This window comes from Ranitomeya imitator, chromosome 1, assembly GCF_032444005.1.
Source record: "Ranitomeya imitator isolate aRanImi1 chromosome 1, aRanImi1.pri, whole genome shotgun sequence".
NCBI classification, from domain to species: domain Eukaryota; kingdom Metazoa; phylum Chordata; class Amphibia; order Anura; family Dendrobatidae; genus Ranitomeya; species Ranitomeya imitator.
In genome coordinates, this window is record NC_091282.1 from 985,910,035 (window position 1) to 985,982,123 (window position 72,089).

At 44.0% G+C, this 72,089-nt stretch overlaps 1 pseudogene; it reads right to left on the reverse strand.

Annotated features, from left to right (window-relative positions):
* Nucleotides 1-17,942: 17,942 nt before the first annotated feature.
* On the reverse strand, nucleotides 17,943-22,407 carry LOC138653343 (dol-P-Man:Man(5)GlcNAc(2)-PP-Dol alpha-1,3-mannosyltransferase pseudogene; annotated as a pseudogene).
* Nucleotides 22,408-72,089: the final 49,682 nt, after the last annotated feature.

Consider the following 72,089-nt stretch of genomic DNA (forward strand, 5'->3'; position numbering starts at 1 on the left):
TATTATTATTGTAGTTATAATAATTTTACAATTTACAGTAAATTCATCTAATATCTTCATATCAGAATTATGGGCTATAAGACGTGTATCACTTTTAATCATAATAATTTTTACACTGTATCCATAAAAAAATATTGTCTGTCCTTGATTTTTTGATAAGTTGTCCAGAAAATATAAAAAGTCATGTTGACAACCCTGGCAATGATGGAAACTGATTTGGGAAAGTTGGATTCAAACAGTTTTACTGGAGTTACATTACTGTACCTATGGGGGTGTAAGATTCGTGGTTCCACAACAGCACTCTTTATCATTATATCTACTATATAATTGTCTAAGGGTCACTTCCGTCTTTCTGTCTGTCATTCTGTCATGGTTATTCATTCGCTGATTGGTCTCGCCAGCTGCCTGTCATGGCTGCCGCAACCAATCAGCGACGGGCACAGTCCGGAAGAAAATGGCCGCTCCTTACTCCCCGCAGTCAGTGCCTGTCGCCCGCATACTCCCCTCTGGTCACCGCTAACACAGGGTTAATGCCGGTGGTAACGGACTGCGTTATGCCGCAGGTAACGCACTCCGTTACCGCCGCTATTAACCCTGTGTGTCCCCAACCTTTTACTATGGATGCTGCCTATGCGGCATCAATAGTAAAAAAGTAATGTTAAAAATAATTTAAAAAAAACAAAAAACCTGCTATACTCACCCTCCGTTGTACGCTGAGCTGCTCCCGCCGGCCGCCATCTTCCACTGCAGTTTCCGGTGGCAAAGATGGTATGGCAGAAGGACCTGCCATGACGTCACAGTCATGTGACCGCAACATCATCACAGCCCTGCGCGCCTGCGCGACAAGGACCTGCCATGACGTCACAGTCATGTGACCGTGACGTCATCACAGGCCCTGCGCGCCTGCGCTAGAAAGACCTGCCATGACATCATGGTCATGTGAATGCGAAGTCATCACAGGTCCTGCGCTGTGATACCAACCCTGGGACCGCAAGCTGCCGTGGACTACAACGGACCATCGGAAAGGTGAGTATATGTTTATTTTTTATTTTTTCACCTGTGACAAACCTGGCTGGGCAATATACTACGTAGCTGGGCAATATACTACGTGACTGGCCAATATACTACGTGGCTCTGTGCTGTATACTACTTCGCTGTGCAATATACTACGTGGCTCTGTCTGTATACTACGTCACTGGGCAATATACTACGTAACTGGGCAATTGTTATGAAAGGCAATTCAGTACTACAATGGACAAAGCGGTCAGAGCACATACAGTGATCTGACAATAACCCAAAATCATAGAACGAGCTCTGAGACGTGGGAACTCTGCAGACCGCAATCCCTAATCCTCTCCAAACAACACTAGAGGCAGCCGTGGATTGCGCCTAACTCTGCCTATGCAACTCGGCACAGCCTGAGAAACTAACTAGCCTGAAGACAGAAAATAAGCCTACCTTGCCTCAGAGAAATACCCCAAAGGAAAAGGTAGCCCCCCACATATAATGACTGTGAGTTAAGATGAAAAGACAAACGTAGAGATGAAATAGATTCAGCAAAGTGAGGCCCGACTTTCTTAACAGATCGAGGATAGAAAAGGTAACTTTGCGGTCTACACAAAACCCTAAAGAAAACCACGCAAAGGGGGCAAAAAGACCCTCCGTACCGAACTAACGGCACGGAGGTACACCCTTTGCGTCCCAGAGCTTCCAGCAACAAATTAGACAAGCTGGACAGAAAAAATAGCAAACAAATAGCAAAGAAGAACTTAGCTATGCAGAGCAGCAGGCCACAGGAATGATCCAGGGAAAAGCAAGTCCAACACTGGAACATTGACAGGAAGCCAGGATCAAAGCATTAGGTGGAGTTAAGTAGAGAAGCACCTAACAACCTCACCAGATCACCTGAGGGAGGAAACTCAGAAGCCGCAGTACCACTTCCCTCCACCAACAGAAGCTCACAGAGAGAATCAGCCGAAGTACCACTTGTGACCACAGGAGGGAGCTCTGCCACAGAATTCACAACAGGCAATATACTACGTGACTGGGCAATATACTACGTGCCTGGGCAATATACTACGTGACTGGGCAATATACTACGTAACTGGCCAATATACTACGTGGCTGCGCAATATACTATGTCACTGGACAATATACTACATGGCTGGGCAATATACTATGTCACTGGGCAATATACTATGTGTCTGGGCAATATACTACATGGCTGGACAATATACTATGTGACTGGGCAATATACTACGTAACTGGGCAATATACTATGTGGCTGTGCAATATACTACGTGGCTGGGCAATATACTACGTGCCTGTGCAATATACTACATGGCTGGGCAATATACTATGTGGCTGTGCAATATACTACGTGGCTGGGCAATATACTACGTCACTGGGCAACATACTACGTGGCTGGGCAATATACTACGTGGCTGGGTAATATACTACGTCGCTGGCCAATATACTACGTCACTGGGCAATATACTACGTGGCTGTGCAATATACTACGTGGCTGGGCAATATACTACGTGGCTGGGCAATATACTACGTGGACATGCATATTCTAGAATACCCGATGCGTTAGAATCGGGCCACCATCTAGTATCATTATATTAAGGCACTGAGCTTGTCAGTTACAAAATAACTGCCAATACTGTAGCAATGAACTTGAGAAAGAGCTTATCAGATTCTTTGGTTTACATAACAGTCTGTATAAAGCAAACAGTAAGCGGTTTACCAAATTTAGGCCAGTTATCACACTAGTCAGTATGCAGTATTTGAAGCATGAAGCAGTCCACAGATGCTCTCTGTCATGATATGTACTTTTGCCCTGTCCTGTATTTGAATAATATGCCATTTGATGTATGTAGCTGTTCTCTGGTTTCTATTAGCTGTAATTAATGTATTTTCTTGTGCTGGGAGTTCACCTGTAACAATGTCTCCTTCCCCCAATACTTGCAGCCCTAAGCTCTAATGTAATTAAGCTTTGTCAACATCACTAGTGGAGGAATAGCCATTCTTCCTCACAGCAGGTGGCTAGTCAAATGTACATATTACATAGACTACGTGGAGCCCACCAGTCTAGAATCTTCTGGTGGACCCAACCATTGAATAGAAGGTGTAACCCCTACCCCTTCATGGGCGGATCCCAGGAGCGCAGACAATCCATTCTTATTTTGAGATCAGATGTGAGTTGATCTTTGAAGGAGAAGGAGTGGGGATTCTTAGCTGAGGCAAGACCCCACGTCCAGCTGTGACTGCGGAAGCGAACGGGGCGAGACTTGAGCTGAGGACATATCTCGTTGTTCGTGAGATTGTTTTGGGATCCCTTGGACTAATTGTGGACTATTGCTTTGTTACCTGGCACAAGGATTATCGGGAGGTGCCCCCGAACCTGTTCCGTTGGACTAATTGTGGACTCTGTAGATCTACCTGCATGTGTTGTTCCAGCGTTCTTGATAATAAATCTGTGGAATCATCCCTTGGCCTGTTGTCCCTTCTTGCTCTGCCGTACACCCCGTCACAAACTGGTGGCAAGCAGTGGGACCAGAGCAGAAGGAATGGAGGACAACGGCCCATCAACATCGGGAACCAGCACCGCAGAGTACAAGAACTGGACTTTGGGGAGCCTACAATCAAAGGCCCGTGAAGTAGGAGTCCGTTTTAAGGGACTCTCCAAGGAGCAGCTTATTGAGGCTTTGGAAGGAGTTCGCCTGCAAGATGACGCTGAGGAAGGATCCTCACAGCAAATGGAGGAAAGACTGCAGCCGGAGGTAAATACCCAAAAAAGTCAGTGGGTTGTGTGGTACGAGGAGGAGTTGGCATTGCTGGGAGAAGAGGCCACCATAGACTATAAGAAAGAGGCCATTCACCGAGCTCAGGAGAGGGAGGCCATTCACAGAGCCGAGCAGAGGGAGAGGGAGGCCATTCACAGAGCCGAGGACAGAGCTCAGGAGATGGCATTGCTGGAGAGGCAGATCACTTTGGAAGCAGCTAGAAGCTCCAGACAGACTCTAACCCCAGCACCCACCATGAGGGAACTCCCCAGAGTGTCCCGCAAAGACTTCAAGCCCATTAATGAGGCTGCAGGCGACATTGAGGGCTTCTTCCAGGACTTTGAGCATCAGTGTCGATTAATGGAAGTCCCGGAAAGGGACCGAGTCCGACATCTGGTGGGGCTCTTAGAGGGTGGAGCTGCCGCAGCCTATAGAGCTATGGACCCTCAGGGGAACTGTGAGTATGCGGAGATTAAACGGACTATTCTAGAACATTATGCTGCTACCCCAGACACTTACAGGACTCAGTTCCGTACTTTAGCCTGTGATGAGGAAGTGTCTTTCAAGATGTATGCCCACAGACTCAAACAGATATGTCATCGCTGGCTGGAGGCAGATGAGGCCTTAACCTGGGAGACCTTCCTCCAGGTTATCCTAAAAGAACAGTTTTACTTCAAGTGCCCTGCTGAGGTCCGGGAATGGGTGCGTGAAAGGAGACCAGCCACTGTGGAGGAAGCTGCAGCTCTAGCTGATGAGGTTCTCACCATCAAGCCTCAGTGGAGGATTCTGTTGGAGGATGGAGAGAGGCCTACCAGCTCCACAACACCGGTGGCCCCCTGTTCTTCTGTCCCCATTGTTCCCCGTTCCTGTAAGCCACCACCTCATGCTGATACCCGTGTAAATGTGCATCCAGTTGCTTCTACTGCGTTTTCTGGAATACGACGAGGAGAGGAAGTAGCAGAGCGCAGGTGTTATGGTTGTGGGAATCCGGGGCATCTGCAGGCCTCATGCCCAGCCAGCCCATGGAGGAGTCGCCCTCAAAACCCTACATCACCTTCAGGTGGGGGCCGGCCTCCAGGTTCCCTTACCCCTTGCCCAAGAGGACGCCTTGGATGGAGTGAGACCCAGCACAGATGCTATCGATGTGGACAGCCGGGGCATCTGCAAGCCTCCTGCCCAGCTGTTCAAATGAGGATTGATCCTGTACCCAGTCGTATTATTAATTATGTACAGCCAAGTGCCATGGAGGACAGCGTGTCACCACTACGTGAGGACTGGCCTTGTGCCTCACCCACCCATGTTGCACCACTAGGAGTTTATGGTGTGCGACCTGCAGCTATGACGACTTCTGCTCATCGAGGTAAGCACTTGCAGGAGGTCGTGCTGGATGGACAGAGACTTATTGGATTTTGTGACTCAGGGGCTTTCCTCACACTGGCTGATTCCCGAGTGGTTCGGCGTGAGACAATCCATCTAGGACCTGGGATTGTCATTGAACTGGCTGGTGGACAATGGAGGACTATTCCCACAGCCACTGTGGATCTGAACTTTGGTTTTGGGGTCAGGCGATGTGTGGTTGGGGTGATGGGTGGTCTGCCTGCAGATGTTCTCCTGGGCAATGATGTGGGAGAGCTACGATGCCAATTCGTGGCTGCATGAAGCCACATGTAAGTTACGTTCTGCCTGTGTGTACTTAACCAGCGACCTGTAGAGGTCACTGGTACGTACACAAATTGGGAGGGGAAGGGATTGTCATGATATGTACTTTTGCCCTGTCCTGTATTTGAATAATATGCCATTTGATGTATGTAACTGTTCTCTGGTTTCTATTAGCTGTAATTTATGTATTTTCTTGTGCTGGGAGTTCACCTGTAACAATGTCTCCTTCCCCCAATACTTGCAGCCCTAAGCTCTAATGTAATTAAGCTTTGTCAACATCACTAGTGGAGGAATAGCCATTCTTCCTCACAGCAGGTGGCTAGTCAAATGTACATATTACATAGACTACGTGGAGCCCACCAGTCTAGAATCTTCTGGTGGACCCAACCATTGAATAGAAGGTGTAACCCCTACCCCTTCATGGGCGGATCCCAGGAGCGCAGACAATCCATTCTTATTTTGAGATCAGATGTGAGTTGATCTTTGAAGGAGAAGGAGTGGGGATTCTTAGCTGAGGCAAGACCCCACGTCCAGCTGTGACTGTGGAAGCGAACGGGGCGAGACTTGAGCTGAGGACATATCTCGTTGTTCGTGAGATTGTTTTGGGATCCCTTGGACTAATTGTGGACTATTGCTTTGTTACCTGGCACAAGGATTATCGGGAGGTGCCCCCGAACCTGTTCCGTTGGACTAATTGTGGACTCTGTAGATCTACCTGCATGTGTTGTTCCAGCGTTCTTGATAATAAATCTGTGGAATCATCCCTTGGCCTGTTGTCCCTTCTTGCTCTGCCGTATACCCCGTCACACTCTCGTATTAGAACAGTCCACAATTCTTCATTACAATAAAAGGCACAACAGATCTTGGAGACAGTTACTATCTTCTTCGATGTCTCAGTCCACGGAAGGCTCACAGTGCAGACCTTAACCTCCTCACTGTCTCAGGCTATGGCAGAACTCATTGACATAAGCCACAGTCCTTTTCACTGTCTCATTCCACAGCATTATTCATCCTTACAGGACAGTGCTGCATTCACCGTTTCAGGTCATAGCACCATTTTGTGTTACAGGCCACAGTCCAGATTGCTCTTTCAGGCCATCTAATCAAAATCTATCTCAGGTCATTCAGCTTGGTGAGGTCAACGACTGCCGGTCAGTTTAGGGCATAACTCTTCTGTCAATCAGGGTCAACAAATATAGTCAGAATTAGAGATGAACTGATCTGACAAGATTCAAATGTGTCAAATTGTGCAATGTTTATTGGGAAATTTGATTCGTAGTGAAGTTATTCAAATTCACTGGTCCCTATTATAATTTAGGGTCTTTTGAGACCCCAGTACATAATAAGTGTGAGCTGTAAAAAGAAAAAAAAATCATACTCAACTCATCACTCACTTCGCCAGCCTCTCTCACTGCTCCCTGCTCCCAGTCTATGGTCCGGTCCTCCACACCTCCATTATGCTGTATCTTCTGCTCTGAGCTGGAGATCTGGTGTGACAGAGCCACAATGGACTGGATAGAAGACAGTATTGGTAAGCAAAAGGTTAAAAAGAAAGAAAAAACATACTAATCTCACTACTCATCTTTTCAGCCACCCTAATGCTCCCCACCCGCTATCCAGGCATCCGCGCCTCCTTTGCATTGCTTTTCCAGCAAAGTGTTCCCTCTGAGCCAGGTCCTAAAGCCGACCCCGGAATTCAATGCATTCGCCCACTCGCAGCTGGAAGCCCCAGCCTAGTGTGAAATCCAGGCCGGAGATGTTGTGCAACAGAGATGCGGAGGACCAGACAGCAGACAGGGATCAGTGAGGTGGCTGGTATGTTTTTTTTTTTTTTTTTTACTTTTTTCTGGCCTTCTTCTGTTCAGCAAGATGGTGGCTGCCACTGGCCGCCATTTCGCAAATTCACACAAAGAAAATTACAAAAAATCTGTATTTGCCAGAATGCAGATTTTTGTAAACTTTTACCATTTTTCAATTGCAATCAAATACATTCACCCATCTCTAGTCAAGATATACTTTAACTTCTTAAGTGCCAACAGTGAATTGTTAAGGGGTTATTTGTTACCACATGATGTATTCAAAGCTGCAGAATATGTTGGCGCTATAGAAATAAAATTATTATTATTATTATTATAAAGCCTCTTCATATTCTCTATTTTGTCTTCAAACTCTATATCTGCCACTGCAGGTCTCGGGCCTTAACTGCACTAACCTACTAAATGGTGCACCTTTTGTGGCACTGTCACCTTGCACCGAAAAATGTCCAAAAATTTTAGTGCTCGTTTTTGTTACCGAGTAAGCCAACCAATATACAGGTGCTTCTCACAAAGTTAGAATATCAACAAAAAGTTAATTTTTCAGTTCTTCAATACAAAAAGTGAAACTCATATATTATATAGAGTCATTACAAACAGAGTGATTTATTTCAAGTGTTTATTTCTGTTAATGTTGATGATTATGGCTTACAGCCAATGAAAGCCCAAAAGTCATTATCTCAGTATATTAGAATACTTTATAACACCAGCTTGAAAAATGATTTTAAAATCCAAAATGTTGGCCTCCTGAAGTGTATCCTCCATAAATGCACTCAATACATAGTCGGAGCTCCTTTTGCATCGATTACTGCATCAATGCGGAGTGGCATGGAGGCGATCAGCCTGTGGCACTACGGAGGTGTTATGGAAGCCCAGGTTGCTTTGACAGCAGCCTTCAGCTCATCTGCATTGTTGGGTCTGGTGTCTCTCATCTTCCTCTTGACAATACCCCATAGATTCTCTATGGAGTTAAGGTCAGGCGAGTTTGCTGGCCAATCAAGCACAGTGATACTGTTGTTTTTAAACCAGGTATTGGTACTTTTGGCAGTGTGGACAGGTTACAACTACTACAATAAATCATATAGCAACAAGTCAAATATCACCCATAGTAACTAATAATACCTCCTCACAAAAAGGGTGAAATAAATTAAATATCCAAAACCAATATGGTAAAAATATAAATTTTTATTAAATAATTATTAAAAGACATATTTAAAAAAGGGGAAACACGAAACATCAAGACAATACAGAAAAATCCCCATAGTGCAATTATTGGAGTGGGCTCAAGGACATAATAGTCTGCACATAAAAGGGTAGAAGAAGAAATAAATCCTCAAACAAGTAGCCTACATTTCCTTTGCAAACATGCATTCAAAAAAATAATAAAGTAGAGCAAAAGAAGAGGAGAAAAATAACATGAATACCCTAAAGCATTAATCTGTCCATACCCAATATGATCCTGCTAACTCCAACGCACGTTTCGCCTGGACGTGGCTTTTTCAAGGAGTGAAGGAAAGGAAGGAAGGGGGATAATTTATATACAGAGCTGGCCAATAAAAAGCTGTGGCTGGGATGGAACAGCTGACGCATAATCAGTGTAACATACATATATATATAAAAAAAAAAAAATATCATCCAAAATAAGACAAAAGGAATAAAGACTGATGCCAGATCATGTGATTAAAAAACCGCATGTGAAATAAACATGAAATATAAAAAATGGCTGTACATAAGTGTAGATACTCCAAAACCGGAAATGACGTATCGGGTTATATCCAGATAAAAATCTGACTGTGAGAAATAAATAAACTCAATACCCATAACTTAAAACAGACCTAGTCAATGGAGAATCGGTGACAAAATTACTGGTACGAGAGACAGACGCGATCCAGATCGGAGCGCATCTGACCCGTGAACCGGAAGTGAAAAAATCTGTCAGCGCTAACAGAATAATTATAAGAAAAAGGTAAGAATAACCTGTGTCGATATAAACATGCAGTGCCAATAAAGGGAATCGCATCAGTAATGGAAAATTACATGCGCAAGTGAATAGTATAACACACTCCATAGCGGAGGCTTAATGAACCCTTAACCGGAAGTGATATACGCAAAATGGAAGTATAAAGATGCCATGTTTAAGGTGGAATACACTAAGACCAGAAATATACTGCGCTCGGCGACAGAACATCCATAACAGCAAGACGACGTGATAGATACATATAACACATATCTGACATAATAAATATAATATATAAATACAAAAATACTGTTGCATAAGAATCATTACAATAACAGATAAGTATATATACCAAGCAACAATACAAACATAACAATGAACATATAATTAAAGTGAAGTGAACACACGTGTGCACGGTGAAAAAAATAAATAAAAGACAAGATGATAGTCCTGTAGTCAGATGGTAGAAGTATTTCAATCACATTGCCACAGCAACACTGGACCAGAAGCATGAAAGAAGAACTAAAAAACAAACAAAAGAAAGGTTAAAATATTTATAAAAAGGAACTGAAAGAAATCTGTTCATTGCGGCCTTTGGGTGCCAATGTGTCAAGTCTGAAAATCCATTTAGCTTCTATTCGAGCAAGACGTTTCTTAAGATCGCCCCCCCCTCGAGTTCAGCACAATATGATCAATACCCTTAATTTTTAGCAGAGATTCATTGCATTGATGGAACAATTTAAAATGCTTGGGTATTGTCTTCAAAGACTCAATGTCTGGATTAGTCTGGGCCGCTCTAATATCAAGGACATGTTCCCTGACCCTGCGCCTAAACTCTCTAGATGTTAACCCTACATATTTAAGATTACATGGACAGCTAGCACAGTAAATAACTGCGCTAGTGGTGCATGTAATGGGGTGCAAAATTTTAAACGTTCTACTCTCATCAGCATTGGTGAAAACGTCACACCTAGCAACATTAGGACAAGCCACACATGGACCGCATGGGCGACATCCCCACTTAGGACCTCTCGATTCAAAAAGGAACCCCAAGGTTTTCTTGTTACTGTAGTGGCTATGAACCAATACATCTCTAAAGTTCTGAGATCTCCTATAGGTGATGGCAGGTTTGCTAGGGAGGTACTCCAGGAGAATAGGATCTAATTGTAGGACTTTCCAATGTTTAATCAAAATATCCTGCACATCCCGCCACCTAGAGTTGTAAGAATAGATGAAACGTACCTCATCAGAAGTACCCAATTGTGATCTTTTTTTGGATAGTGCTTGAGAGCGATTCGTATTTTTAGCTCGTGTATAGCCTTTCTTAATACTGGAATTTGAATAGCCACGTTCCTTGAATCTATTACTCAGATCACGACACTGTTTATCAAAGGATTCTTCATTCGAACAAATACGTCGCATCCTCAAAAACTGTCCGATTGGAATACCCTGTATCAAACTTGATTGATGCGAGGACGTTGGGTACTTCTAATGAGGTACGTTTCATCTATTCTTACAACTCTTGGTGGCGGGATGTGCAGGATATTTTGATTAAACATTGGAAAGTCCTACAATTAGATCCTATTCTCCTGGAGTACCTCCCTAGCAAACCTGCCATCACCTATAGGAGATCTCAGAACTTTAGAGATGTATTGGTTCATAGCCACTACAATAACAAGAAAACCTCGGGGTTCCTTTTTGAATCGAGAGGTCCTAAGTGGGGATGTCGCCCATGCGGTCCATGTGTGGCTTGTCCTAATGTTGTTAGGTGTGACGTTTTCACCAATGCTGATGAGAGTAGAACGTTTAAAATTTTGCACCCCATTACATGCACCACTAGCGCAGTTATTTACTGTGCTAGCTGTCCATGTAATCTTAAACATGTAGGGTTAACATCTAGAGAGTTTAGGCGCAGGGTCAGGGAACATGTCCTTGATATTAGAGCGGCCCAGACTAATCCAGACATTGAGTCTTTGAAGACAATACCCAAGCATTTTAAATTGTTCCATCAATGCAATGAATCTCTGCTAAAAATTAAGGGTATTGATCATATTGTGCTGAACTCGAGGGGGGGGGGCGATCTTAAGAAACGTCTTGCTCAAATAGAAGCTAAATGGATTTTCAGACTTGACACATTGGCACCCAAAGGCCTCAATGAACAGATTTCTTTCAGTTCCTTTTTATAAATATTTTAACCTTTCTTTTGTTTGTTTTTTAGTTCTTCTTTCATGCTTCTGGTCCAGTGTTGATGTGGCAATGTGATTGAAATACTTCTACCATCTGACTACAGGACTATCATCTTGTCTTTTATTTTTATTTATTTATTTATTTATTTTTTTCACCGTGCACACGTGTGTTCACTTCACTTTAATTATATGTTCATTGTTATGTTTGTATTGTTGCTTGGTATATATACTTATCTGTTATTGTAATGATTCTTATGCAACAGTATTTTTGTATTTATATATTATATTTATTATGTCAGATATGTGTTATATGTATCTATCACGTCGTCTTGCTGTAATGGATGTTCTGTCGCCGAGCGCAGTATATTTCTGGTCTTAGTGTATTCCACCTTAAACATGGCATCTTTATACTTCCATTTTGCGTATATCACTTCCGGTTCAGGGTTCATTAAGCCTCCGCTATGGAGTGTGTTATACTATTCACTTGCGCATGTAATTTTCCATTACTGATGCGATTCCCTTTATTGGCACTGCATGTTTATATCGGCACAGGTTATTCTTTCCTTTTTCTTATAATTATTCTGTTAGCGCTGACAGATTTTTTCACTTCCGGTTCGCGGGTCAGATGCGCTCCGATCTGGATCGCGTCTGTCTCTCGTACCAGTAATTTTGTCACCGATTCTCCATTGACTAGGTCTGTTTTAAGTTATGGGTATTGAGTTTATTTATTTCTCACAGTCAGATTTTTATCTGGATATCACCCGATACGTCATTTCCGGTTTTGGAGTATCTACACTTATTTATGTACAGCCGTTTTTTATATTTCATGTTTATTTCACATGTGGTTTTTTAATCACATGATCTGGCATCAGTCTTTATTCCTTTTGTCTTGTTTTGGATGATAGTTTTTTTATTTTTATATATATGTATGTTACACTGATTATGCGTCAGCTGTTCCATCCCAGCCACAGCTTTTTATTGGCCAGCTCTGTATATAAATTATCCCCCTTCCTTCCTTTCCTTCACTCCTTGAAAAAGCCACGTCCAGGCGAAACGTGCATTGGAGTTAGCAGGATCATATTGGGTATGGACAGTTTAATGCTTTAGGGTATTCATGTTATTTTTCTCCTCTTCTTTTGCTCTACTTTATTATTTTTTTGAATGCATGTTTGCAAAGGAAATGTAGGCTACTTGCTTGAGGATTTATTTCTTCTTCTACCCTTTTATGTGCAGACTATTATGTCCTTGAGCCCACTCCAATAATTGCACTATGGGGATTTTTCTGTATTGTCTTGATGTTTCGTGTTTCCCCTTTTTTAAATATGACTTTTAATTATTTAATAAAAATTTATATTTTTACCATATTGGTTTTGGATATTTAATTTATTTCACCCTTTTTGTGAGGAGGTATTATCAGTGTGGACAGGTGCCAAGTCCTGCTGGAGAATGAAATTTCCATCTCCAAAAAGCTTGTCAGCAGAGGGAAGCATGAAGTGCTCTAAAATTTCCTGGCAGACGGCTGCACTGACTTTGGTCTTGATAAAACACAGTGGACCTACACCAGCAGATGATATGGCTCCCCAAACCATCACTGATTGTGGAAAATTCACACTAGACCTCAAGCAGCTTGGATTGTGGCCTCTTCACTCTTCCTCCAGACTCTGGGACCTTGATTTCCAAATGAAAAGCAAAATTTGGTTTATCTGAAAACACCTTGGACTGCTGAGCTACAGTCCAGTTCTTTTTCTCTTTGGCCCAGGTAAGACCCTTCTGGCGTTGTCTATTGGTCATGAGGGGCTTGACACAAGAAATAAGACACTTGTAGCCCATGTCCTGGATCCGTCTGTGTGTGGTGGCTCTCAAAGCAATGACTCCAGCAGCAGTCCACTCCTTGTGAATCTCCCCCAAAGTTTTTAATGGCCTTTTCTTAACAATAAAAAAAAGCAAGACAAAGATCATGCCCACATAAGTAGGAACACCTCCACATATGAAAATATCAAAAGTTGTATTTTATTAACATGCTACTCTTTTCCCTGAGGAAGCCGCAATTTAGGCGGCGATACGCGTGGGAAACTATCCCACATCTTGCCTCCTCACTTCACATGACCTTATGCTATTCTTTTGGACTGTGAGTATGATGGGGTTTTGGCCTGAGGTTTGGGTTCTTGTATTTTCTAGTTCCCCCTCCCCCTGCCTCTCTCCGCAGTTCTAATGATAATAACATTTTTTTCATTTTTGTCTTGTGCTTGATGTCTTAAAGGGAACCTGTCACCTGAATTTGTCGGGACTGGTTTTGGGTCATATGGGCGGAGTTTTCGGGTGTTTGATTCACCCTTTCCTTACCCGCTGGCTGCATGCTGGCTGCAATATTGGATTGAAGTTCATTCTCTGTCCTCCATAGTACACGCCTGCACAAGGCAAGATTGCTTTGCGCAGGCGTTTACTATGGAGGACAGAGAATGAACTTCAATCCAATATTGCAGCCAGCATGCAGCCAGCGGGTAAGGAAAGGGTGAATCAAACACCCGAAAACTCCGCCCATATGACCCAAAACCAGTCCCGCCAAATTCAGGTGACAGAGTCCCTTTAAACTGCCAAATATCACTGCACGAAAATATCACTGCACGAAAGTTATGCCCCTCTTTTGGGTTGTATGGTACTGTGATATCGACACCACCATGCATTTTGCATAAAGGGGCTATGAGTGTATGTATTATCTATGGTTTTGCAGTTACATCATTTTGACATCCTTGTTGTAGGTGATACATGTTTTGTGGGTTGTCATTTCTCCTATACTAGGGTATGACACATGAATAGGTACTCTTTGCATGTTTGCAATTTTTAAGTGTTTTTAATTGTATTGTGTGTTTTTGTTCTTCACATGTATATATATTTTAAGGTTTGCCAATATAATAATAATAATAATAATAATAATTTTTATTTATATAGCGCCAACATATTCCGCAGCGCTTTACAAATTATAGAGGGGACTTGTACAGACAATAGACATTACAGCATAACAGAAATACAGTTCAAAACAGATACCAGGAGGAATGAGGGCCCTGCTCGCAAGCTTACAAACTATGAGGAAAAGGGGAGACACGAGAGGTGGATGGTAACAATTGCTTTAGTTATTCGGACCGGCCATAGTGTAAGGCTCGGGTGTTCATGTAAAGCTGCATGAACCAGTTAACTACCTAAGTATGTAGCAGTACAGACACAGAGGGCTATTAACTGCATAAAGTGAATGAGAACATGATGCGAGGAACCTGATTGTTTGTTTTTTTTTTATAAATAGGCCACACAGGGATCGTTAGGTTAATGCATTGAGGCGGTAGGCCAGTCTGAACAAATGAGTTTTTAGGGTACGCTTAAAACTGTGGGGATTGGGGATTAATCGTATTAACCTAGGTAATGCATTCCAAAGAATCGGCGCAGCACGTGTAAAGTCTTGGAGACGGGAGTGGGAGGTTCTGATTATTGAGGATGCTAACCTGAGGTCATTAGCGGAGCGGAGGGCACGGGAAGGGTGGTAGACTGATACCAGGGAGGAGATGCAGGGTGGTGCTGAGCCATGGAGTGCTTTGTGGATGAGGGTAGTAGTTTTGTACTGGATTCTGGAGTGGATGGGTAGCCAGTGTAATGACTGGCACAAGGTAGAGGCATCGGTGTAACGGTTGGTGAGGAATATGATCCTGGCAGCAGCATTCAGGACAGATTGGAGCGGGGAAAGTTTGGTAAGAGGGAGGCCGATTAGTAGAGAGTTACAATAGTCCAGACGAGAATGAATAAGTGAAACAGTAAGAGTTTTTGCAGAGTCGAAAGTAAGAAAAGGGCGAATTCTAGAAATGTTTTTGAGATGCAGGTAAGAAGAGCGAGCCAGTGATCGGATGTGGGGGGTGAATGAAAGGTCAGAATCAAGGATGACCCCAAGGCAGCGGGCATGTTGCTTTGGAGTAATGGTGGAACCGCACACGGAGATGGCAATGTCAGGCAAAGGTAGGTTAGTAGAGGGAGAGAACACGAGGAGTTCAGCTTTCCGCAGCAAGATCATTTTCATGCATGATAATGCACCGTCTCATGCTGCAAAAAACACATCTGCATCTCTGGCTGCTATGGCATAAAAGAGGACAAACTTATGGTGTGGCCACCATCTTCCCCTGACCTCGACCCCATTGAGAACCTCTGGAGCATCATCAAAAGGAGTGTCTATGATGGCAGGAGGCAGTTCACATCTAAGCAACAGCTGTGGGAGGGTATTCTGTCCACATGCAAAACAATTGAAGCAGAAACCATCCAAGAACTGACAAATTCAATGGACGAGAGAGTTCAGAAGCTGCTTTCAAACAAGGGGTCCTCTGTGCAAATGTAACATCACCTAGAATAAAGTTTTCACTTGAAAACTGTTTGATTTCATTTTGTAATAAGCTGATAATGCTTATAACTTCACAATTGACCATTTTTTTTGTTCAAAATTAAATTAAAAAGGTTGAAAACTCTGCTGTGCATAATAATTTGGAACATGCATTTTGAGTGTTTATTTTTTTTTTTTTTAAAGATAGTGTTTTCATAGGCAGTTTGTTCCAAAACATTGCAATTTATACTAGAATAGTAGATGACTGGAAAATAACAATGACTGCAATTCAGATAGGTAATTTAGAGAAAATCTGAGGAAATATTATTTGCATAATAATTTGGAACACAGTGTAGAGGGCAGATCTTAACTAAACTACACCTGTTTGTGTTAGGTTGAACAATAAGAAATGTTCACTCCAGTTGCCTACTCCTGGCCTAATGGATATTGATCAGGTGTACACTAGAGAAATAACATCAGACAACACAGTCAGATGTAAACTCTCCTTGATCAATCTATGGCTCAGCTCCAAGGGCCTTTATTTAATCAGAACACAGGTTTATATAACCCCTGTAAGGGGGGCTCGGTTAGCTCTGAGATGGGAGTGATCGTATGTATTCCATTGGTTAGTGGGTTGGGCAATGAGCAAGTCCGTGGGCGGATCCACTGATCTGAGAAAGCTTAAGTAAGGTTAAACAATACATGTTATGGGTTGCTTCTCTCAATCTCTAATGTCTTGAGGTTAATTAAGTATCTGATCTTATGGCTCTCCTCAACATTTGCACATTTGGTAACTTTTCTAAAATATACAGAGTATGCCATATGCCTCAATATGTAAATTGCCTCTTCAGAGAGGACGAGGATTAGAACTTTACTTCCACCTATTGGAAGTAGCAATCCTTAAAAGTCAATATGGACCCATTAACGAGCCATGACTTAGGATAAAAGCCAAACCAGAATCTCAATTTGCAGACCGTGTTTTGTGGTTGCCCCTCATCAGTGCAAAGTATGAGCTCTGATTTGGCTAAGTGAAAGGCTTAAGACTGGGATCTAAGGGGTAATGTTTATTCTTTTGAAGAGTAACAAGCCAAGCAATTTGCATATTTAATTTCCCAGAGGAGCATGCATGGTGTATAAGTCTCCTCATCCTGCTAGGCCTGGCTTGTCACTCTCCACAAGGAGAAACCTTGTTTTGTATGCCACTTTTCTTTTGCGAAAACTGTTAGGAAAAACTATAAACTACTAGGAATAGCAATTTTTCACAGTTGGGGAATAAAGTTATAAAACGATGTTCACATGGTGATGCATTGATAAAACTTTGCTATAGAATTGCCACAAACTCCTTTTAGGATATTTGGCATAATGGTGCTGACCATGCCCTCATTTGTTTTGCACGTCATTTATCCAATGTTCATTTATGTCCTCCTTAGATTAGCCTGCAGTCCCCCGAGGGATTTTTCAACTTAAACGGCTGCTTTTCCAGTGTTGTACAGATCTCACTTCAGCGTTTACTACGCACTTCCCCATTCACTTGTCATCACGGAAGCCTTAGTCCAGTGTCTGAGCCTTGTCCATTAGAACATGAGGACTTCATCAGAGGGGGAACACAAACTTACAAAGGAGGATCCCAGCCTCAGGTTCCAATGACAAACGATACCGCTTCACTGCCTGTCTATGCCACATCATGTCCCGAAGCTCTTTGCCATCAAGCAGACAGTGGGCGAGGATCGGAGACGGATCCATGTGACATTTCTCCATGTCCTTCAGAAAATGGCAATGAAGTAGACCCAGATCTTGAGGGATGTTCTTGGGCCACAGCGGTAGCGCTAGCATGGCTTGAGCATCGCTGTGCTGGCTTCTTCGTAGAATGGGAGTTACTAGCAGCAAAGGCAGAAGGTTGGTTACGGGCACAGACTCTTCCTGATGGTCTACAGTTGCTTGCTTTGAAAGGGGCTGCCCGACAGCTTTTCTTACTTCTCCGTCACTGGGATGAAAATCTCAACTTAAATATGTTGTGCTATAAGCCGGGTGATGTTTGACAATCATCTTGGCATTGTTAGACATAAAAGAAATCACCAAAGCAGTCTGCTGCCTTGCACTATAGACATGCAGACTTACAGGATGACTGATACTAGAATGCATTTACTGTTCTTTGTAGCAAGGCACTTTTGTGCTAATAATAAACCAGGTTTTTCACATTTATTACTTTAAAAAAATAGCATATAAAGACAACATTTCTTTCCCCATTCAGTTTCAGGAAGACCCAGCATTCCTCAGCCACAGTGTTTTGTAACTCTCCAGCTAAGAGTACCAAGATTTGTCTCTTGTGCTGAGCATGAAGGAATTAGTCCTTCTTCTTAGGAGTCCGGGAGGGTGGTGCATAGTCTTTGGGAGACTTCTCATCTGGTGGCACACCAAACCATAGGTGAAGAAGAATGGCCACGTGACACAAATGGAGGGCACCTGAGCTCATGGCAGTAGAGGGGAACGTGTTCCATGACAGCTCAATAAGGCCTAAGATAAGTATCCTGGCAAGTCCTGGCAAGACACTAGTATCGGTGCACCACAAAAGATATGGCAACGTGTGAAAGTACCATACATAGAACTGATAGTGTAGAGAGCGGCTGAATGTAACACCCAGGAAGTTACTAGAGAACAAGACAAAAATGATCTTATTTGCTGAAAGTCTGCGGGACTGGGGTTTCCTCTGCGCTGGATTCTTTAAGAGTGAAAGAAAGCTTTGCCTGGACCTGTGCCATCGGTAGAAACAAAAGAGCAGTAGTCCAGCGAGGTGAGCTGAAAGTAACGCCAAGTGGAAAGCCCGATGCTGAAACACATATTCTGGGAGGAAGCGCCAATTTACTGTCCACTGGAACAGAAACTGCCTACCAAAATCAAAGGATCGCAGGAGATATCCAGCTGGGTTTACTAGTAAAAAGGGGAGGGCCAAGATAACCTGAAGCATGGCACAGATACAGAGTTTTGGTATAGTGCGCAGTAGTCCAAACTGGCACAAAAGGAGATACAGAAGTCCAGGAGCTAGTAGCAGAATGTTCATTTTGACAGATACAGCCAAGCTGTAGAAAAAGCAGCCCCAGCTCCAGTGATCCTGTAATATCAGGTTGATGGCAAAGAATAAAATCACCATAGCCACTGGATCGTTGAAGAGGCGCAGAAGAAAGATGGAGTGCACGCGATATGAAGCACAACACATGAAGAAGAATACATACGGAGGTACCTTTTTTGTGACAATGTAGATGCGGAACACAATAAAATACAACTTTTGATATTGTCATATGTGGAGGTGTTCCTACTTATGTGGGCATGATCTTTGTCTTGCTTTATTTCATGTTTAACCCCAGGCTCACGGTGAACCTTCCCTTTTGGTATTTATTTGCGGTGCCCTCCATTTCTTATTCATTTAGAGCTTTTCTTAACAATTTTTCAAGGCTGCAGTTATTCCGGTTGCTTGTGCCCCTATTTCTACCACACTTTTATCTCCACTTTCCATTTTTATGCTTGGATACAGCACTCTGTGAACAGCCAGCTTCTTTAGCAATGATCTTTTGTGGTTTACCCTCCTTGTGGAGTGTGTCAGTGACTGCCTTCTGGACATCTGTCAAATCAGCAGTCTTCCCCATGATTGTGGAGCCTACTGAAACAGACTAAGGGACCTTTTAAACACTTAGGAAGCCTTTGCAGGTTTTTTTGGTTAATTATTCTTATTTACTGAGATAATGACTTTGGGGTTTTCATTGGCTGTAAGCCATAATCATCAGCATTAACAGAAATAAACACTTAAAATAGATCACTCTGTTTGTAATGACTATATAATGAGTTTCACTTTTTGTATTGAAGAACTGAAATAGATTAACGTTTTGATGATATTCAAAGCACCTGTATAGAAATCAAAGCCTGCCATTCATGTTATACATTAGCTGGCTATCTCATTTACAGAATGCACTATTTTGGCTGAGTGTTACTGTGTTCTCTATAAGATGTCAGACATGCTGGATCCTTAGTTGTCTGGGGCTCCATATGCATTAGAGTGTCGGCTGATATAGAGAAGACAGTTTAAAGATGCACCATGCCAGATTTATCAAACAGCATGAATCACTGTGATATATCTTGCACACTAAGACAGTCTAGTTTAGATTTACACTGTCTGAGAATTAGACAGTACACATAAATATGCCCTATGGCGTTTGCTTCCTCCTTCTTGTACTTTTGATAAAACGTCTTCACTATTTTGGTACTGCAGTCTTTCACAGTTTCTCACCACTCAGAGTTAGGGTATGTGCCCATGATCAGTAATTGCTGCGGGTTTAACTCTGCGCATTTATGCAGCGTCAAATCCGCAGCGTCCAGATGTTACAGCATAGTGGATGGGATTTAAAGAAATCCCATGTCCATTATGCGTCCACAGATGCCTGCATAGACTAACATCCGGTGCGCCTTTCCAGACCACAAAATGTCAATTTCTCTTTCGGAGATGCTAGTGTCTGCAAGAGAAATTTCACCTATAGAATGTATCGAACGTGGGGAATCTACATAGTTCACTGAACACATGGAGATTCACCTGCCTTCAATAGACAGCAGTGCTTTCGACACAGCGAAGATGCGGTGCGTCCAAAGCGGAGCTACTTCCGGATCGTTTGCACCTGGCTTATAGCACATGGACCTTATATAGGCTCAAGCTTCCTTTCTCCAAGGACCCCAGCACGGGCTGTGTTAATAGTAATCTGCTGCATAGCCTGGATGCAGTAATACAGCCAGACCTCTCTGCACTGTAATTCACACTGAATGACCATACTAGTAGTGCACAATTTTATGCCATGCCAGCATTTTCACCAGACGTTGTGGTTCTGGGTATTACTTTGTTTTTTTATCCTATGATTGTGGGAGGACTAACAACAGGAGCCCAGTAGACGGGTAACATATTTTGATACCATAATTTTTCTTAAACATAAATTGACCACGACATAGTAACAGTGTAAAAATGTAGAAATGACAAGTGATAGTGTTATAAAATGAACACAATTTATATCCAATAAGAAGGCAGATATTACTATACTTTTTCCTCAAGCAACATCTACTATATAATTGTCTAAGGGTCACTTCCGTCTTTCTGTTTGTCTGTCCTTCTGTCATGGATATTCATTGGTCGCGGCCTCTGTCTGTCATGGAATCCAAGTCGCTGATTGGTCTCGCCAACTCACTGGGCAATATACTACATGACTGGGCAATATACTACGTGACTAGGCAATATACTATGTTACTGGGCAATATACTACGTGACTGGGCAATATACTACGTGGCTGGGCAATATACTACGTGTCTGGCAATATACTACGTGGTTGGGCAATATACTACGTGGCTGGGAAATATACTACATCGGCTGTTATATACTACGTGGCTGGGCAATATACTATGTGGCTCTGTGCTGTATACTACGTGGCTGGGCAATATACTACGTGGCTGGGCAATATACTACGTGGCTGGGCAATATACTACGTCGGCTGTTATATAGTACGTGGCTGGGCAATATACTACGTGGCTCTGCGCTGTATACTACGTGGCTGGACAATATACTACATGGCTGGACAATATACAGTTAGGTCCATATATATTTGGACAGAGACAACATTTTTCTAATTTTGGTTATAGAAATTACCACAATGAATTTTAGACAAAGCAATTCAGATGCAGCTGAAGTTGAGACTTTTAGCTTTCATTTAAGGGTATCCACATTAAAATTGGATGAAGGGTTTAGGAGTTTCAGCTCCTTAACATGTGCCACCCTGTTTTTTAAAGGGACCAAAAGTAATTGGACAATTGACTCCAAGGCTATTTCATGGACAGGTGTGGGCAATCCCTTCGTTATGTCATTCTCAATTTAGCAGATAAAAGGCCTGGAGTTGATTTGAGTTGTGGTGCTTGCATTTGGAAGGTTTTGCTGTGAAGTAAACATGAGGTCAAAGGAGCTCTCCATATAGGTGAAACAAGCCATCTTTAAGCTGCGAAAACAGAAAAAACCCATCCGAGAAATTGCTACAATATTAGGAGTGGCAAAATCTACAATTTGGTACATCCTGAGAAAGAAAGAAAGCACTGGTGAACTCATCAATGCAAAAAGACCTGGGTGCCCACGGAAGATAACAGTGGTGGATGATTGCAGAATAATCTCCATGGTGAAGAGAAACCCCTTCACAACAGCCAACCAAGTGAACAACACTCTCCAGGCGGTAGGTGTATCAATATCCAAATCTACCGTAAAGAGAAGACTGCATGAAAGTAAATACAGAGGGTTCACTGCACGGTGCGAGTCACTCATAAGCATCAAGAAGAAAAAGGCTAGACTGGACTCTGCTAAAAAACATCTAAAAAAGCCAGCACAGTTCTGGAATAACATTCTTTGGACAGATGAAACCAAGATCAACCTCTACCAGAATGGTGGAAAGAGAAAAGTATGGCGAAGGCGTGGTACAGCTCATGATCCAAAGCATACCACATCATCTGTAAAACACGGTGGAGGCAGTGTGATGGCTTGGGCATGCATGGCTGCCTGTGGCCCTGGGTCACTCGTGTTTATTGATGATGTGACACAGGACAGGAGCAGCCGAATTAATTCTGAGGTATTCGGAGACATACAGTGTGCTCAGATCCAGCCAAATGCAGCCAAACTGATTGGTCGTTGTTTCATACTACAGATGGACAATGACCCAAAACATAAAGCCAAAGCAACCCAGGAGTTTATTAAAGCAAAGAAGTGGAATATTCTGGAATGGCCAAGTCAGTCATCTCATCTCAACCCAATTGAGCATGCATTTCACTTGTTAAAGACTAAACTTCAGACAGAAAGGCCCACAAACAAACAGTAACTGAAAACTACCACAGTGTAGGCCTGGCAGAGCATCAAAAAGGAGGAAACACAGCGTCTGGTGATGTCCATGAGTTCAAGACTTCAGGCAGTCATTGCCAACAAAGGGTTTTCAACCAAGTACTAAAAATGAACATTTTATTTAAAATTATTGAATCTGTCCAATTACTTTTGGTCCCTTTAAAAACAGGGGTGGCACATGTTAAGGAGCTGAAACTCCTAAACCCTTCATCCAATTTTAATGTGGATACCCTCAAATGAAAGCTGAAAGTCTGTACTTCAACTACATCTGAATTGTTTTGTTTAAAATTCATTGTGGTAATGTCTATAAACAAAATTAGAAAAATGTTGTCTCTGTCCAAATATATTTGGACCTAACTGTACTACGTGGCTGGGCAATATACTACGTGGCTGGGCAATATACTACGTGGCTGGGCAATATACTACGTGGCTGGGAAATATACTACATCAGCTGTTATATACTACGTGGCTGAGCAATATACTACATGGCTCTGTGCTGTATACTACGTGGCTGGGCAATATACTACATGGCTGGGCAATATACTACGTCGGCTGTTATATCCTATGCTGGCTGTGCAATATACTACGTGGCTGGGCAATATACTACGTCACTGGGCAACATACTACGTGGCTGGGCAATATACTACGTGGCTGGGAAATATACTACGTGACTGGGCAATATACTATGTTACTGGGCAATATACTACGTGACTGGGCAATATACTACGTGGCTGGGCAATATACTACGTGTCTGGCAATATACTACGTGGTTGGGCAATATACTACGTGGCTGGGAAATATACTACATCGGCTGTTATATACTACGTGGCTGGGCAATATACTATGTGGCTCTGTGCTGTATACTACGTGGCTGGGCAATATACTACGTGGCTGGGCAATATACTACGTGGCTGGGCAATATACTACGTCGGCTGTTATATAGTACGTGGCTGGGCAATATACTACATGGCTCTGCGCTGTATACTACGTGGCTGGACAATATACTACATGGCTGGGCAATATACTACGTGGCTGGGCAATATACTACGTGGCTGGGCAATATACTACGTGACTGGGAAATATACTACGTCAGCTGTTATATACTATGTGGGCTGTGCAATATACTACGTGGCTGGGCAATATACTACGTCACTGGGCAACATACTATGTGGCTGGGCAATATACTACGTGGCTGGGCAATATACTACGTGGCTGGGCAATATACTACGTCGCTGGGCAATATACTACGTGGCTGGGCAATATACTACGTGACTGGGAAATATACTACGTCAGCTGTTATATACTATGTGGGCTGTGCAATATACTACGTGGCTGGGCAATATACTACGTGACTGGGCAATATACTACGTGGCTGGGCAATATACTACGTGACTGGGCAATATACTACGTGGCTGGGCAATATACTACGTCACTGGGCAATATACATCACTGGGCATTATACTACGTGGCTGGGCAATATACTACGTGGCTGGGCAATATACTACGTGGGCTGTGCAATATACTACGTGGCTGTGCAATATACTACGTGGGCTGTGCAATATACTATGTGGACATGCATATTCTAGAATACCCGATGCGTTAGAATCGGGCCACCATCTAGTACTTCTATACACAGGAAAATGCTTACTTCCTTCAAATATCTACTGCGCACAATTGCTATATTATTTTCGAAACTCACGTTGTGTTCTTACCTTTTATAGTTTATTGACATTTATACAAGACAGTTTAAATATTTTTTCTTGACTTTGTGTATCGAGCGCCAGAAAACACCTGTTCATTCAGAACTTATCTCAAATGATCACCTTTTCTTCATGTCATAAAATGTTAACCATTAGACATAGTTCTGCACGACCGTTAAGGGCGAGTTGGATGTATGAAACATGCAAAGAAACAGGTCAGAGTCACTTTTAGCATTTTGGTAAAGTGAGGGTTAAATGAGTCTGCCGGTTGTCCAAATACAAGAAAATATGGATTGATAAGGATGAAAACCCATTCTGCTCCCTGGCTGGCACATTTTCATTTCTAACAACAGATGTCTGCTACTTAACAACTGATATAAATAGTTTCCAGTGTTGAGTCACAGTGTGGAAATTGTATTTCAGAGGGACATTCTAGCGTTCGGAGACAATTGTGGTCTATTTTCTCAAGAAGTGTTCATTTACGGGAGAACCTGAGATGGAGTGGAAACAGTAGCTATGAGAATACAATTGTGTTTTGCTACTTTTAATACTAATTGCATAAACTAAGAGAATAATTGAGAATGGGAAATTTTGGTACGTTTTGTATCTAACAAAAGTAAGGTTTAGTTTCTGGTCATAGGAATAAATAGATAATATGCATGGATATATCAAGATTAACATGTAAAGATAATTTTTTTCATATGTTATATTGTTCATAATGCAATTGATTTAATTGATGCAACTTTAGTTTGTATCATTCATAACCCTTTAATTAAGTGTTATGTTTTGGCATGGATCAATGACATCTTGTGACATGTGGCCTGGGGATCAAAAACTATTCTGGATTTATTAATCGCAATAGGATAATTGCTGGTCATAGTAATAAATAATATGCATGGTTATATCTTAAGTTTTAGTATCAAGGAAGTCCATCATGTTCATATTTTATAAAAATGTTGTTTCATTTCTTTACCATATTGAACATGGAGCAAATTTTAAAGGTATGATCACCACGCTCTCAAAATATAGCTACTACTCCAATAGGCTGTGGAATGAATCGAGGGGTGATTCTTAAAGGGGCTATTCAGTACTTTCTCTATTTTTGCGTATGGAGCTACAGTAAGTACTAACAGGTACCGTAAGCTGTTGCTACTGACCTGCCTATTCTGCCCGACGCTGATCTCTGCTGGCTCTGCAGTAATGGATTGCTCCTGCCAGTGATTCTGCAGCTTCTACAGGGTGGGCCATCTATATGGATACACCTAAATAAAATGGGAATGGTTGGTGATATCAACTTCCTGTTTGTGGCACATTAGTATATGGGAGGGGAAAACTTTTCGAGATGGGTGGTGACCATGGTGGCCATTTTGAAGTCGACTATTTTGGATCCACCTTTATTTTTTCCAATGGGAACAGGGTCATGTGACGCATCAAACTTATTGAGAATTTCACAAGAAAACAATGGTGTGCTTGGTTTTAACGTATCTTTATTCTTTCATGAATTATTTACAAGTTTCTCTTTGTTTACAGCCATTGACTTGTCGCAGAGGTTAACACATGAGGAGCAGATAGAAATTGTGTTGATGTCTGGTGAATGCAGTACAGGGTCGTTGCAGCAGATTTCAATGCAAGACACCATACGCGAGAAAACTGTCACCATTCCCATGTTAGTTAGGTGTATCCATATAAATGGCCCACCCAAAAAAAGGTTTGTTTTACCCATTCTGAAAATTCAGCGCACTGATCTGGGTCATCCTGGTTGAGATGCTGGATTTTGTAAGGGTGCCATTTGTGAGTACCTAATATCCGCCGAAAGGATGTTTGACTGATGCCAGATCGGCGTGCTGTATTTGACAGTTGAATTTAGTTTTCCCCCTCCCATATACAAATGTTCCATAAACAGCAAGTTCATATCACCAACCATTCCCATTTTATTTAGGTGTATCCATATAGGTGTATCCATATACATAGCCCACCCCTGTACTACTACTACTACTAATATCTTTATTCCTATAGCACCAACGTATTCCACAGCACTTTACATTTTAGAATAGACTTGTGCAGACAATAAAAGACATTACAGCTGACATTGAGAGAATTTGCAGGAGAGGGCCGTCAAGTAAAGGACTTATCTCAGAAATATTTAACATATTGGGTTCTCCCCAGGAAGGGGAACAATTAAAGCATTCCTACATGTGCAGATGGGAGTCTATTCTGAGAAGGCGATTATAACCTCAAAGTTGGCACATTATTTGGGAAAAAGCGGCCAAGTCCTCTATTTGCACTCTTTATAAGGAAAATAAGTATAAAATACTGATCTGGTATCACACTCCTGATCTCCTCCACAGACTGAACCCATTAATCTCAAACCTATGTTGGCGTTGTGGCTCTGGTGTGGGCACTCAATACCATATTTTAAGGTCTTGTACGGCGATCATGGGTTTTTGAGAGGAGGTGAGACTGCTAATCTCTAGGGTTCTTTATGTTGAGGTGGGGCTTGATCTGATTATAAATCTGTTAAATATTTCCCGTAAGGGAATGGGGAAAAATTCAGCTAAGCTGTTATTGCATATCCTTACAGTGGCAAGAAGTCTGATCACCTTTAACTGGAAGCAGACCTCTCCTCCTTCACATCAGCACTTATTGTATAGAATTAATGACATTCGTAGGATAGAAGATATGATGGCTCTTTTGGGTGCGAGAGTGAATTGATTTGACTCCGTCTGGGCCCCGTAGGATTACTTCTGGGCTCAGAGAAATGGTTAAGGCCAGGTTCACACTGCGTTAGCAGCAGCCCGTTCAGCACATCTGCTAACGGGCTGCTGTAATGCAAGTGCCGGCGTTTGCATCGCGCTAGCGCAGATAGAGTATCTCTATCTGCGCTAGCAGTGACGGACCCGGAAACGCTGCAGCCCGCGTCTTGGGGTCCGTCACTCAATGACGGCACATCACTAGCGCATGCCCATTGTAGTCTATGGCGCCGTTAACGGACTACGTTACCACCATAACGCAATGTGAACCCAGCCTAAGTCCTCTTTTAAACATTTGGTCCCCTCCTTTGTTTTGGATTTTATATTCCCCCTTTTTTCCATTCTTTGATGTATGTGTCTTGTCCTTTTATTCATCTGAATGAAGTTGTATTCAAGATAACTTGCTTTTGTTTTTTTTGTCTGTTCATTGTTGGATGTATCTAGCTAGGGAATGATGGGGTATTTTCGATACCTAGTTGGTATTGTTGGTATTCATTGACCCATTTTATATTTTATATCTGGGTATTCTATTATTGTAGGGAGTTCCTCCCTCTATTGTTCCCCACATCATCCTACCAGTGTAATTTCTTTCATCTCTTATGTTTTTGAATGTAATTGTTTGTCTGATTTACATCCATTTGTTAAAATTTGTAAAACTTTAATAAAAATTTACAGTTTAAAAAAAAAAGACATTACAGAATAACAATAATCACATAAATCAACAGATACCAAGAGGAATGAGGGCCCTACTAGCAAGCTTACAATCTATGAGCTAATGACACATCGACAGAGCATTATCTTCTCTTTCATTCTGCTTTGTTGACAGAGCATGTCTGCCCATGTCATGCTGACTGACAGCTGGCTTCCCGATACTTAACTAATTGAGGCCCGCTCAACAGATCAGACCGGAAGGGGAAGAGCTGCTCTTTTTTTAACAAGAGGTGAAGAAAATATTGGGAATCACCTTCTTAGATTATTCCCATGCAGAACAGACAGGTAGCTAGCAATCACCTGCCTGTTATTCTTAGCCACATACACAGAAATAATAAAACTCCTGGAGAACACCTTTAAAAGTGGGAGCTGCTTACTGTGGCTGCTCTCTGCAATGACTAAGGCTACTTTCACATTTCCGTCGGTAGTCGCCCGTCACAAAGCGTCGGCGAGACGTACCGACGGAAGTGTGTGCTTTCACATTTCCGTCTGCAGTCCCGGGCAGGAAAGAGACAGAGTGAGATTTCCTGCCGGGCATGCGCAGACGGAAAAACATTATGCAACGCACAGAAAAACGTTCCCTTGAACGCTTTTTCCAGACGACGGGTCACTAAAATTCGACGCAACCAGTGCACGACGGACGCAACGTGTAGCCATACGTCGCGATCCGTCGGCAATACAAGTCTATGGGAAAAAAACGCATCCTGCAGGCAAATTTGCATGATGCGTTTTTTTCCCAAAACAACGCATTGTGACGGATACAAAACAACGTAACCTCCAGCTCAAGGGCACCACACCAGCATCGGTGGTAAAAAGAACATCACCACCGGCTCCCCGGATTCACCCCTGTTTGGAGCTTCACTAAGTGGCAGATCAGCCATTCATAATTCCATCCTGAAGGAAACCATCCATATAAATCCCCCCCCCCCAAAACAAATTCCAGCAACTCCAATACTCCCCCACTTTGGCCACCGCGATCCACAGTAACAACAATTCATACATTCATTCATATTCACACATTGTTAATAGCTATGAGCAATTCTTCTTGATATCCCATATGGAGAGAAAAAGCTGGGGGCTACAAGACATATCATAGTAACATAGTAACATAGTAAGGCCGAAAAAAGACATTTGTCCATCCAGTTCAGCCTATATTCCATCATAATAAATCCCCAGATCTACATCCTTCTACAGAACCTAATAATTGTATGATACAATATTGTTCTGCTCCAGGAAGACATCCAGGCCTCTCTTGAACCCCTCGACTGAGTTCGCCATCACCACCTCCTCAGGCAAGCAATTCCAGATTCTCACTGCCCTAACAGTAAAGAATCCTCTTCTATGTTGGTGGAAAAACCTTCTCTCCTCCAGACGCAAAGAATGCCCCCTTGTGCCCGTCACCTTCCTTGGTATAAACAGATCCTCAGCGAGATATTTGTATTGTCCCCTTATATACTTATACATGGTTATTAGATCGCCCCTCAGTCGTCTTTTTTCTAGACTAAATAATCCTAATTTCGCTAATCTATCTGGGTATTGTAGTTCTCCCATCCCCTTTATTAATTTTGTTGCCCTCCTTTGTACTCTCTCTAGTTCCATTATATCCTTCCTGAGCACCGGTGCCCAAAACTGGACACAGTACTCCATGTGCGGTCTAACTAGGGATTTGTACAGAGGCAGTATAATGCTCTCATCATGTGTATCCAGACCTCTTTTAATGCACCCCATGATCCTGTTTGCCTTGGCAGCTGCTGCCTGGCACTGGCTGCTCCAGGTAAGTTTATCATTAACTAGGATCCCCAAGTCCTTCTCCCTGTCAGATTTACCCAGTGGTTTCCCATTCAGTGTGTAATGGTGATATTGATTCCTTCTTCCCATGTGTATAACCTTACATTTATCATTGTTAAACCTCATCTGCCACCTTTCAGCCCAAGTTTCCAACTTATCCAGATCCATCTGTAGCAGAATACTATCTTCTCTTGTATTAACTGCTTTACATAGTTTTGTATCATCTGCAAATATCGATATTTTACTGTGTAAACCTTCTACCAGATCATTAATGAATATGTTGAAGAGAACAGGTCCCAATACCGACCCCTGCGGTACCCCACTGGTCACAGCGACCCAGTTAGAGACTATACCATTTATAACCACCCTCTGCTTTCTATCACTAAGCCAGTTACTAACCCATTTACACACATTTTCCCCCAGACCAAGCATTCTCATTTTGTGTACCAACCTCTTGTGCGGCACGGTATCAAACGCTTTGGAAAAATCGAGATATACCACGTCCAATGACTCACCGTTGTCCAGCCTATAGCTTACCTCTTCATAAAAACTGATTAGATTGGTTTGACAGGAGCGATTTCTCATAAACCCATGCTGATATGGAGTTAAACAGTTATTCTCATTGAGATAATCCAGAATAACATCCCTCAGAAACCCTTCAAATATTTTACCAACAATAGAGGTTAGACTTACTGGCCTATAATTTCCAGGTTCACTTTTAGAGCCCTTTTTGAATATTGGCACCACATTTGCTATGCGCCAGTCCTGCGGAACAGACCCTGTCGCTATAGAGTCCCTAAAAATAAGAAATAATGGTTTATCTATTACATTACTTAGTTCTCTTAGTACTCGTGGGTGTATGCCATCCGGACCCGGAGATTTATCTATTTTGATCTTATTTAGCTGGTTTCGCACCTCTTCTTGGGTTAGATTGGTGACCCTTAATATAGGGTTTTCATTGTTTCTTGGGATATCAGCAGAGGTTTATTTCTCTTAAGACCAAAAGAATCGGATGTTGAACTCTAACATGCTCAAACTTTCTTTTTCCCAACATGGTCTGTTGTGGAAATGTTGGGACACCCTTGTACACCAATGGTAATTTTCCAGCTTTGTGGAAATTGAATATTTTTTTCTGATTTTATTCTCTAGTGTATGGCCACTGTAAGCCAGACAACTACTTCTGTATTTATTTTAGCAGTATATCTATAATATAATGCTGGGAGCGTCACTCTGTCCGAAGCCTTTATAGACTGCGCAGGCGCAAGCGTCGGCGCAGTCTGGGCCTCACAGAGTGACGCTCCCGGGAGATCGCGGTATGCTTTCACACTGAACGCACACCGCGATCTCCAACAGAGAAGCAGGGACCGCCAGGAGGGTGAGTATCGGCCATATTCACCTGTCCTGCGTTCCACCGCTGAGCGCCGCCATCTTCCTGGTCTTCGGCCTGTGACCTTCAGTTCAGAGGGCGCGATGACGCGCTTAATGCGCGCCGGCGCCGCCCTCTGACTGAACAGTCACAGCCAGGAGACCGGGAAGATGGCGGCGTGCAGCGCTGGAATGGGACAGACAGGTGAGTATAGTAAGTGCTGGGGGGCCTGAGCTGGTGGCGATACCGGCACCTGACCCCCACAGCACGCCGGTGTCCCCGCCTGCTCAGGCCCCCGGATGGGTGCAGCACATGACAGGATGGGGACGCAGGATGGTTGCAGCACGTACCAGGATGGGGACGCAGGATGGGGACGCAGGATGGTTGCAGCACATGACAGGATGGGGACGCAGGATGGGGACGCAGGATGGTTGCAGCACATACCAGGATGGGGACGCAGGATGGGGATGCAGGATGGGTGCAGCACATACCAGGATGGGGACGCAGGATGGGTGCAGCACATGACAGGATGGGGACGCAGGATGGGTGCAGCACATACCAGGATGGGGACGCAGGATGGGGACGCAGGATGGGTGCGGCACATACCAGGATGGGGACGCAGGATGGGTGCAGCACATGACAGGATGGGGACGCAGGATGGGTGCAGCACATACCAGGATGGGGACGCAGGATGGGTGCAGCACATGACAGGATGGGGACGCAGGATGGGGACGCAGGATGGGTGCAGCATATGACAGGATGGGGACGCAGGATGGGTGCAGCACATGACAGGATGGGGGCGCAGGATGGGTGCAGCACATGACAGGATGGGGACGCAGGATGGGTGCAGCACATGACAGGATGGGGATGCAGGATGGGGACGCTGGATGGGTGCAGCACATACCAGGATGGGGATGCAGGATGGGTGCAGCACATGACAGGATGGGGACGCAGGATGGGGACGCAGGATGGGTGCAGCACATGACAGGATGGGGACGCAGGATGGGTGCAGCACATGACAGGATGGGGGCACAGGATGGGTGCAGCATATGACAGGATGGGGATGCAGGATGGGTGCAGCACATGACAGGATGGGGACGCAGGATGGGTGCAGCACATGACCGGATGGGGACGCAGGATGGGGACGCAGGATGGGTGCAGCACATACCAGGATGGGGACGCAGGATGGGTGCAGCACATGACAGGATGGGGACGCAGGATGGAGCAGCACATGACAGGATGGGGACGCAGGATGGGTGCAGCACATACCAGGATGGGGACGCAGGATGGGTGCAGCACATACCAGGATGGGGACGCAGGATGGGTGCAGCACATGACAGGATGGGGGCGCAGGATGGGTGCAGCACATGACAGGATGGGGACGCAGGATGGAGCAGCACATGACAGGATGGGGACGCAGGATGGGTGCAGCACATGACAGGATGGGGACGTAGGATGGGTGCAGCACATACCAGGATGGAGACCATATACCAATATAAATGCTTGCCACCCGGGCGTAGAACGGGTTCAATAGCTAGTCTTGTATAAAGTTAAATTGCCCCAGACACCTGTTTCCCAGCAGTATGCTGAAATGCACACTCCCGACAGTGACGTGGATGTTATTTTAGTGTGTTGTAATGTGTGGAACAAATATATTTATACCTAATCCTATCTTGTCATGGAGTGTAGCATAAAATCATCCCTCCATCTTGCTAACCACAACATAGAATTATGACACAGATCAAGAAAAACATATTTCTGAAAGCTTCCAATGCCATAACGGTTCTGCTTACATATTTAGCTCCAAAAATAGAGTTGGTAACAGGGGGAAGTGAAGGAAGAAAAGAAAAGCGTGAGCAACATTTAGTCCACACGCTTTCTGAGATGAAGCTTCTGACATCATAGTTTCCTGCTAGGTATTTCTGTTTCACATAGCTCCAGTGAAATCACTTTGAGAGGAAGGCAGATAAAATACCAGCTGAACACTTTTATCCACTCCAAAATACAACCAGGGGAAACATTTACTGAACAAAGAACATTTGCAGAAAGCAGCAGAGATGTGTCATCTTTTGCTTTATGTCATATTATCAGTGATTTAAGAGGGTTTTCCCCACATCTGGAACAATATGTTCATGTAAGACCTAAAAGACAAATGAAGGACATGTCAACATATAGGTCTTATGCAAAGCAAATTTTAATCAATTAGAAGATGACTGATAATAAGTGATGATGGTAGGTATTATGGAAGTTCAGAACTAAGCAAGTTTCTAGAAGGTCACATTCAGTATTTTACATTAGTATTTGTAATCCAAAATCAGGAGTGGAGCAATCAGAGGAAAAGTATAATAGAAATACGTCACCACTTCTGTATTTTTCACCCTCTCATGGTTTGGCTTACTAATACTGATGCAAAATAATTACCAAATACTGAATATGTGAATGTGGCATTTATCAGCCCATTGTGCAAAGGTCATGATCATTGGTAGAAAATAATATCAGTAACTCATTTATAGCCTCCTTGTTTGTGGCAAAAGAGAACACACTTACCGTATATTCTAACAAGCAGACACATACATATACAGTTATGTGAAAAAGTATTTGCCTCCTTCCTGATTTCCATTTCTATTGCATGTTTCCACAATTAAATGTTTCATATCACTAACAAATTTAAATATTAGACAAAGATAGCACAAGCAAACAAAAATGCAAAAATGAAAGTCTTTCCTATTAAAAGAAAAAGAAATCCAAACCTACAGGTCCCTGTGTGAAAAAGTGATTGCCCCACCCCTTAACCCCTCTGTGACCTTAGACGTACTATCCCGTCGAGGTGCCCTGGGCTTATCTGACCCTGGACGGGATAGTACGTCATAGCCGATCGGCCGCGCTCACGGGGGGAGCGCGGCCGGGTGTCAGCTGCTTATCGCAGCTGACATCCGGCACTATGTGCCAGGAGCGGTCACGGACCGCCCCCGGCACATTAATCCCTGGCACACCGCGATCAAACATGATCGCGATGTGCCGGCGGTATAGGGAAGCTTCCCGCAGGGAGGGGGCTCCCTGCGGGCTTCCCTGAGCCCCCCGCAGCAACGCGATGTGATCGCGTTGCTGCGAGGGTCTCACCTCCCTCCCTGCTTCCTCCAGCCCCGGATCCAAGATGGCCGCGGATCCGGGTCCTGCAGGGAGGGAGGTGGCTTCACAGAGCCTGCTCAGAGCAGGCACTGTGAAGGCTGCAGCGCTGCATGTCAGATCAGTGATCTGACAGAGTGCTGTGCAAACTGTCAGATCACTGATCTGTGATGTCCCCCCCTGGGACAAAGTAAAAAAGCAAAAAAAAAAATTTCCAAATGTGTAAAAAAAAATTAAAAAAAATATTCCAAAATAATGAAAAAAAAAAAATATATATTATTCCCATAAATACATTTCTTCATCTAAATAAAAAAAAAAACAATAAAAGTACACATATTTAGTATCGCCGCATCCGTAACGACCCGACCTATAAAACTGTCCCACTAGTTAACCCCTTCAGTAAACACCGTAAGAAAAAAAAAAAAAACGAGGCAAAAAACAACGCTTTATTATCATACCGCCGAACAAAAAGTGGAATAACACGCGATCAAAAGGACAGATATAAATAACCATGGTACCGCTGAAAGCGTCATATTGTCCCGCAAAAAACGAGCCGCCATACATCATCATCAGCAAAAAAATAAAAAAGTTATAGTCCTGAGAATAAAGCGATGCAAAAATAATTATTTTTTCTGTAAAATAGTTTTTATCGTATAAAAGCGCCAAACCATAAAAAAATGATATAAATGAGGTATCGCTGTAATCGTACTGACCCGAAGAATAAAACTGATTTATCAATTTTACCAAATGCAGAACGGTATAAACGCCTCCCCCAATAGAAATTCATGAATAGCTGGTTTTTGGTCATTCTTCCTCACAAAAATCGGAATAAAAAGCGATCAAAAAATGTCACGTGACCAAAAATGTTTTCAATAAAAACGTCAACTCGTCCCGCAAAAAACAAGACCTCATATGACTCTGTGGACCAAAATATGGAAAAATTATAGCTCTCAAAATGTGGTATTGCAAAAAATATTTTTTGCAATAAAAAGGGTCTTTCAGTGTGTGACGGCTGCCAATCATAAAAATCCGCTAAAAAACTCGCTATAAAAGTAAATCAAACCCCCCTTCATCACTCCCTTAGTTAGGGAAAAATAAAAAAAAATGTATTTATTTCCATTTTCCCATTAGGGCTAGGGTTAGGGCTAGGGTTAGGGCTAGGGTTAGGGCTAGGGCTAGGGTTAGGGCTAGGGTTAGGGCTAGGGTTAGGGCTAGGGTTAGGGCTAGGTTTAGGGCTAGGGTTAGGGCTAGGGTTAGGGCTAGGGTTAGGGTTGGGGCTACAGTTAGGGTTGGGGCTAAAGTTAGGGTTAGGGTTTAGATTACATTTACAGTTGGGAATAGGGTTGGGATTAGGGCTAGGGGTGTGTCAGGGTTAGAGGTGTGGTTAGGGTTACCGTTGGAATTAGGGTTAGGGGTGTGTTTAGATTAGGGTTTCAGTTATAATTGGGGGGTTTCCACTGTTTCGGCACATCAGGGGCTCTCCAAACACGACATGGCGTCCGATCTCAATTCCAGCCAATTCTGCGTTGAAAAAGTAAAACAATGCTCCTTCCCTTCCGAGCTCTCCTGTGTGCCCAAACAGGGGTTTACCCTCACATATGGGGTATCAGCGTACTCAGGACAAATTGGACAACAACTTTTGTGGACCAATTTCTCCTGTTACCCTTGGGAAAATACAAAACTGGGGGCTAAAAAATAATTTTTGTGGGAAAACAAAAAGATTTTTTATTTTCACGGCTCTGCGTTATAAACTGTAGTGAAACACTTGGGGGTTCAAAGTTCTCACAGCACATCTAGATAAGTTCATTGAGGGGTCTAGTTTCCAATATGGGGTCACTTGTGGGGGGTTTCTACTGTTTAGGTACATTAGGGGCTCTGCAAACGCAATGTGACGCCTGCAGACCAATCCATCTAAGTCTGCATTCCAAATGATGCTCCTTCCCTTCCGAGCCCTCCTATGCGCCCAACCGGTGGTTCCCCCCCACATATTGGGTATCAGCGTACTCAGGACAAATTGGACAACAACATTTAGGGTCCACTTTCTCCTGCTAACCTTGGAAAAATACAAAACTGGGGGCTAAAATATAATTTTTGTGGAAAAAAAATATTTTTTATTTGCACGGCTCTGCGTTATAAACTGTAGTGAAATACTTGGGGGTTCAAAGCTCTCACAACACATCAAGATGAGTTCCTTAGGGGGTCTACTTTCCAAAATGGTGTCACTTGTGGGGGGTTTCTACTGTTTAGGTACATTAGGGGCTCTGCAAACGCAATGTGACGCCTGCAGACCATTCCATCTAAGTCTGCATTCCAAATGGCGCTCCTTCCCTTCCGAGCCCTCCCATGCGCCCAAACGGTGGTTCCCCCCCACATATGGGGTATCAGCGTACTCAGGACAAATTGGACAACAACTTTTGGGGTCCAATTTCTCCTGTTACCCTAGGGAAAATACAAAACTGGGGGCTAAAATATAATTTTTGTGGGAAAAACATTTTGTTTTATTTTTATGGCTCTGCATTATAAACTTCTGTGAAGCCCTTGGTGAGTCAAAGTGCTCACCACACATCCAGATAAGTTCCTCAGGGGGTCTACTTTCCAAAATGGTGTCACTTGTGGGGGGTTTCAATGTTTAGGCACATCAGTGGCTCTCCAAACGCAACATGGCGTCCCATCTCAATTCCTGTCAATTTTGCATTGAAAAGTCAAACGGCGCTCCTTCCCTTCCGAGCTCTCCCATGCGCCCAAACAGTGGTTTACTGCCACGTATGGGGCATCAGCATACTCAGGACAAATTGGACAACAACATTTGAGGTCCAATTTATTCTCTTACCCTTGGAAAAATAAAAAATTGGGGGCAAAAATATAATTTTTGTGAAAAAATATGATTTTTTATTTTTACGGTTCTGCATTATAAACTTCTGTGAAGCACTTGGTGGGTCAAAGTGCTCACCACACATCTAGATAAGTTCCTTAGGGGGTCTACTTTCCAAAATGGTGTCACTTGTGTGGGGTTTCAATGTTTAGGCACATCAGTGGCTCTCCAAACGCAACATGGCGTCCCATCTCAATTCTTGTCAATTTTGCATTGAAAAGTCAAACGGCGCTCCTTCCCTTCCGAGCTCTTCCATGCGCCCAAACAGTGGTTTACTGCCACATATGGGGTATCAGCGTACTCAAGACAAATTGGACAACAACTTTTGGGGTCCATTTTCTCCTGTTACCCTTGGTAAAATAAAACAAATTGGAACTGAAGTAAATTTTTTGTGTAAAAAGTTAAATGTTCATTTTTATTTAAACATTCCAAAAATTACTATTAAACACCTGAAGGGTTAATAAACTTCTTGAATGTGGTTTTGAGCACCTTGAGGGGTGCAGTTTTTAGAATGGTGTCACACTTGGGCATTTTCTATCATATAGACCCCTCAAAATGACTTCAAATGAGACGTGGTCCCTAAAAAAAAATGGTGTTGCAAAAATGAGAAATTGCTGGTCAACTTTTAACCCTTATAACTCCCTAACAAAAAAAAAATTTGGTTCCAAAATTATGCTGATGTAAAGGAGACATGTGGGAAATGTTACTTATTAAGTATTTTGTGTGACATATCTCTGTGATTTAATTGCATAAAAATTCAAAGTTTGAAAATTGCGAAATTTTCAAAATTTTCGCCAAATTTCCGTTTTTTTCACAAATAAACGCAGGTACTATCAAAGAAATTTTACCACTATCATGAAGTACAATATGTCACGAGAAAACAATGTCAGAATCACCAGGATCCGTTGAAGCGTTCCAGAGTTATAACCTCATAAAGGGACAGTGGTCAGAATTGTAAAAATTGGCCTGGTCATTGACGTGCAAACCACCCTTGGGGGTAAAGGGGTTAAAACATAAACGAACTAACTGTTGTTTATCACATTTTTGAGAAGCTTAGTTCAAATTCCCTAGCTACACCCTGGCCTAATTACTGCCACACCTGTTCTCAATCAAGAAATGACTTAAAAAGGACCTGCATGACAAAGTAAAGTAGACCAAAAGACTTCAAAATTAAGACATCATGCCACGATCCAAAGAAATTCTGGAACAAATGAGAAACAAAGTAATTGAAATCTATCAATCTGGAAAAGGTTATAAAGCCATTTCTAAAGCTTTGAGACTCCAGCGAACCAGAGTGTGGGCCATTATCCACCAATGGTAAAAACAAGAAACAGTGGTGAGCCTTTCCAGGAGTGGCCAGACAATGCAAATTACCCCAAGAGCACAGTGATGACTCATGCAAGAGGTCACAAAAGACCCCACACCAACCTTCAAAAAACTAAAAGCCACACTTGCTTCAGTTAAGGTCAGTGTTAATGACTCCACCATAAGAAAAAGACTGGGCAAAAATGGCCTGCATGGCAGAGTTCCAAGACATGGGCGGACATACCGCCGGTTCAACCGGTGCAGCTGCACCGGGGCCCGGAGGCTCTGGGGGGCCCCTGCAGGGCGGCCAGGGACGCTGCTACCATTAGGCGATTTGACTATCAGGCGGCAGAAGAGAGGGCGGCAGACTCTATAGTAACTGGATTTGCGCTGCTAGTTTTTTTTTTTTTATAAAACTCCGGGGTCAAGTGCCCCCCCCTCCTCCCTCCCTCCCTCTTTCCCGCCCCCCTCCTCCCTCCTTCCTGCCCCCCCTCCCTGAAGATGTAATACTCACCTTCCTCCAGCGGTGGCTGCAACTGCGTCCCCGCGCCGGCAGCGCGTCCTGTCTTCAGCGGTCACATGGTACCGCTCATTTAAGGTCATGAATATGCGCATGTTCATGACCTTAATTAGCGCTATCATGTGACCGCTGAAGACAGGAAGGAAGACGCTGCAGAAGAGATGCCAGGAAGGAAGTTCTGTTCTGTGCCGCATGGTGAGAGGTAAATATGACAGGGAAAAAGGATGGGGAGCCATGCACACAGGGAAAAAGGATGTGGAGCCATGCACACAGGGGAGAAGGATGGGGGAGCCATGCACGCAGGGTGGGAGGATAGGGGAGGCATGCACGCAGGGGAGAAGGATGGGGGAGCCGTGAACGCAGGGGAGAAGAATGGGGGAGCCGTGAACGCAGGGGAGAAGAATGGGGGAGCCATGAACGCAGGGGAGAAGGATGGGGGAGCCGTGAACGCAGGGGAGAAGGATGGGGGTGGGGGAGCCGTGAACACAGGGGAAAGGATGGGGGAGCCCAGCACGCAGGGGAGAAGGATGGGGGAGCCGTGAACGCAGGGGAGAAGGATGGGGGAGCCCAGCACGCAGGGGAGAAGGATGGGGGAGCCGTGAACGCAGGGGAGAAGGATGGGGGAGCACAGCACGCAGGGGAGAAGGATGGGGGAGCCGTGAACACAGGGGAGAAGGATGGGGGAGCCCAGCACGCAGGGGAGAAGGATGGGGGAGCCGTGAACGCAGGGGAGAAGGATAGGGGAGCCATGAACGCAGGGGAGAAGGATGGGGGAGCCATGAACGCAGGGGAGAAGGATGGGGGAGCCGTGAACGCAGGGGAGAAGGATGGGGGTGGGGGAGCCGTGAACACAGGGCAGAAGGATGGGGGAGCCCAGCACGCAGGGGAGAAGGATGGGGGAGCCGTAAGCGCAGGGGAGAAGGAATTACAGGAGCCGTGAACGCAGGGGAGAAGGATGGGGAGCCATGCACACAGGGTGGGAGGATGGAGTATAAATATGGAGTATAAATACTAGGTCCTATAGGGGGGACACAGTGTGAGTGGACAGTGTGAAGAGGGGGCCGGTATAGAAAGGAGAGGTCAGTGTGAAGAGCATGTACAATAAGAGGGACAGTGTGGGGGTCATATTTTGTGCAGACAATATAGTGAGGGGCAATTTTTTATTCCGGAGCATTATAATGACACTTGTATCTTTAAGGGCATCTTGTGGAGACTTTCTGCAAAAGAGCGGAAAAGATGGAAGTCTGCAGAGATGGCTGTGGATGAGAAAACTCATCATGGGATCTGGACAAGATGAAGAAAAGAAGAACGGCTCCAGAGACGACGTTATCTATAAGGTACCTGGATGTAAATGTTATTTGTGATACTAACTAATACTCATGTTTTTATTTATGTTAGGAGCCATTTTTCCGTTCGCCTCAGGCAGCAGAGAGGCTAGGTTCACCCCTGAGGGCGGTAAATATAGAGGGCAATCTGGCCAGTCTATCCGGCCCCGAGGCTCCGGGGGCCCCCTGGCCAGATTGCCCTCATGTGCGGCAGGCAAAGAGCAATCCCTGCAGCTCCGCTGCCTGCAAGAGAAAATGGCAATGGATCTGCAGGGAATGGATGCTTCCTGCTTCCTTTCTCACACAGACAGCAGCGGCTCAGCTGAATGACATCATCATTCCGCGCTGCGGCTGTGCGAGACAGGAAGCTACCGCACACTGGCTTCTGCACAATCAGGCCTGGAAGGAAGCTGCAGCTGTGCAGGACCTCAATCACCCCCTGAACAGGAGGTAAAGAACGGTCTGAATGTGACGGATTGTTTGCAGACTAAAGAGGGGAGACAGGGGCAGCAGTCAGAGACTAGAAGCAGTGATTTACTGACTGTGACCCCCGGAGCTTTGTGTTCTCTGGTCAGTGCAGGATTTTCATCCACACACAGCAGGGAAAAGAGAGTTCAGAGCTCAGGAACACAGTCACTAAATCACTGGGTCTATTCTCTGACGGGACTCCAGTCATCACTGCAGTATCAGATCCAGGCTGGGACTGACCCCTGAGCCCATCCCCCAGTGAAGACTTTTTCACATATACTGTATCTGTTGCATTAAACACACATATAAGGGTATGTTTCCACTGTCAGTAAACTCTGCGGATTGGACGCTGTGTACATCTGCAGCATCCAGTCCGCAGCTCCTGATGTTACAGCATAGTGCATGAGATTTCAAGGAATCCAATGTCCACTATGTATGCAGCGGCACCCGCAGCTTCCCTGCAGAGACGGACATGTGGCACATCTTTCTAGACCGTAGCATGTCTATTTATCTTGCGGAGATGCTCAGTCTCCACAAGATAAATATCACAGTCCAATGTATAGGATGCGGTGATTCCGCATGTGTTCAATGAGCACATGCGGAAGCATCACTCGTACAAAAGCCGGCAGCGCTTTGGACCGAGCGGACATGTGCTGCATCCAAAGCGCTGCCGATTCCTGACCGTGGAACCATACCGTTATACATTAATGTATACTATGTCACATATGCAGTAGACACAGGTGTTTATTATACATGGGCATATTCTACAGTATATATAAATATATATAGTGGGGCAAAAAAGTATTTAGTCAGTCAGCAATAGTGCAAGTTCCACCACTTAAAAAGATGAGAGGCGTCTGTAATTTACATCATAGGTAGACCTCAACTATGGGAGACAAACTGAGAAAAAAAATCCAGAAAATCACATTGTCTGTTTTTTTAACATTTTATTTGCATATTATGGTGGAAAATAAGTATTTGGTCAGAAACAAAATTTCATCTCAATACTTTGTAATATATCCTTTGTTGGCAATGACAGAGGTCAAACGTTTTCTGTAAGTCTTCACAAGGTTGCCACACACTGTTGTTGGTATGTTGGCCCATTCCTCCATGCAGATCTCCTCTAGAGCAGTGATGTTTTTGGCTTTTCGCTTGGCAACACGGACTTTCAACTCCCTCCAAAGGTTTTCTATAGGGTTGAGATCTGGAGACTGGCTAGGCCACTCCAGGACCTTGAAATGCTTCTTACGAAGCCACTCCTTCGTTGCCCTGGCGGTGTGCTTTGGATCATTGTCATGTTGAAAGACCCAGCCACGTTTCATCTTCAATGCCCTTGCTGATGGAAGGAGGTTTGCACTCAAAATCTCACGATACATGGCCCCATTCATTCTTTCATGTACCCGGATCAGTCGTCCTGGCCCCTTTGCAGAGAAACAGCCCCAAAGCATGATGTTTCCACCACCATGCTTTACAGTAGGTATGGTGTTTGATGGATGCAACTCAGTATTCTTTTTCCTCCAAACACGACAAGTTGTGTTTCTACCAAACAGTTCCAGTTTGGTTTCATCAGACCATAGGACATTCTCCCAAAACTCCTCTGGATCATCCAAATGCTCTCTAGCAAACTTCAGACGGGCCCGGACATGTACTGGCTTAAGCAGTGGGACACGTCTGGCACTGCAGGATCTGAGTCCATGGTGGCGTAGTGTGTTACTTATGGTAGGCCTTGTTACATTGGTCCCAGCTCTCTGCAGTTCATTCACTAGGTCCCCCCGCGTGGTTCTGGGATTTTTGCTCACCGTTCTTGTGATCATTCTGACCCCACGGGGTGGGATTTTGCGTGGAGCCCCAGATCGAGGGAGATTATCAGTGGTCTTGTATGTCTTCCATTTTCTAATTATTGCTCCCACTGTTGATTTCTTCACTCCAAGCTGGTTGGCTATTGCAGATTCAGTCTTCCCAGCCTGGTGCAGGGCTACAATTTTGTTTCTGGTGTCCTTTGACAGCTCTTTGGTCTTCTCTTCACCATAGTGGAGTTTGGAGTCAGACTGTTTGAGGGTGTGCACAGGTGTCTTTTTATACTGATAACAAGTTTAAACAGGTGCCATTACTACAGGTAATGAGTGGAGGAAAGAGGAGACTCTTAAAGAAGAAGTTACAGGTCTGCGAGAGCCAGAAATCTTGATTGTTTGTTTCTGACCAAATACTTATTTTCCACCATAATATGCAAATAAAATGTTAAAAAAACAGACAATGTGATTTTCTGGATTTTTTTTCTTCTCAGTTTGTCTCCCATAGTTGAGGTCTACCTATGATGTAAATTACAGACGCCTCTCATCTTTTTAAGTGGTGGAACTTGCACTATTGCTGACTGACTAAATACTTTTTTGCCCCACTGTATATATATATATATATATATATATATATAATAATGTAGCTTTGTCGCCTTTAAAGAAGGGGGAGCCCAAACACATTTCCTGCACAGGGGCCCCAAGCTGTCTGTGTCCGCCCCTGTTCCAAGATAAAACCCACTGCTGAGCAATAAAATCATAAAGGCTCATCTCAGTTGGTCCAAAAGACATCTGGATGATCCCCAAAACTTTTGGGAAAATAACATATGGACTGACGAGACAAAAGTTGAACATTTTGGAAGGCCCGGGCCCCTCCTCTTGTCCTTCTGCTCACTAAGCCCCATCGTGCAGTAAACTAGTGCGCACGGTGCACACTTTGGCGCTGGGCGCTTTCCTGGAGCTGCACAGCTCAAGCTCCTTCAGGCCTCTGGACCTCCAGTCAGGTGATGGCGCGTACGCAATGACGTCTTCGCGTACGCGCCAGTATGTGCGAGGACATCAGAAGGACAGCCTGCAGGGGATTGTCAGTGAGGTAAGTATGAAAAATGTTTTTGTTTTCTTTATAAAATGAATTAAATGAGTGAGGTGGACTGCAAGTGATGGAGGGGAGGCTGCAAATGATGAAGTGAGTGAGGGCGAGGGGGACTTCAAATGTTGAAGTGGGGGGAGGGGGACTGCAAATTATGAAGTGGGGGATAGGGTCTGCAAATGATGAAGTGAATGGAGGGTGGGGACTGAAAATGATGAAGTGAGCGGGGAATGGAGACTGCAAATGAGGAAGTGATTGGGGGACTGCGATTGATGAAGTTGGGGGAGGGGACTGAAAATGATTAAGGGGGAAGGGGGACTGCAAATGATGAAGTGGGGGATGAGGATTGCAAATGATAAAGCAGGGATAGGGGACTGCAAAGGATGAAGTAGGGGAGATGGGACTGCAAATGATGAAGTGGAGAGGAAGTCTGTAAATGGTAAAGTGAGGGGGTAAGGGCAATGATCACAACAATGGAGGGGCCAATGATTAGTACATGATCATCGACCCTGCTAATGAATAAAGGACATGAACATCAGTGTCTCTTGCTTGACCGAGCTTTCCTGCAAATGATGAATTGAGGGACTGCAAATGATGACTTGAGGGTGGGGACGGAGGAATGCAAATGATGAATTGAGGGTGGGGAGAGCAAATGATGACTTGGGACTGAGGGAGAGCAAATGATGAATTTTGAGGGTGGGAGGAGTGAATGATGATGTATTGGAACTGAGGGATGGGGGACAGTAAATGGAGCAAATGGTGAATTGAGGGTGGGGGACAACAAATGATGATGAATTGTGGTGGGGCAGCATATAATGATAAATTGAGGGTTGGGGAGAGTAAATGATGCATTGAATGTGGGGGAGAGAATTTGGTAATGAATAGAGGGTGGGGGTGGGAGAGAGAAAGGACATGACAATGAATTGTGGCGGAAAGGGCATGTAAATATAATGAATCAGAGGAGCGGGAGGTACATAGTGGGGGCAGTGAGGATGCAGTGATTGGTATTGAATTGGGGAAGGAGTACAGGCTTAATTAAATTATCAAAACCAAGATCATTTCAGCTCAAAGAATTGAGCTGGGATTCTCTTGGTTTTGATTACTCCACGCCTTGACACAGCGACACAGTGTTTCCTGTTCTCCAAACACCTAAGGATGTCCATTACGGTGAGCTGGATTTTTTTATACCTAATTAATTTATATATTTATTAGGTGGGGAAAGTAGCTATAGTTGGTGGGAGCACAGTGTGTATTATAATTTATATTTGGAATGGTGGGTTGCATAATAACTAATTATGTATTAATTGTGGGTGCCCGTCTGTGTTCAGCTGTGTAGTGTAAAAGAAAGGGAAAAAGTGGGGAATGTGCTGTGGAAGGGGTGCTCTAGATAACTGTGTTATTTTATGTAGAGACGAGTCAGGGCTGGAAGAAGTGATGGCGGTCTGCACTGGATGAAGAAGACAAGAAAGATGAAGGACTTCAATTAGAGATGTCACTGGTAAGTCAGTAATCACATAGCTGTAGGAGAGATCAGCACAAAAATAGGGTCTTATCTGAGAGATATGACAGGCAGTAAAATGGGATTAAACTCACCTTTTATAAGTATTTAGAAAGCATGTCATATGGAAAATCAGCTGCAGCAGATCCACGGTTCAGCATATGACCACAAGACATCAAAGGATGGAAGGAAAGGTTTGTGGATGGTTTCCATGCTTGCTGACAGTTAACGAGACATATATCCCAGGATATAAAACAAAATTGTGTATTACCTATACACTGACACTGTATACACAGCTCCTGTGTATAATGTCACTGGTGATCACTGTATTACTTGTACACTGAAAGTCTGACAGTATATACAGAGCTCCTGTGTATAATGTCACTGGTGATCTCTGTATTACCTGTACACTAACACTATATACAGAGCTCCTGTGTATAATTTTGCTGGTGATCACTGCATTACCTGTACACTGACAGTCTGACAGTCCAACAGTAGCATTCGATTACTACGTGATGGAAATATGTAGTCTGGTCATAGTGTGGTGGGTTTTGTTCCTTTTATGTAGTATTATTCAGTCACTATGTGGTGGTAATATGTAGTCCAAGCATGGTGTGGTGGTATTTGTTCCTTGTATATGGTATTATTTGGTCACTATGTGGTGGTAATATGTGGTCTAGTCATGGTGTGGCGATATTTGTTGCTTGTATATGGCATTATTCTGTAACTATGTGGTGGTAATATGTGGTCTGGTCATGGTGTGATGTATTTGTCCCATGTATGTGGTATTAAAGGTCTTTTTTTTAAAATGTATGTGACTCATTCCCTTAAAGAAAAATTATCAAAAATATGTCTAAAAAGAGTATAGGATATTTTAAGACATGTTTAATAGGTTTGAGTAGGGCCCGGCCAAAAGAGTCTAGTTGCGGCTTAAAAAATCTTTTGACCAAAACAAAAGCTGCTGGTTATGTATGTTATCTGGTCTTTGATGGGAACTGTTAATGTGTGATTGATGAGGACGTGATGCAGAAGTCGAGTTTTTCCAAGAGCGGGCGGTAGTACTGTGGAAGGTTCGAAGGGTGGCGGTGGAGCTGGAGTGAAGCCTGGGCAGAGTCTCAAGGGGGCCCTAAAATTTTGCCAGTATGGGGCCCTGAAATTCGTAGAGGCAGCCCTGCTTATGGCAAAGGTAAGTGACAGATTATAATGTTAATGCAGTGGGAGTTCTGTAGCTTTCACTCTGTATTTATGTACCTGCAATGTAGTCTATGCTGTAAGCACAAAGAGAAACATACATAAACGGATTGCCCTCTCCAGATTTAAAAAAAACATGGCCAGAATGCCATGAAAAAAGTTAGAGGAAAGATATATATTTTTGCACCGTATTAGCCAGTAGATATAAAAATATTAAGATTTGATAGTCCTCAGTGGTGGATATCATTTAATGACTAACTGTAAAGATGGTAACAAATTGCAAGCTTTCGAGACTAATCGGGTCTCTTCATCAGGCACAAAATCTGAAAAGTCACATATTTGAAAATAGTTAAATGATACCCAATTGTCCAGTCCCACAACACTTTAATTCCAATACTTCCCAGGTTCCCTCTTGGGGTCTAATTTATTGGTCTTTCCTGACATATGTTGCCATGATGGCCATCTCACCTGGACATCTTGACAGGATGTCAATGCTGCAGAAGGAAGTGGTGTAAATGCCAGTGGAGGACTGGGCATATCCCATATTTTTTCAGCCATTTTAAAAATATTTGTAAATGGAAAACACGGTCAACCTCTTCACGACATTGACAATTTCCGTTTTGTATGTCATATGTTGGGAAGTGGTAAAGTCACCTATTCACTCAAGATTATTTTTGTGTCCAGTGCTCTTTTAGTTGATAACTACAATTGCAAACAAATTTATTCAACCAATCATGCTAAAGTAGGTTTATTAACAAATTTGCAAACTTTCTGATATTTTCAATAAACCAACCAATCAAAAAGAACTTAAAAAGCTCAACACAACTATAATGACAAGTGTTCTCTCCACATTCAACAGAAAATCCCACTTTTACTGACTACCGGAGTCTCAGAATTATTTAATTCCTTAATGACAAGCGTCTTTAAGACTGAGTGGAGTTTGTTTGGCTGTTATGACCAGAGGCAAAACATGATGCATAGCCAGACACCAATTCTAGCAGTGTTCCTGAAGAATCTTAGCCTAATCCTCATGGGCAATGGCTTCCAGAGCACTAATATTCTCAGGTTGTCAGAAAGTGGTCTAAAAAAAAAACAATAGAGATCATTGCCTTGAACAAATAAGGAAAAGGATAGAGAACATATTGAATGTTTCTAAAGCTGCTTAGGATTGAAAGCATAATTTCCAAGCTCAAAGTTGAAGTAACACTGTCTACACTACCTGAATGTTGCAGAAAGAGGGTGCCATCACTGGAATTGTAAAGAGCCAGGTGGTCAAAAATAATTGCGCAACTGTAAACCACCAGAAACAAGATTTGATGGCAGAAGGCACTGGGGCTTCAATTTGCACATTATGCGAGAAACAAGTAAATTGCTCTTGGAGCAATGTTATTCAATGAGGCAGTGCAGTGCATATGTGTGTATTTTTTTCAGCTTCACTCAGAAATCTGATGGGTGTGAGAAAAAAAACAGATGCCATACGTACCATCAGTTTGGCATAAGTTTTTTACAGATACATTTGATGTGAATACTTTTCTGCCCAATGACGGCAAAAGTATTCCCCGAGTGATACCTTTATTGGCAAACCAGAAAATAATGTTCGCAAGCTTTCAGAGCACAGTGGCTCCTTCTTCAGGCTGGATTACAAATAGATTAATAAGAAAAATTAATCCTGCCTGAAGAAGGAGTCACTGTGCTCTGAAAGCTTGCAAACATTTTTTTCTGGTTAGCCAATAAAGGTATCACTCTGAGAATACTTTTGCTATCATTGGGCAGAAAAGTATTCACATCGATTTTTCTGGCTAACATGGTGCCACAATATAATTTGTTACTGTACTTACAGATTCATTATAATTTTGTAGTATAGGAAACTGTAAATGGTCTTGTAAATGGTTAATATCTGCTGGGTAAAAACACAGATTGCACATGGATGACAAGTGAGAAAAAATCATCCCATTTTTCTGGATGAGAATGGGACTGATTTTTTATACGCTAGTGTGAGCGAACCCCAAAGTGACTACTAAATCCTGAAGGTTCTATACCAGAGGTGTCAAACTGCATTCCTCAAGGGCTGCAAACAGGTCATGTTTTCAGGATTTCCTTGTACTGCACAGGTATTAATTTAATCACCTACACACATAATGATTACAGCACCTTGTGCAATGCTAAGGAAATCTTGAAACCACGCATGGTTTGCGTCCCTCGAGGAATGCAGTTTGACACCCCTGTTCTATACCCAATCTCCAAAATGTACTGCCCCAAAACCACATGAAATATATACTCAAATATGTTCAAAATCTTTAAGTAAGCGGCAGTTTTACAATTCTCTAAGAACAGAAAAAACAAAAATGGAAATGTTTGCGCTTGTGGATCAGCTATATCTTTTGAGGAAGAAGGCTAAAGCATACACTGAAAAGAACACCTATCCTACAGTAAATCATTGTAGTGGCTTTGTAATGCTCTAGGGAAGGTGTACATGTGATTATGTCAGGGGTAAGCAGTTGGAATATCAATGGTTGACTTTTTTGCTCAATGCTTCTAGAGGAGTATGACACTAGGTCTTTTATATAAAACAGAGAAGTGCTTGGCGGAGTATTCCTGAGTATTGAGGTGTCAAGATGTATAGCTTTCGGTCAAATGATCATTCTGTGTATGTGCATGGGGACATAAATTGACTTGTAATTTCAATTAGACTTTACAAGAATACCATTAATCAATTTTTCTCACCCAGATGATTATGATAAGAGATGATATCACTATTGGCAAAACTAGATTCGTCTGTATCTGTTCCTAATATTACTTGTGTAATGCACAACAATATTTTATAGAAGATTTCCTAACTGTACAGGTGAATGGTGTAAGTTTTGGTAATGTTTACATTACATAGGTAATTGCTCCACCAAAACATATGATGACAATGTTTCGATTGCTTGATTAACCTCAATTATACAGTTCAGAAAAGCTGTAGACAATAACATGCTCAGCTGACACTGTATTTAGCTAGCTGTGATGGCATACAGCTAATTCATGTGTCATATCAACCACAGGCTAATTACTTAAAACACATCGATAAGCTACAGTATATGAATCAGGGTGTCTAATTCTGTTGTGACAAGCATAACAGGTTATTTTTTTATGTTTTACACATGAACTCATTCTTATGAGCTAACTATGGTCTCAAAATGAAAAGCATACAAGAAAAAACTCATGAATATGAACATATTGTAGCTCTATGCAGACTGTGAGTTGTACAGATGTGGAATATGGAACCATGCTGTACAATACATTCTATGACTTCATACACAATATATTGCACCATGTTTCAACTGGTGCTGGATTACAAATGTATTCTTGGCTAAAAGCAATGATTACAGGGGAGAATAGCTTTACAATAAAGTGCTATTTGTAGGAAGTGTACAACAGCACATGAAGTGTCTAGGACTCATATTACCAGCTCTAAGGGATACCCACACTATCCTCATGATTAGAGATGAGCGAATATTTCAATGTTTGGTTCGGATTACGATCTCTGAATTTGCAATATTTGCCTATTTATTCGTTGAATATTTGTCAAACATAGCCGAACGCCATTTAAGTCAATGGGAGGCAAAAACAAACGCATACACAACACCTTCAAACAGGCCGAAAAGCTGCCAAAACACATCAAATGAGGGATATACACCAGGAAAGTGACCTTAATTGACCCACCGTACAAATTGCAGCATTGCACAGTAGCCATCAGCCATGCGTGGGGTATCGGGGAGTGGGCCAGCATTTACAGCTTTGAATTGAACGTCAAAGTAAGGCTTGGTGGGTGAGGGATCGGTGTAGGCCTGCTGTTGCTGGAAGCCCTGATACCACATGCAACAGCTCAACCTGCTTTCATGCTCAGCCACACTCAGGTGGCACAAATATCAGTTTCATAGACTACTATTGTCCAAAAAATTCTAAGGATAATAGTAACACGGGTAGTTGACTCCAAGGAAGTGGAGGTCTACTGCTACAAGCAACACACATGAAGGACACCCAACCAGGGCTCTTCACGTTTCCAGAAATTATTGGCAGACACCACCAAAGTAGCATCAATTTTGCAAGAGTAGAAATAGTATAATAGGGATCGACATTTCTTCCACTACAGCTAACCCATCACATGGACACCCAACCAGGAGTGTTCACATTTCCAAAAATTAGGGCCTGACACCACTGAAGTGGCATCAATTTCACCAGAGCAGAAATAGTATAATAGAGAACAATGTCTCTTTCACTACAGCCAACCCAGCAGATGGACAACCAACTAGGAGTGTTGACATTTCAAATAATTAGTGCCTGACACCACTGAAGTAGCATCAATTTCACCAGAGTAGAAATAGTATAATGGAGAACGATATCTCTTTCACTACAGCCTACCCAGCAGTTGGAGAGACCCAACCACGACTCTAGTCTCGACATTTCCAAAAAATATTGACAGACATCACCAAAGTGGCATCACTTTCACAAGGGTAGAAATAGTATAATAGGGATCAACATCTCTTCCACTACAGCCAACCCATCACATGGACACCCAACCAGAAGTGTTGACATTTCCAAAAATTAGGGCCTGATCTCACTAAAGCGGCATCAATTTCACCAGAATAGAAATAGTATAATGGAGGACGATATCTCTTTCACTACTGAGCAGATGGACACCCAACCAGGAGTGTTGACATTTTCAAAAATCAGGGCCTGACACCACTGAAGTGGCATCAATTTCACAAGAGTAGAAATACTATCATAAGGACTGACACGTCTTCAACTACAGCCTACCCAGCAGATGTAGACCCAATCAGAAGTCTTCAAATTTCAAAAAATTAGGGCCTGACACCAATGAAATGACATAAATTTTATGAGAGTAGAAATGGTATATTAGGGACCTACATGTCTTCTACTACAGCCAACTCAGCAGCCATGCAAGGCATGTTTGTGAGCTTGCCTCGATGTAGGCCCACCACCAGGTTCGCACCATTATCAGACAAGTCCTTCCCTGGATGCAGGTTCAGCGGAGACAGTCATTGCTCAAACTCCGACTGGAGAGCTGTCCACAACTCTTCAGCTGTATGACTGCGATCTCCAAGGCATATCACTTTTAATACTGCCTGATTGCAGTGAGCCCTGGCTGCGCAGTACGGAGGTGGTGGGGATTCCCTCTGCACTGTTGGAACGTGTGTCTCATTAAGGCAGAGGTTGAGGACGTAGGTGGAGGCCCTAGATGAAGCAGAACAAGTGGAGGAAGTGTGAAATATAGAGGTTTGTCCTGGGAGCCTTGGGAATTCCAAGACTTGTGAAGCAGTACCTACCCCCACAGCCACCAGAGTCACCCAGTGCCCAGTCAGTGAGATGTAACACCCTTGGCCATGCTCGTCCAAGTGTCTGTGGTGAAATGCACCCTGGCATACATAGATTTAGTCAAGGAACGGGTGATATTGTCTGCGACATGCTGGTGTAGTGCAGGCACAGATTTCTTAGAAAAGTAATGGCAACTGTGCAACTGGTACTGGCAGAGTGTGATGGCCATCAGCTTTTGGAAACCGTCTGTATCTACCAGGTGGAAAGGCAGCTTTTCCATGGCCAACAGATTGGAGATGGTGGATTTCAACCTCTTAGCTTTGTCATGTGTAGGAGGAAACAATCTTTTACATGACCACAAGTGCGGGACCATGGGCTGGCTGCAGTGCTCAGAGAGGGCGGAGTACGGTGAACCGTACAAACTGCTGGACCGTGAGGGAGGTACAGGTGGAAAGGTTACAGTGGATTGATAAAGTTGTGGTGTGCTCGCTCTCTGAGATCGGTCAAAAACAGCAGGCATGTCCGCTTCCGTTACAGCTGACGGCGGGCTCTCAGTCAGCATGACTGGAGCGGGTAAAGAACCCATGGTTCCACGGTCATAGACCTGCATCACAATGTTTGGCACGGTAACAAAGGAGGTGGAAGAAGCAGCAGATGGACCAAACCCCAGGTCTGACCTCCTGGATTTGATCCTAGTGCAGGCCATTGCACCTGGATCATCCCTGATCCCATTCTTTTTATCAGTCATTTATCTGATCCCAAGAAATTTTAATTGCTCCATTTTTCACAGATATGGGATTCCAGTTAGAGTTCAGCATTGTCTTTTGTGTATGTGTAACGATTTCACACCTCGGTATGTCTGGGATGCAGTTACTGATTGCTCAGCCGTCCAATCTGGTGCAGGCGCGTGCTGAAGCTGTTGCTACTTTTATTGACTGCTCATTTGTCCAGCCTGGTGCAGGAGTGTGTTGAGCTATCAGTGTTTTAATTCGGCTGTCTTCAGGTGTTCTGCTTAACTGGGTTGTCAGTCATGGACCTCTGCCAGGCGTAGCGTTAGCTAAGTTTGGTTGGTTTTCTCTGTGCCTAGTGTTTTACTTGATGATCTTTCGCTGCCTGATGTTACATCTTGTTCTGACCCTCTATCTGTTTAATGCTTTTGCTCTGATCCACTATCCTCCTGCTATTTTGACCTCAGACAATTACCTGATTGCGCCTTTGTCTCTTCAATCTGTTTATTACATACCCTACTGGCTTTTGACCTCAGACTCCTTGACTATCCCAACTCACAGCTTGTCCATGAGAAATGAGAATACAGGAAGCTCCTGTGCATGGAGGATTCAGGACAGATATTTCATTTGGCTGATAGCTATCTTTTGTAAAAAGGGGCCTTAGGTTTACACCTTTTATTATTTGGCTTAAATTGTGACAGAAACTTACAGCAAAATGTATGCATGCATGCTTTTTGGTGCACTATGTCATACATTAGGCAACTCTCTTTTTCAATTAAACCACAACTTTTCGGGAAAGGCACAGTTAGTGTGCACATAATAAATATAATGAAAGTAAAAAAAGACAGTTTGGCAATGATAGTCAGCTATAGTGCATTGCGAGTGCTTCTACAATTTAGCGTAATGGAGGGACCTAGGCACACCACATATCATAATAAATTATACATATGGGTAGGTGCAATCAAGTGGCAAAAAGGGGAACAACAACGAGAAAAAGTGCCACCGAAGAGAATGCACACCACAATTGTATAAATAAAAGGCAAGACTTTATTAACAATAAAGATTTAAAACATACAGTACCTAAAACAAACACGCCTCCCCCACAAGCATGATATGGAGATATGAACGGTATACAATATCAACGATCAAAAAAGTCCCCAAACCATCTATCTATAGTCAGTCTATCTACCAGTCAGCTACGGGCACAGTCCGGCCGCGAATTTGCCCCGCTACTTCCGTCCAGTCAGTGCCCGCTCCATACTCCCCTCCAGTCAGCGCTCACACAGGGTTAATGGCAGCATTAACGGACCGCGTTATGCCGCAGTGTAACGCACTCCTTTAACGCTGCTATTAACCCTGTGTGACCAACTTTTTACTATTGATGCTGCCTATGCAGCATCAAAAGTAAAAAGATATAATGTTAAAAATAATAAACAAAATAAAAAATCGTGCTATTCTCACCTTCCGTCGTCCACCGATGCGCACGAGGCTACCGCCACCTTCCGTTCCCAGCGATGCATTGCAAAATTACCCAGATGACTTTGCGGTCTCGCAAGAGCGCTAAGTCATCTGGGTAATTTCGCAATGCATCGCTGGGAACGGAAGCTGGCGGCTGCATCGTGCACATCGGGACAGCTTCGCTGGCCTGTGTTATATAATACGTGGGCTGTGCTATAGACTAAATGGCAATATTATATATTATGTGGCCTGTGTTATATACTACATGGGCAGTGTTATATACTACGTGGGCAGTGTTATATACTACATGGGCTGTGTTATATACTATGTGGGCAATGTTATATACTGCGTGGGCAATGTTATATATTACGTGGGCTGTTTATTTGTTTAGTTGTTTATTTGTTTTTTTTTCTAGGGATCATTAATCAGTGTATGATTAATTAAGCTCACTGATTATACTCACATTCCCTCTGCTCCCCGCCATGTGGCGTCCTCTCCTAAAGCCAGTGGGTAACTTCAGTGTGCAAGCAATGGGGTGCACATGACATTACCACCATGCGACCCCAGTGACGTGCACTCTGGCATCTGATTGTCCGACAGCATGTATTGCAGTGCATGGACACGCCGGGTTTCTATGCTGCAATACACTTCAGCTGAATGTGCAACTTTGGAAGTACATCCAGTTGAGGTTTGTGCTGGTGTCAGAGAGCACCACACCTGCTGGTCTGGACAAGGTCACAACCTCTGTGACTGCAATTATTATGAACCCTGTTGGTATCCTTTGTAGTAGCAAAATGGACTTTGGGCTTCCTTAGGCAATATCACAGATCTGATCCGTTCTGCATGTGCTTCATGTTTATAAAATGAAATACAGTATGTGACTAATATTTCACTCAAACAAAAGTTAAAAAAGATATATCCGGTCCTTTTGGTAAAAACAAAAAATGTGCCTAAGCCCTAATAGGCAGGTAGATGCTACCTACCTGTCTGTTGTGCATGGCACTGTTCTCTGCCGGCACAGAGCAGTCACATACTTCCTCTGACATCATGTCAACAGAGTAACAGTTTCTTTTTCTGTTGAAGGGGTGGGACTGCTGGTGTTTATACTGATTGACAGCCCGCTCCCTACTGCCTAATTGGAGGAAGCCATCTGCCAATCAGCATGATGCCAGTAGTCCCGCCATGTCAACAGAGAGAAACTGCTGCTCTGTAGACAGGGGGCAGCTGAAACTTTGGCAGCAACGGTCACTGACCGGCGCCAGGTACAACAGTAAGGTAGTTGCTTCTGTTAGCAACTACACACCTGTTATTGATTAGATACATTTTTTTAAAGTCCTGGATATCCTCTTTAAGGATAACTAAAGATGATGACAATTGACTGCACACCCATTCTGGGTTTTACCACAGACCTCAATAGTTTCCCCTACTGTGTGCATTATCCAATTATTTTTGATCTGTGATGTCATTTTACCTTTTTTCCGTATGAAGGGTGGACAATATTCCACTGCTTTCTTTGCCCAGGAGAGGTGACATATCAGGACAGGGACCCAATTTATGAAGGATGCCTTGACGTGGCAATTGGACTCACATATATTGGCCAATCTATGCGCGAAGTACCTTCCTTTTTTCATAGCGATTTTTGCAGATAAATATTTCATGTGTACATTATATATTGCTCTTTTTTCTATTTTTTTCCTATTTCCTATCGCAGCAATGCAGTTTCAATGTTCTAGAGTAATCCTCCTTTGTATATTATGGTGCAACTTTACTATTTGTTGCTTATATGCTTTCTTTGGTTTGTGCCTGTTCACACTAGTCTAGATGCGCTGGTCCTTTTTTCTATTGAATCATTATTCCATTGCTGTCACATCGCTATATGTCCTAACCTTGTGCATTTATGAGACCAAATAATCAAAGCTTTTCATGTTCTGTGTCTTGGTAAAAGTCGCTGTGTAGCCTTAGACTTATACATTGTACTTGATTCTGATTCACAATTTATTTTAGTATAGTTTGAAATCGTTGCAATTAATTTAGTATATGATTGGGATGCAGTTAGGATAGGTTCACACATGGTGGATGCTGGAGAAAAATCCCCATTAACGTATATGGGATGAATATGCAGTCTAAACATTTCTATGATGAATCTGGCACATCTGAACATACCCTACGATGTAGTGTGATAATGTATGTGTTCAATGTAAATTATTATTGTATTAGATAAATATGATCCATTATCTATTATTATTAGGTTCTGTGTGATTGAAGCCTTATTAAATCAGTAAGTTAACTGGATAGATTAATAGTGTCGTTATTTTTTTTCTTTTTGCCTGCTTTTCTATTTTTTCCACTCTTCTGTCAGAACAGAGGAGCCTGCTCGGAAGAGTTGGAACCATTGCTGAGAGTTTCTAGCCCAGTGGGAAGGCTTTTCTCTCTTCTTAAGGGCAGACCACTCACAGAGCCAGATGGTTCCTGTCTGCTGCCTTTATTCAATGCACTTCCTCCCACAGAGGGGAGAGGTGTGGGGGTCCTTTTGCCCTCCATTCCCCTCCCCATCTAGCCACCTCTGGACCTTTCTCTTCTGAGGTTAGACATAATCTTTTATTGCCCAGTTGTTCGGAAGTGACCTTTTGGCCTTGATTAGATAGCACCAGGCTCTATCAATGGATTGCTTTTGAGCTGGCAGTTGCTTTTTATGTGTTTGCTGATCCGGTGTCAGAACAATGCAAGGCTTTGCAAAATTTTAGTACAGCAAAGGCCTCCTTTGGGATAGCAGGGGGCTGGGAGAATCTGTTATATAAGGCTTGCTGCTCTTCCTTTTTTTTCTTCTCAGCTCTTAAACTGGTTAAATATTGGAAGAAGATTTCTCTATGATGCCAAAAGTGCTTTTTTTTTTAATTCAGCCATCTGTAAACTGTTTCTTTTTGGTAATATAGTTTTCATTTCGTATACAGCGCAGCTGCTATTTTAATATACAGAGAGGGATTTTTCCAGCTTTTCAGCACTTAAAGCATTTCACAGACGCCTTTCCACTAATGGCTGCAGCATAGCACATGGCAATGGCAATAGTTAGAGCTGGTGTAGCACCAAGTGCACACGGTGTTCCTGACTGTCTTGTGTACTTCATTACCAGATCTCAAGCTTCCAACTTATTGTTAACCATGTTAGAAATAATCTACATATTCTATATATACCAGAATAGTAGAAACAGTAATCTTCACTCATCTGTAAGCTATTCACTACCTCATTAAGGCGCAAAGCACATTGAGGGTTGTGGATAGGAAAAATTCTTTTAGGTTATCAAACTTGGCAGAAGTGGGGAGGCAGAATGCAACATCCGTCTTTGACCACCTTTAATTGTCAGAGTTTCACAAAAAAGAGTGGATTAATTTTAAATGGACTCTATTATTTCAATAATGGTAAAGCACACCATTAGATGAGCAATGTTGCCTGAGCCTCCTAATATTGATGGTTTCAGCCAACAGTCAAATGTACATGGGAGTCCTGGATAATTTATCCTTCCGACATTTCTGATTTTGGACTTCCGATGATACCGTCTCCTGGACATAAGCCATAGCCAGATATCTCTGATGACGGCTCTCTCATAGAGAGTACAGAAGCTGTCAACCAAATGATGGCTCCTGTTTATGGTAGAGCTTGCCGAGATGGTTGCTGGCCAAATGATTGGAAGAATCATTTTTAGGCCGGAGCCATCAAATGTGTATGGCAAGCCTTAGACTCATTTGATGGCCAATGCGATGACTAACAAAATTACAATCCAGTTTATTTACCCTAAACCTGACATTTTCATCACAAGAAAATCACTCCAAAGTGGCATCCACTAGGTGTCTCTCTGTCTAACTTGCTGTCTATACTGCCTGTAGACAAGTGTAATGTGTCTCTAGCAGCAGAGACGCTGAGACAGATTACCAGAAGTGGAAAAAGACAAAGAGTCAGCTCACACATTTTGATGCCCAAGGCTTAGAGGCAGGGAAAGTAGATCAAACGGAAGGATTCCAGCGTCAATCATCATTATTATTATTTACTATTATAGCACGATTTATTCCATGGCGCTTTACATGTGAAAAGGGGTATACATAATAAAAACGAGTAAAGTAATCTTAAACAATACAAGTCACGACTGGCACAGGAGGAGAGATGATCCTGCCTGCGAGGGCTCACAATCTACAAGGGATGGGTGAGGATATAGTAGGCGAGGGTAGAGCTGGTTGTGCAGCGGCTTCTTGGTTGATCGGTGGTTACTGCAGGTTGAAGGCTTGTCGGAAGAGGTAGGTCTTCAGGTTCTTTTTGAAGGTTTTGATGGTAGGCGAGAGTCTGATATGTTGTGGTAGAGAGTTCCAGAGTAGGGGGATGCGCGGGAGAAATATTGTATGCGATTGTGGGAAGAGGAGATAAGAGGTGATTATAGAAGGAGATCTTGTGAGGATGGGAGGTTGCGTGTAGGTAAGTACCGGGAGACGAGGACACAAGTTGTGGATGGCTTTGTATGCCATGGTTAGGGTTTTGAACTGGAGTCTTTGGGTAATGGGGAGCCAGTGCAGGGATTGACATAGGGGAGAGACCAGGGAATAGCGGGGGGACAGGTGGATTAGTCGAGCAGCAGAGTTTAGAATAGATTGGAGGGGTGCTAGAGTATTAGAGGGGAGGCCACAGAGCAGGGGGTTGCTGTAGTCAAGGAGGGAGATGATGAGGGCATGGATTAGGGTTTTTGCAGATTCTTGGTTGACGAATGTACGGATCCGAGAAATGTTTTTAAGTTGAAGTCGGCAGGAAGTGGAAAGGGCTTGGATATGTGGTTTGAAAGAGAGATCATATACCTTTATTAGATATGTATAAAAACAGTATACAAGTGTCATATCATATGCAATGATTAAACACCTTTCGGTTTGAAACGCGTTATCACAGAACATCCTCCAATGGGGTTGTGACATTTGTATATTGTTTTTATATGTATCTAATAAAGGCAATACTTTTATGAAGATCCTTGATACTTGAATCTTCCTGTTACATAACCATAAATGGTGTTGGGACTTTGGTGCTCTGATCCTGTTCTGTTTGTCATACTGCATACAGTGTAACAGAGTGATGGACTTTCATTCTGGGACAGACAAACCATTAGACATTTAAAGGCGTAATGCATTTTGAAGATCAAGGGAAAGGGAGTTCATACTCCTATAGTGTTGGCAGTATGCTGATACAGAAGAACTGTCTATTCAAATACATTAGATAGTTATAAGCCAAATGATCATTCAGCTGATAGCTATCTCTACCAAGTCTCACATATATAGGAACGCTGATTCAACTGAGTACTCATTATGAGAGAATTGCTGCAAGAAGTTTGGCTGTCTGAAATCTAATAAAATGTGCACATGGGCCTTAATATAGCTAAATTTTTGAGGAGAAGGGAAACTCTCTCTTATGTATATAGTGATCTTCTGATTTTCCTGTGACAATAAATATTGAAAGAAAGAAGGATTGGACATGTTGGATTTCCAAATTCTTGACTAGTTGTTGTAGCAGGAGATACGCCACCACTATTATTATTATTATTTATTTATATAGCACCATTGATTCCATGGTGCTGTACATGAGGAGGGGTTACATACAAATTACAGATATCACTTACAGTAAGAAAACTAACAATTACAGACTGATACAGAGAGGCGAGGACCCTGCCCTTGCGAGCTTACATTCTACAGGATGGTGGGGAAGGAGACAATAGGTTGAGGGTTGCAGGAGCTCCGGTGTTGGTGAGGCGGTAGCTCCAGTAGTGGTGAAGAGGCAGCGGGGTCAGTGCAGGCTGTAGGCTTTCCTGAAGAGGTGAGTTTTCAGGTTCCGTCTGAAGGATCCGAATGTGGTTGATAGTCGGACGTGTTGGGGCAAAGAATTCCAGAGGATGGGGGATATTCGGGAGAAGTCTTGGAGGCGGTTGGGTGAGGAGCGAATAAGTGTGGAGGAGAGAAGGAGGTCTTGGGAGGACTGGAGATTACATGAGGGAAGATATCGGGAAATTTGTTCAGAGATATATGGAGGAGACAGGTTATGGATGGCTTTGTTGTTTAGTATTAGTAATTTGAACTGGATACACTGAGGGAATGGGAGCCAGTGAAGAAATTTGCAGAGGGGGAAGCGGATGAGTAGTGAGGAGAGAGATGAATTAGTCGGGCAGCAGAGTTAAGGATGGACTGGAGATGTGCAAGGGTGTTCCCAGGGAGGCCACAGAAAAGGATGTTGCAGTAGTCAAAGCGGGATGATGAGGGCATGCACAAGCATTTTAATAGATTGACGGTTGAGGAAAGGATGAATTCTTGAGATATTTTTGAGCTAGAGGCGATAGGAGGTGGAAAGAGCTTGGATGTGCGGTTTGAAGGAAAGGACAGAGTCAAGGGTTATTCCGAGGCAGCGGAATTCCCCGTACGGGGAAAAGCGTGATGTCATTAATTACGATAGATAGGTCAGGTAAGGAAGATCTATGAGATGGAGGAAATATGATGAGTTCAGATTTCTTCACATTGAGTTTGAGGAAGCGAGAGGAGAAGGAGGATATGGCTGATAGACACTCCAGGATTCTGGACAGCAGATAGGTGACGTCTGGGCCGGAAAGGTAGATCTGAGGTAGATCTCACTAGACCATTCTATATTATTATTCCTTTACTCTCATTGAAAAAAAATGGACACTCTTGGAGTCAGAAGTCAGGAATATAACTACATACATTAGCCAACACTCCACAGAGGATACCCCGACATTGAAGCTTTTAAAGCCCTCATGTGCTTTAAGAGGCCCTGGAACAATAAAAATATCCTAGATAGAGTCGACATAGGCGGCACAAGGAAAACTCCCACCCAGCGTTTTCTAGGTACCCAGAAATATGGCACATTTTCTTGTCTCTGTTGTTTTGCCTGCTGCAACGTGATCAAATTATTATTATTATTATTATTTATTTATATAGCACCATTGATTCCATGGTGCTGTACATGAGAAGGGGTTACATACAAGTTACAAATATCACATACAGTAAACAAACTAACAATGACGGACTGATACAGAGGGGCGAGGACCCTGCCCTTGCGGGCTTACATTCTACAGGATTATGGGGAAGGAGACAGTAGGTTGAGGGTTGCAGGAGCTCCGGTGTTGGTGAGGTGTTAGCTCCGGTGTTGGTGAGGCGGTAGCTCCGGTGTTGGTGAGGCGGTAGCTTCGTTGGTGATGAGGCAGCAGCGGTGTCAGTGCAGGCTGTAGGCTTTCCTGAAGAGATGAGTTTTCAGGTTCCGTCTGAAGGATCCGACTGTGGTTGATAGTCGGACGTGTTGGGGCAGAGAGTTCCAGAGGATGGGGGATATTCGGGAGAAGTCTTGGAGGCGATTGGATGAGGAGCGAATAAGTGTGGAGGAGAGAAGGAGGTCTTGGGAGGACCGGAGGTCACGTGAGGGAAGATATCGAGAGATTAGTTCAGAGATATATGGAGGAGACAGGTTGTGGATGGCTTTGTAGGTCAGTATTAGCAATTTGAACTGGATACGCTGAGGGAATGGGAGCCAGTGAAGAGATTTGCAGAGAGGGGAAGCGGAGGAGTAGCGAGGAGAGAGATGGATTAGTCGGGCAGCAGAGTTAAAGATGGACTGGAGAGGTGCAAGGGTGTTAGCAGGGAGGCCACAGAAAAGGATGTTGCAGTAGTCAAGGCGGGAAATGATGAGGGCGTGCACAAGCATTTTAGTAGATTGGGGGTTGAGGAAAGGACGGATCCTGGAGATATTTTTGAGCTGGAGGCGACAGGAGGTGGAAAGAGCTTGGATGTGTGGTTTGAAGGACAGGGCAGAGTCGAAGGTTACTCCGAGGCAGCGGACTTCGGGTACAGGGGAAAGCATGATGTCATTGACTGCGATAGATAGGTCAAGTAAGGAAGATTTGTGGGATGGAGGAAAGATGATGAGTTCAGATTTGTCCACATTGAGTTTGAGGAAGCGAGAGGAGAAGAAGGAGGATATGGCTGATAGGCACTCTGGGATTCTGGACAGCAGAGCGGTGACGTCTGGGCCAGAGAGGTAGATCTGAGTGTCGTCAGCATAGAGGTGGTACTGGAATCCATGGGACTTTATGAGTTGTCCCAAGCCAAGTGTATAGATTGAGAAGAGTAGGGGTCCTAGAACAGAGCCTTGGGGGACTCCAACAGAGAGAGGGTGGGATGAGGAGGTAGTATGGGAGTGGGAAACGCTGAATGTGCGGTTGGAAAGGTGAATGTGCGGTTGGAAAGGTACGAGGCGATCCAGGATAGGGCGAGGTCTTTGATGCCAAAGGAGGAGAGGATCTGTAGTAGGAGGCAGTGGTCAACTGTGTCGAAAGCAGAGGACAGGTCTAGAAGGAGGAGTACAGAGTATTGTCCAGTAGCTTTGGCGGTAAGTAGGTCGTTAGTGATTTCGGTCAGGGCAGTCTCAGTTGAGTGATGGGGGCAGAAACCAGATTGTAGATTGTCGTACAACAAGTTAGATGAGAGGTGGGAGGAGAGTTCAGCATGGAGGTGCTGCTCCAGGAGTTTGGAAGCAAATGGGAGCAAATCCAATGTAATCATGAATCCTAGAAGGGGTCACCCTTTTCACATCAAAGGATATATTATACGTGATTTGAATTTTGTTGCCTATGCTATTTCTCTTGGATCTCTCCGCAGCATTCGACACTGTGGATAATCAGCTCCTCCTCACTATGCTACACTCCATCAGCCTTCTCTCCTGGTTCTCCTCCTATCTCTCTGACCGCTCTTTCACTGTATCCTTTGCTGGCTCCTCCTCCTCTCATCTTCACCTTACTGTTGGGGTTCCTCAAGGATCATTCCTAGGCCCCCTCCTCTTCTCTTTGCATGCCGCCCCTATTGGACAAACAATCAGTAGATTTGGGTTCCAGTACCATCTCTATATTGATGACACCCAATTATACACTTCTTCTCCTGACATCATGCCTGCCTTTTTAGAAAACACCAGTAAGTGGTCCAATGTCGCGGCGACCAAAAAAACGTAATTTTGGCGGTTTGATTTTTTTTTCTTGCTACACCGTTTAGCACTCAGGTTAATCCTTTTTTTTGATAGGTCGGGCGATTCTGAACGCGGCGATACCAAATATGTGTAGTTTTGATTTATTTTTTATTGTTTTATTTTGATCAGGGCGAAAGGGGGGTGATTTGAACTTTTATATATTTTTTTATATTTTTAAACACTTTTTTTAAATTTTGGCATGCTTCAATAGCCTCCATGGGAGGCTAGAAGCATGCACTACTTTATCGCCTCGGCTACATAGAGGTGATGCACAGATCACCTATATGCAGCAGAATTGCAGGCTTGCTATGAGCGCCCACCACAGGGTGGTGCTCATAGCAATGTGCCATCAACAACCATAGAGATCTCAAGGAGACCTCTGGTTGTGATGGCAACGCACCAATGACCCCTGTTCATGTGACGGGTCAGCGGTGCGAGTACTTCCGGCCACGCGACCGGGAATGCTTGGTAAATGCCGCTGTCAGTTTGACAGCAACATTTAATTAGTTAATGGGCGTGGGTGGATCGTGATTCCGCTCGCACCCATTGCACGCACACGTCAGCTGTTGAAAACAGCTGACATGTCGTGGCTTTGAGGTGGGCTCACCGCCGGAGCCCACCTCAAAGCGGTGCATAAGGGGTTAAAGTTTGTGTTCATGATGCCACCTGTGGTTCTTGGTCAGTAGGGACCAAGGCTGCTTAAAGTCCTCTAGGGTGATGTTGCTGCAGCATAGATGTTGGCACTTCCCACAGGTGAAGCAGGCTCTCCAGGGCTCCCAATGTGCTGGGCAGAGATGGTGTATGCCGGCAAAGAAATGGAGGACACAGAGTTGAAACGTCTTTACCTGGTTTAATGATGGTAGCAGTCCACAGTCCAGGGTACCAGGAACAGGTGGTTGTGTGGTCTGGCTGGCCTGGAGGCAAAGGTAGATCCCTCTCCCAGGTGAAGTCCATAAGCCTTCTTACTCGCACTCGTATGTGAGGTCCTTGCTGCCTGTGGCTTCCGTACAAAGTCCTCTCTCCTGTCCTGGGGCAGTTACCCGTATGGTGGGCAGTGTGAGCCTTTTTGTGTACTGCTGCACCTTCAGGTGTGGGTGTGGGCAAATTACATAAAGTCCTATGCCCTCTGGTTCTGCCGTATGACCTGGAGTACAACACAGCCTCGGGCTCCCGGTGCCCGGTTCCTGCGCTTCGGCTCTGAGGGTGCCTGGTCACAGTTCCCCTCTGAGTCCCTTTCTTCCTCCTGTGCTTCTTTTCCTCAGATGGTTCACTACATTCAACCCCTAGAGTTCACTTCCTTTCCAGGAGCTGCAGCTCAGTCCTGGCTGCACGGCTCCGCTGTCTGCTCTCCACTCCTTTCCCTTCACTGTCTGCTCCAGACTGAACCAACTCCTCTTCCAAAAAAGAATACTTAAAGCTGGGGAAGCTCCCCTGAATCTGGGTTCAGAGCTCCCCCTTCAGGCCTGGATTCAGAATGTGTTGTATGTAGTTGTGTTATCTGATAAAGGAAATCCTCCTTGCCTCCAAGCATGATATCGCCTTCCCCAAAAGGAAGGCAACATCACTGTAACAACCGGTTACCTGGGGTGTTACACATTTAATTGCCCTCTGGGTCTGTACTGTTACATAGCTAGGCTGTTAACTGGTTCATGCAGCTTTACATGAACACCCGATTCTTACACTATGGCTGGCCCGAACAGCGAAAGCAATTGTTACTATCCACCTCTCGTGTCTCCCCTATTTCCTCATAGTTTGTAAGTTTGCGAGCATTGCCCTCATTCATCTTGGTATCTGTTTTGATCTGTGTTTATTGTTATGCTGTAAGGTCTATTGTCAAAGTCCCCTCTATAATGTAAAGTGCTGTGGAATATGTTGGCTCTGTATAAATAAAATTACTATTATTATTTTTATGTAGTGAAATGTCTCTGTGGCCTCTTTTAGGCTGGTGAAACCACCCAGCACGCGTGGGACTGCATAGCCAACCAAAAAGCTAATGCCAAACACGCCATGTCTTAACTCTGTTTCCAAGTCATCAAACATGTTCCCAGACCTTCACGTGTCGGAAACCACATCAGGTTGCTTAAATAAAGGTAGGCATTCAGGATTCATACACTTCAAACCTTGGCCCAAATGGGGCTCAATAGAGAATTAGATTTTTTCTGTGTTCTCCATAGAATCGATAACCCTTTGGCCATTAGAATTCCACCTTTCCCCTGACCTTGTGTCTTCAGTGGTTAGGTGCAACCCCCCCTTCCCTTCTCTCCCACACACTGACACCCTTCCCTTTCTTTAGGGATTCACTACCCTTTTTCCCCCATATCCTGCCCCCTGCTCGCTCCCTGCCTGATAATTTTCTTCTCTAGCCTCCTTACACGACTGGCTGGCAACCTTTCCCCTCATTACGCACTTTAAGTTTTCAACTATGCATCCCTCCCTTAATTCAGCTTTGGGCATGCGCAGGCATTGTGCGTTTGTATGACAACACCGCTGACATTACAGGGTTTGCGTTCACCTCAGCCATTTTGAACTGCATCACCTATCCCGGTAGGCCCACATGACGACTCCACTTCACTCACGTAATGACACTCTTCCTCACTACACCCCCAGGCTCTAGCATCACGCACCTGCTTTGGACATTTCCAACAGAGTTCACTTCCGATCTGGCACACCACGCCATGAGTTAAAATACCAGCTGCCTAGGCCTCCCGTACTACTGATGGACATGACTTAGGCACAGGAGCTCGCTGCCTCACTTGCCACAAAGGTACTAACCCCATACCTCCTTATCCATTGTTGACATACTGCAGAAGCGTTATCTTGTACTGTGATGTACTCATATTATTATTATTATTTATTATTATAGCGCCATTTATTCCATGGTGCTTTACATGTGAGAAGGGGTATACATAATAAAAAACAACATACGACATAAAAAACAATATAATACATATATGACAAACTTACAGCTGGACTGTTCTCACCTACACTCCCTTTCCTCCCACTATGACTACCTACTACTATTGTGCTCATTGTGAACTGCCACTTTCATCCCATACCCACTAACATTACCCTTATTGTGAACTTCTATATACTTCCACTACCCTTATTGGGAACCTCCACTTCATGCCTTTTTGGTATCGTATGGTATTGTATTTCTTTTTTAACCAGTTGGTTCATGTATTATTGAACTTCTATGTCCTGTGATTACTGTGTGGGTTTGCATAGATGCCACTACTCTGTTCCATGTACAGATAGGTCCAAATATATTTGGACAGAGACAACATTTTTCTAATTTTGTTTATAGACATTACCACAATGAATTTTAAACAAAACAATTCAGATGTAGTTGAAGTACAGACTTTCAGCTTTCATTTGAGGGTATCCACATTAAAATTGGATGAAGGGTTTAGGAGTTTCAGCTCCTTAACATGTGCCACCCCTGTTTTTAAAGGGACCAAAAGTAATTGGACAGATTCAATAATTTTAAATAAAATGTTCATTTTTAGTACTTGGTTGAAAACCCTTTGTTGGCAATGACTGCCTGAAGTCTTGAACTCATGGACATCACCAGACGCTGTGTTTCCTCCTTTTTGATGCTCTGCCAGGCCTACACTGTGGTAGTTTTCAGTTACTGTTTGTTTGTGGGCCTTTCTGTCTGAAGTTTAGTCTTTAACAAGTGAAATGCATGCTCAATTGGGTTGAGATGAGATGACTGACTTGGCCATTCCAGAATATTCCACTTCTTTGCTTTAATAAACTCCTGGGTTGCTTTGGCTTTATGTTTTGGGTCATTGTCCATCTGTAGTATGAAACAACGACCAATCAGTTTGGCTGCATTTGGCTGGATCTGAGCACACTGTATGTCTCCGAATACCTCAGAATTAATTCGGCTGCTCCTGTCCTGTGTCACATCATCAATAAACACTAGTGACCCAGGGCCACTGGCAGCCATGCAAGCCCAAGCCATCACACCGCCTCCGCCGTGTTTTACAGATGATGTGGTGTGCTTTGGATCATGAGCTGTACCACGCCTTCGCCATACTTTTCTCTTTCCACCATTCTGGTAGAGGATGATCTTGGTTTCATCTGTCCAAAGAATGTTATTCCAGAACTGTGCTGGCTTTTTTAGATGTTTTTTAGCAGAGTCCAGTCTAGCCTTTTTCTTCTTGATGCTTATGAGTGACTCGCACCGTGCAGTGAACCCTCTGTATTTACTTTCATGCAGTCTTCTCTTTACGGTAGATTTGGATATTGATACACCTACCGCCTGGAGAGTGTTGTTCACTTGGTTGGCTGTTGTGAAGGGGTTTCTCTTCACCATGGAGATTATTTTGCAATCATCCACCACTGTTATCTTCCGTGGGCACCCAGGTCTTTTTGCATTGATGAGTTCACCAGTGCTTTCTTTCTTTCTCAGGATGTACCAAATTGTAGATTTTGCCACTCCTAATATTGTAGCAATTTCTCGGATGGGTTTTTTCTGTTTTCGCAGCTTAAAGATGGCTTGTTTCACCTATATGGAGAGCTCCTTTGACCTCATGTTTACTTCACAGCAAAACCTTCCAAATGCAAGCACCACAACTCAAATCAACTCCAGGCCTTTTATCTGCTAAATTGAGAATGACATAACGAAGGGATTGCCCACACCTGTCCATGAAATAGCCTTGGAGTCAATTGTCCAATTACTTTTGGTCCCTTTAGAAAACAGGGTGGCACATGTTAAGGAGCTGAAACTCCTAAACCCTTCATTCAATTTTAATGTGGATACCCTTAAATGAAAGCTAAAAGTCTCAACTTCAGCTGCATCTGAATTGCTTTGTCTAAAATTCATTGTGGTAATTTCTATAACCAAAATTAGAAAAATGTTGTCTCTGTCCAAATATATATGGACCTAACTGTAGTACGATTGGTCTACTATCACTGGCTCAATGCATTTTATGTGTATATGTGCAATGTTTATGTCTTGCTAGATTCTTGTATTAACCTCTATTGGATTTTATGCAAATCTCGTTATTTTATATATAGTCATATAGCACATTGGCTTGCTTTGCCACTAAAGACATGTCCATTTTCCTTTTTCCTGCAATGACTTTGTGATAAAGACCCAGGATTGGGTCAGAATGTAATACATGTATAATGTATGCCTGCATCCATGCATGTTCCCTCTCCCTTCTACCGGCAGGGACACCAACATATTTACCACCCTTGGAGTGGTACCTGGTAGCCAGCTGGTTTTTGCTAGCCCTTCCGATGGTGGAGTTAGCTTAGAATGTAGGTGACTGCCGAGTACCACTTCAAGGGCAGTGCCTGATACTGGGGCAGCTGATCCCAAGGGTCAGGATTGCAGATATATGAGTGGAGTCTAAGGCAGGACAGAATATAGATTCAGGTTCAGATAGTACGTGTAACAACTCTGCTGGCATCACCACATGGCCTCCCATCCCTCACACATCTTACTCACTGCTCCATGTCATGTCATGTTGTGTTCTGTCTGTTGCCAGCTCCATATTCTGTGCCTCTGCTCTCTGCATGCTTCCTAGCTGTGTGCATAGGGGCGGTGCCAGAACTCTCTGGTTCTTATAGGATCAGGGCGCAACTGTCTATGTGATCCTGACCAATTACCTAGAGGCCTCTAGTATTTAGGGCAGCTCCACCCTGTGGATTGCGCCTGTGCAATGTGTTTACTCAGTTATTGTTTTGCTTCTGAGTTGCCAGGCCTTGCTCTGTGTTCCTCCTTCTCTGGAGGTTCTACTCCTAGCTTTGCATTGATCTTGTCTGTCTGCTCTCCATGAGGCTTTATATCCTGGTCTCAGTGTTTCTGTTCTAGCGTTGCCTTGATCTTGTTGTCTGCCCTCCAGGAGGCAGAATATCATGGTCCCTGTGTCTTTGTTCTTGTACCTTGTCTTGTTCCATTACCTTGTCTGAACTTTGTCCTACCTCTGTCTCCTTGTCTGTGGCTTCTTTCCCTGCTGTGTCTTTCCTTGTGTCCTCTCTGCTTGCTTAAGCTCCGCACCCTTGCGGCCCTGCCTGCTCTGTACATTTGTGACTTTGCCTGTGCTCCGCTCTCTTGCAGCTTTACCTCTGCTCCGCACTCCAGCGGTTCTGTTCCGTTCTACTCTGCTCCGCTCCTGCTGCAGAAATCTCTTACTGCAGCTCCTCTCCGCATTCCTTGCGGTTCCGCTCTGCTTAGTTTCTACCCCTGAAGAAATCTCTTACTGCTCTACCTCTCCTATCTGCAGCCTTGCAGTTCTCTTCCTGTGTGAACAGGTCCCAATATGTTCCTTCATTCTCCTTTCCTTCTGGCTTGTTTCCGTACCTGTATCTCCCATGTAAACAGGTTCCAACCTGTTTCTTCATACTTCTTTCCTTCCTGCTTGTTTCCGTACCTGCATCTCCCGTGTGTACAGGTCCCAACCTGTTCCTTCCTGCTTGCATTCGTACCTGCACCTCTTGTGTGAATAGGTCTCTACCTGTTCATTCATACACCACACCAACCTGCCCTGTGTCTCTGCCGTTCCTATTGGCTATCTGTATGGACCATAGGCTCCGTGCTAGAGGGGTGATGCAGCAGGAAACCCCTTCATACTCCAACTCAGGGGACACTGCTTCACCTACAGAACCCTTGGAGGTGGGAGCCATCTCGGTCAAAGAGAGAGAAAGGAGACGTCGCAGAGATAATCAGCTGTGTTTTTACTGCGGAGCCTCGGGACACTGGAAAAAGGACTGTCCTTCTTGTCCCTCCTCATCTAAGATGTCGGGAAATGCCTAAGTCTGGGTAACAATTGAGGAGGTTGCCCAGACTCCCAGGTACAATTCTCCTCATTTGTTAAAATCCTCCTCCAGGTGAAGTTGGAGATTGTTGGTGGTCCCGTTTTGACTACCACTTTTGTTGACTATGGATCCACCATCAATTTAATTGACTGTCGTGTTGTGACTCTTTATAAGATAGGGAAAGTTAGGCTTGAATCTCCCATCAAGGTAGTGGCTATTAACTCCTCTCCTCTCACCCGAGAGGGAATCTGTTTTGTGTCTGAGGTTTTTTCACTAAGAGTGGGTCCTGCTCATGTGGAAAACCTAAGCTTTTTTGTCTTGAATAATTTGCCTGAGGGTCTGGTTCTAGGTATGCCTTGGCTTCAATGCCATAACCCCGTTATTGATTGGGTATCTGGGAAAATTGTCCAATGGAGGTCCAAGTGTACCAGTCTGTGTTGTAATTTTTTGCCATTGTTCACCCCTTTAACCCCTTCCCGACCTTTGACGCATACGCTGCGTCATGAAAGTCGGTGCCATTCCGACCCATGACGCAGCATATGCGTCATGGAAAGATCGCGTCCCTGCAGGCCGGGTGAAAGGGTTAACTCCCATTTCACCCGATCTGCAGGGACAGGGGGAGTGGTAGTTTAGCCCAGGGGGGGTGGCTTCACCCCCTCGTGGCTACGATCGCTCTGATTGGCTGTTGAAAGTGAAACTGCCAATCAGAGCGATTTGTAATATTTCACCTAAAAAACTGGTGAAATATTACAATCCAGCCATGGCCGATGCTGCAATATCATCGGCCATGGCTGGAAACACTTATGTGCACCCACCCCACCCCTCCGATCGCCCCCCCACCCCCCCGATCTGTGGTCCGCTCCCCTCCGTCCTGTGCTCCGCTCCCCCGTCCTCCTGTCCGCTTCCCCGTGCACCAATCACACCCCCTGTGCTGCAATCAAACCCCCCCGCACTCCGATCCCCCCCCCGCACACAGCGACCCCCCCCCCCGTGCTCCGATCCACCCCCCCCGCACAGCGATTCCTCACCCCGTGCTCCAATCCTTCCCCGTGCTCCAATCCTCCCTCCCGTGTTCCGATCCACCCCCCCCCATGATCCGATCCACCCCCCCGTGCTCCGACGCCCCCCCCGTGCCCTGATCTCCCCCCCTTATACTTACCTGGCCGCCCGAGGTCCGTCCGTCTTCTTTCCTGGGCGCCGCCATCTTCCAAAATGGCGGGCGCATGTGCAGTGCGCCCGCCGAATCTGCCGGCCGGCAGATTCGTTCCAGAGTGAATTTTGATCACTGAGATATATCCTATCTCAGTGATCAAAATAAAAAAAATAGTAAATGACCCCCCCCCTTTGTCACCCCCATAGATAGGGACAATAAAAAAAATAAAGAATTTTTTTTTTTTCACTAAGGTTGGGGTAAGAACTAGGGTTAGGGTTAGGGGTAGGGTTAGGGGTAGGGTTAGGGGTAGGGTTAGGGGTAGGGTTAGGGGTAGGGGTAGGGTTAGGGCTAGGGTTAGGGGTAGGGGTAGGGTTAGGGCTAGGGTTAGGGTTAGGGTTAGGGTAGGGTTAGGGCTAGGGTTAGGGTTTCGGTATGTGCACACGTATTCTGGTCCTATGCGGATTTTTCCGCAGCGGATTTGAAAAATCCACAGTGCTAAACCGCTGCCGATTTATCGTGGATTTACCGCGGTTTTTCTGCGCATTTCACTGCGGTTTTACAACTGCGATTTTCTATTGGAGCAGTTCTAAAACCGCTGCGGAATCCGCAGAAAGAAGTGACATGCTGCGGAATGTAAACCGCTGCGTTTCCGTGCAGTTTTTCCGCAGCATGTGTACAGCGATTTTTGGTTCCCATAGGTTCACATTGAACTGTACACTCATGGGAAACTGCTGCGGATCCGCAGCGTTTTCCGCAGCGTGTGCACATACCTTTAGAATTAGGCCATGTGCACACGGTGCGGATTGGCCGCTGCGGATTCGCAGCAGTGTTCCATCAGGTTTACAGTACCATGTAAACATATGGAAAACCAAATCCGCTGTGCCCATGGTGCAGAAAATACCGCGCGGGAACGCTGCGTTGTATTTTCCGCAGCATGCCAATTCTTTGTGCGGATTCCGCAGCGTTTTACACCTGTTCCTCAATAGGAATCCACAGGTGAAATCCGCACAAAAAACACTGGAAATCCACGGTAAATCCACAGGTAAAACGCAGTGCCTTTTACCCGCGGATTTTTCAAAAATGATGCTGAAAAATCTCATACGAATCCGCAACGTTGGCACATAGCCTTAGAGTTGGGTTGGAATTAGGGTTGTGGTTAGGGTTAGGGGTGTGTTGGGGTTAGGGTTGTGGTTAGGGGTGTGTTGGGGTTAGGGTTGTGATTAGGGTTACGGCTACAGTTGGGATAAGGGTTAGGGGTGTGTTGGAGGTAGAATTGAGGGGTTTCCACTGTTTAGGCACTTCAGGGGGTCTCCAAACGCAACATGGCGCCACCATTGATTCCAGCCAATCTTGTATTCAAAAATTCAAATGGTGCTCCCTCACTTCCGAACCCCGACGTGTGCCCAAACAGTGGTTTACCCCCACATATGGGGTACCAGCATACTCAGGACAAACTGCG